Source organism: Cryptomeria japonica, chromosome 11 (genome assembly GCF_030272615.1).
Source record: "Cryptomeria japonica chromosome 11, Sugi_1.0, whole genome shotgun sequence".
Lineage (NCBI taxonomy): Eukaryota > Viridiplantae > Streptophyta > Pinopsida > Cupressales > Cupressaceae > Cryptomeria > Cryptomeria japonica.
In genome coordinates this window covers 468298730-468370818 of record NC_081415.1, presented here as the reverse complement: position 1 = coordinate 468370818, position 72089 = coordinate 468298730, and positions in this window count along the sequence as shown.

Here is a 72089-nt window from a genome sequence, read left to right as displayed (position 1 = left end):
TTTGGGAGAAATTTTGGAATGGACATCCCCCTTTGGTGAACTGGAGGGATTGGTCTCCTTTAATTTCCACTCTTTCTTCCCTTTGGGGTGTCTTTGTGGCTGATTATTTTGAAATTGAGTATAGTGGGAATCTTAAGGTGGCAAAATGGAAATCAATTGAGTTTTTAGATATTGATCAAAACGCGAAATTGGAATATGAAAATATGTTGGGGGAGAGAGTAATAATTCTTTTTGATGCCGACAATGAGCTTATCTGGACAAGGAATATCTCTGGTAAGTACACAGTTAAGGATGGATATAATTCTCTCTTGGTTGCTAAAGATTTATTTACTTGGCCATACAAGCTATTTTGGCATATGGCTTGCCTCCCAAAGGTTGGTGCTTTTTCTTGGTTAGTAGTGTAGGACAGGGTCCTTACAAGAATGAGGTTGGACAAGTTGGGTATTATAGTAGTATTTTCTTGTGTCTTTTGTAATAAAAACTTAGAATCCTCTGAACACTTGTTTCTTCACTGTGATTTTGCCTATGCTTGCTGGCAGTGGTTGTTTGAAAATCTTAATCTATCCTTTGTTATTGGTAAGGATCTCCTTTCCCACTTTAGAGCCTGGCCTCTCTTGTTTGCCTCATCTTTCAATGCATGTCTTTGGATTATTTCTCCATCTATTATGATTTGGAATATTTGGTTAGAGCGTAATAATAGTATTTTGAAACAAACAAGTTCTTCCTTGGCTGAGGTTTTATTGAGGATTGAATCTTCCATCTCTGAAGTTGCTTTGTCTTTTATCTATAAGAATTTGGAAACCCTTACCTCTTTTTCTCATTGGGATGGTAGGGTAACTTGAGTTTGGAGAATGTTATCAGTCTTACCTTCTCATGGATCTATTTTAAATAAGATTAATGCTATAAGTAAGAGAAATTTTTCTTGCTGGAAACCTCCTCCGCAAGGGCACTTTAAATTGAATTTTGATGGTGCTTCTCGTGGGAACCTTGGCCTGGCAGGGGTAGGTATGGTAATTTATGATCATAAGGTAAGGTTTGTTCAGGCTCGTTGTCATGTGATTGGTTTCAAGTCTAACAATTGTGCATAATTCTTTGCTTTGTCCTTGGGTTTGGATATGGCTATATCTTTCGGAATTAAGGACTTGATAATTGAGGGTGATTCTATGGTTATTATTCAAAGTGTCATGAAAAAGAAGTTGAATTGTTGGCAATTACAATATATACTTGATCATATTTTGCAAAAATTAGATTTTTTTGATTCCTTTTTGATTTCCCACTGTTATAGGGAAGTGAATAAGATTGCAGATTTCTTGGCTAACTTAGCCATTGACAGTGAAGCTAATATGCGGGTAGTAAGTGTGGATGAGATCCCTTCCTCGGTTTTGGAATATTTGAAGAGAAGGGCATAGTTGTAGTCTTCATCAACCTCCTTATTTGGTGTGGGTTTTGCTATGCTTGATCACAATGTTTATTTTGACAGGGTCTTTGATTATGGTTTCATTTCTGTTATGTGGTATCATTCTAACCAGTGGTTTGGAGAATTGTGTTTCATAGACAGGGGTGGTTCAGACTTGTGTTTTTTGGCAGCAATGGTTATGCATCCTTCAGTGATCATAATTTAATATTCCTTCTATATGCTTCTGTTGGTGGCTTCCTTTATATCTAATGCGGCTTATGTAATTCGGATGGGTTTTTTGATGTACTATTTCAATGGGCTTTTGGTATTGGGTAGAATAGGGTTGTGTTACTTAAGCAATATTGAAGGGTTTTCTTACTGGTTCTTTCCCTTCAGTGCTTTTTGAACCAGACACTATAAAAAAACTTTTAAAATTTAATATAGTTCAGTGGTTCTATCCACTTTTATTAAAAAAAAACAAAAAAAAAATATACATGTAGTGTCAAATTAACCATAACTTATATTTATTTGTGTTTATCAAATGGAAATAAGTTAGTTATAACAAAGAAATCAAGAACACCATAAAAGATCAACACATACCACTACAATTATGTGAGGAAACCCTTTTGAGAAAAAAACTCCACCAATAAGAGATGAAAGACCTATTATCAATAATATGAAATTACAATACAACTCTCAAACTCCACTCCATCTGCAACCCAATAGCATAACCACTGCAAAAAAAAAACTTGAACAAACTCATATCTATCTCCAATTGAATCCCTCAATATATAGACCCATGGGGGCTCAAAATACCACCACAAAGCATTAGCATGGGCCAAAACAAGGTTCCAAAATGTCATGGTAAAAATTCATGAAAATTGGAATCATCAAATTGACCCATAAATAACCTCTTATAGATGTTCTTATAGTTGTCATAGGACATCTTTCCAAGATAGAAAAGATTTGTCATAATTTACTGATGCACGCTAAAATGGATGCAAGAAACATAAGACAAAGTCGTTAGTGTTGTTAGTGGCAATAAAAAATGAAAGATAAATGAAACTATAATCCTAAACATGCATAACAAGAGAGATATAAAATAGATAATGAAGAGCATACAAAAATGAAGGAAAGAAACAAAACCCTCCCAGATGCTATCCAACATGCTCATAGTTGCTCCTCCCTTGTTCCTCTCCTCTCCAGGTTCCACATGAGTGTAACCCTCATCTTTTTACATTATTATGGATGTCTTATGGAGATTCAAGATTATGAAAATGAAGATAAAAGATTATGCAAATGCAAACAAGCTAAATATGAGAAAATGCCTAATTAATATATGTTAATTTTAGCCAAAATAACAAAGAAAAATTCTTCTAAATGCTCTCAAATTTACTATAAGTTTGATGCATACAAGATTTATGGATCCTTTTAAAGAAGGAATGGGCTCTATTTATAGGAAAAATAGAGAAACGGATGGTGGAGATTGAGTAATCTTAGCAAGGGTCAGGATTGAAAGTTAATCAATCCATGTGAGGGCTTTCAATCCAATCCCAGGATGACAAATGTCAAAATGAGATGGCTTTAGAGGAGAGGGAAAAATAATTAAATGCTTGAGATGACATGAAGGTTACCTTGGGAGGGTTTGGTTAGGCTTGAGTTAGTGAATACAACTTTTATCCAATGAATAATGCCTTTATCCAATGGACAAACTCTTGACCAAGAGTTAGTGGAGATAACAATGGTCAAAGCAATAAATGCTTGAAGAGACCCATGAGTTAAATAAGGGTTGAGCTAGAGGGAAAGCCTCTAACCATGTGGGTGAGTTGAGTTTAACCATTAATGGTTATGTAAGAGCCATAAATGGTTATGTAAGAACCATTAATGGTTTGGAAGACTTTAGGGGTTAACTTGTTGAAGACAAAGCATTTGAGGATTTTCAAAGACTTTGAGGCATTGAGAAGTGACTTAAAGTTGCTTAGGAATGTGACAATAATTAAGGGATAGGCTTAGGCTAATTTAGAATGCATTAGAAGAATCTAGAATGGGTTTAGGATGCAAGTGGGTTTGGTGGGTGATAGAAAATAGGATTTTAATTAAAATAAAATTACTTTATTTCAACCAAATAGGTGCAACTTGCATTTGTAGGAGAATGAAAGTGGGGGGGGTAGTTAAGGGATTTAAATAAATATTTATTTAAAGGAGGAAAGGGGGTGAAATTAAATAAATGTGCTTTATTCATTTAATTGATTGTTAGAGTGTGGCTTAATGAATGAATTTAAATAAATTGGATAATTTATTTAGTTAATAAAAGAAGAGGTTGAAGATAAAATTAATTAAATATTAATTTAATTAATTGATTATTGATGGTTAAATAATCAAATAAATACTAAATATTCATTTAATTAAGTGGACAGATTTATGTGACTACATTTTCTCCTCTTTGAGATGGTGTGGTTTATCACGTCGTTTCAAAGAAAGAAAAATAGGAATGAGAAATATGCCCCATAAATGTTAATTTAGTGGGTGGTATGCCCCCTCGAGAGATGAGCCAATTTTTTTTGAAAAATTGGGCGATCTTTCGAAAAAAGAGAAAGAAGTTGGGGGTGTAAAGCGGAAAAATCGAACCCTAGTTGTTCTCCCCTCCCCAACTCCAAGGAGAGAGAAGGGAGAGTCACTAGGGTTGATGGTTTTCACTTAGGAGAGACTTTACATTCAAAAGAGGGGTTGAAACCCACAAGATCCAATCCCACACAATGCAAGATTGGATTCTATATGAGTTTCAAGGGTTGTGATAGCAAATATACCCTCTTTTGTAAAGAAATGTAGATAGAAAGATTGAACTAGGAATACATAGAAAGTGAGAAAGATTTGCTTATAAACAGAGATAGGAATATGATATGAAGCTGCGGACCTGGAATTAGCAGTAAAATGTCGAGATGGCACTGTCCTGCAAATTTGAGTGAAAGTTGATGGGACGATGGCGCCCGACGTACACACGGTCCTCCGAAAAATCCGCGAAACGAAGGGGGATCTATTCGTCTCTGCACAAGGATTCCAGATCTTCAATTTCAGCCGCATACCTGCAACCTTGTTGTAAGGATGTTTGTATCCTTATATGCGAAGGTATAGATGTTGTTGTATGTTGTATGTTGTATGTTGTATGTTGTGATCTCCTCTTCAATGGTTGAATCCTTGTCTTGAATGCAACACTTAGCCTTGAATGGAGACTTAGAATGATCAATTGCTTGAAGGAATGTTTGAATGCTTGAATGCTTGAATGCTTGAATGTTTGAGTATCGTTTCCACGTCTTGTACACATATGTCCTTCCTTCTTTTTATCTACCCAAATGGGAGAGGAAAATGTAGTTTATATACTTGTCAATTAGGGCTGATAGACTGATTTTTCCGACCTTAGGCCGACCAGGAAATGTTATTTTCCAAATTGCAAACAAAAAGACCCGAAGTCCCATAGGAGACCGGGCCCAAAATAGGGCCAGGGAACAAGGCACTGGGCGCCATGGTCCTGGGGGACCAGGGCGCTGGGCGCCCTAGTCCTGAAGGACCAGGGTGCTGGGCGCTCTGGTCCCACCTCCCGGGACAGCAGGGTGCAAGGAGGATCAGGCCAGGGTGCTGAAAAATGCAGTTTTTGGTGTCGTGAACAAGTTTCGGGGTCTCCATTCAGGTTCAGTGTTGCATCGCCATCGTGAAGACCCAAATGCGGTTGAAATTGCAAGTGTCGCAATTTTAGGACGCTACATTTAGCCCCCACTTTAGCGGGAGTATAAGCGTACGCTCATACTTCCGGTAAAGTACAAGGAAACAACATTGAAAAACTTTCACCACGTCAAGGAGGCAAGACACACCAAGCCCCCAATGGACTAAGGATCTTATGACTTCGATTGACAAAGTAAAAGGGAAGATCATGAGGGAGAACCATGACTGTCAGTAGTAAGGTTCCCTCACTATGAGTCATGCAAGAAAGATATCAAAAATTTTCAAGGCAAAGCTAAATTTTGTCAAGAAATTTTTAAGTATCTTGAAAAGATATGGATGGGATGTATGCCCCCTATGTTAAAGTGATCGCACACGCCTCACTGGGGGTGATTGCTTTAAGGTAGTGATACATATAAGAAGTGAGAAAGGAAAGGAGCACGTTATCGCAAGGATTTAGCCCCCAAGTGTGAGATAAGCCCAAGGATAATAGACACAAAACACAAAGCACAAGGTGACTTCACTTTCCTCGGGGTCAGTATGCTGTATGATTATTCATGTATATCATATGTATGTATGCATAATTGTTCTTCATTCCCCAATCAAGGAAGGTCACCTAGAAGAAGGGAACACATGTGTCTTTTGAGTCAACATGAGAGAGATCGAGAGATCTCAATGTTTTGCATCGTCCTCAAGTAGACAACACTAAGGACAACAAATAGAAGAATGAGAGTAACATATAGAAGAAGTAACAAAAGAGAGGAGGAGAGAATCTGCTATGCTAATGACACTAGTCTAGCACGTCATCTACCCCCCGATCTTGCTGATCAATGTTTCGGGAAGGTAGGGAACATGCTAGAGGAGGAACATTCAACACAGCAGATGGAGCTATCACAAGATCCAAACAAGGGCTATGTTCATGTTCCAAGCCACGTTGTTCTTGTCTAGGAGCTAGGATAAGTTCTTTAGAAAATGCATTAGATAAATGGTTATCAATATCAACAAGTTCATATTCACTATCAGAATGAACAGGAGTAACATTTGCATCATGAATAAAATTTCCATCTATATCATCATCAAGATTTATAAAAATAGGATCTTTAACTCGCACAGGATCAAGACCATCATGCATCTTATGTTTAGGAGATTTTGGCTCAATTTCCAGCTGAGGAGAAAATGGAATAATACTAGTTGAAGGTGTTTTTGGAGATTGCAAAGTTTGAGCTCTAAGACGACGCTTTCGTCGGCGTTCACGTGCAGAATGATTTCGTCTAGATTTAGTAGGGAGTTGAGAAGATTGAGGAGGAGGAATGTTCTCATCCTTATCACTTGGGTGTTTAGGTTGTGGTCTCTTAGGTTGAATAATAGGAGAAGAGGAAGGTCTCTTCTCTCCATAAGAGGAAGGAGGAGGAACTGCTCCATATAAGGGAGGAATATTTGGTTTAGGAAGGAGACCAAGTCCATCATGACGAGGAGGGATAGGTCTACTTTTGGGAAGTTTATTAGATATAGGTAAGGAATCTTCTTGAGGAAAGACATTAGTTTTATCTTTCAAAGGAAGAACTTCCTTCTCAAGAATGATAGGAATGTCAAGTTTGGGTGTTCTAGGTTCACTTAGAGATAGGATCATATCTTTTTTCCACTTTTGATAAGATTTGAAAAGATGATCACTTCGCGGAGGAAGAGATTGGAATTGTTTAGGCCAAAAGTAATCAATAGGAACGCTAGAAGTTCTTTCAGCTGGTTTAAAGAGACTATGATTGACAGTAACAACTTCACCATTATGGGGAAATTTCAAACACTTGTGAATAGGAGAAGCAATAGCTTTCATGGAAGATAGCCAAGGATAGCCTAGCTTCACATGAAATTGTTCAGAAGATGGAATAATAGCAAAGTTCACATCAAGGGATTTGTTATGAACTTCAATAGGTAATGTAATAGAACCAATTGCAGGAGAAGAAAATGCATCAAATAATTTCACAACCACATTTGTTTCATCATAGATTACTTGATTCAATTGCAAAATAAAAAGAAATTCTTCAGTAATGATATTAACCATACAAGAAGGATCAATAAGCACTCCACGGCAAGGTGTATTTTTGACTTTTGCAACTATATATAAAGGACCATCAGGTGCCCTGATAGTTTCACTAGAATGAAAGGTGATGGAGAGTTCTTTAGGGATTTTCTGCTACTCTACAAAGTTAATCACATTCGGAGTCATAGACACAAGATCATTAGGTGAGACAGAGGAATCAGTAGTATCAATCGCATTAGAGGTATGAGAAGGCAATGGATCAGTAAAAATCTGAAGATTTTGGTTAGGAGGAGCTACAGATGTATTGCCTTTATCATTCACTCCAGAAATAGAGATAGTATTATTATCAATCAAATCTTGAATTTTACCCTTTAAAGCAAAACATTTTTCAGTATCATGCCCATGTTGATGATGAAATCGACAAAAAGATTTGTTATCAAAATAGGGTGAGTTAATCTTTGCAGGATCAATTTGCCTTATAGGAGGAAGAGTAAGCACATTTTGTTCCAATAACTTATTCATAATACTATGCAATGATTCATTCAAAGGAGTAAACTTTCTTTCTTTCTTGAAAAACTTAGAAATAGGAGGCACACCTGATGCTGCATTCACATTGTTGTTGATGATGTTTTCATTGAATTTAATGGACTCTCTGTTCGGTTTAATCTTCCCAAATGGTTGTTGACTACTATCACCCTTATCACTCGGAGCCATAGGATGTGATTGTTCCATTTGACTCACAGTCAGTTGATAATTGTGAAGAGTTGCGCACAACTGTTGGAAAGAAGTAAACTCAGAAAATAGGAGTTTGTCTCGAATATCTTTTTGTAAATTAGAAATAAAGATTCTTTGGATATCATTGTCAGGCATTGGAAAAGAAATTTGAGCATACAAATGCTTATATCTACCAATGAAATCAGTCACTTTTTCTTTAACACCTTGTTTACAATGCATTAAATCAATCAAAGTAACTTTAGGACTTATATTGTTTTGAAATTGTTGAATGAAAGCATTTGCAAGTTGTTCGAAAGAAGAAATAGAATAAGAAGGCAACGAGCAATACCATTGTAGGGCTTTATCTCTTAATGTTCTAGTAAACAGTTTTGCAAGCAACCTTTGGTCATAAGCAAAATCAATACATATTGTTTGAAAGGTCTTAACATGTGTTAGAGGATCACCCTTACCATTATAAAGCGGAAAAATCGAACCCTAGTTGTTCTCCCCTCCCCAACTCCAAGGAGAGAGAAGGGAGAGTCACTAGGGTTGATGGTTTTCACTTAGGAGAGACTTTACATTCAAAAGAGGGGTTGAAACCCACAAGATCCAATCCCACACAATGCAAGATTGGATTCTATATGAGTTTCAAGGGTTGTGATAGCAAAGATACCCTCTTTTGTAAAGAAATGTAGATAGAAAGATTGAACTAGGAATACATAGAAAGTGAGAAAGATTTGCTTATAAACAGAGATAGGAATATGATATGAAGCTGCGGACCTGGAATTAGCAGTAAAATGTCGAGACGGCACTGTCCTACAAATTTGAGCGAAAGTTGACGGGACGATGGTGCCCGGCGTGCACACGGTCCTCTGAAAAATCCGCGAAACGAAGGGGGATCTATTCGTCTCTGCACAAGGATTCCAGATCTTCAATTTCAGCCGCGTACCTGCAACCTTGTTGTAAGGATGTTTGTATCCTTATATGCGAAGGTATAGATGTTGTTGTATGTTGTATGTTGTAGTATGTGATATCCTCTTCAATGGTTGAATCCTTGTCTTGAATGCAACACTTAGCCTTGAATGGAGACTTAGAATGATCAATTGCTTGAAGGAATGTTTGAATGCTTGAATGCTTGAATGCTTGAATGTTTGAGTATCGTTTCCACGTCTTGTACACATATGTCCTTCCTTCTTTTTATCTACCCAAATGGGAGAGGAAAATGTAGTTTATATACTTGTCAATTAGGGCTGATAGACTGATTTTTCCGACCTTAGGCCGACCAGGAAATGTTATTTTCTAAATTGCAAACAAAAAGACCCGAAGTCCCATAGGAGACCGGGCCCAAAATAGGGCCAGGGACCAGGGCGCTGGGCGCCATGGTCCTGGGGGACCAGGGCACTGGGCGCCATGGTCCTGGGGGACCAGGGCACTGGGCGCCCTAGTCCTGAAGGACCAGGGCGCTGGGCGCTCTGGTCCCACCTCCCGGGACAGCAGGGTGCAAGGAGGATCAGGCCAGGGTGCTGAAAAATGCAGTTTTTGGTGTCGTGAACAAGTTTCAGGGTCTCCATTCAGGTTTAGTGTTGCGTCGCCATCGTGAAGACCCAAATGCGGTCGAAATTGCAAGTGTCACAATTTTAGGACGCTACAGGGGAATATAATATAGAAGAATTCAAAAATAAGGGTGAAACAATGGGAGAAAATGAAGTTAAAATGGAGAAATTAGAGGCTTCCAAAGTTCACAGGGACCACGACAGTGAGTGGGGTGAATTAGGGTTAGGACTGAGGGGTATATATGGAGGAGAAAAGGTAAAAATTGGCTCATTTGCACCTATCTCCCTAGTAGTTGGGAGCTCTGATAGTGACCTTTGGTGAAGGAGTGAGCAACAATCATCATGGTCGTGTCTATAGTAGATCACCAGTTAGAGCGGATCCGTCGATACCAATGGCCAAAGGACTACGGACCAACGGGACACAAATCTTGAATTTTTCTTTTTATGCATTTTTGTCATGTTTTTCAAGCATCAAAGTCCAAGTAAGACAATAGCGCTAAAACTATGTTTTAGCACTTTTATCGCCTAAAGTATCGCTATTGTGCTGCAGTGGCGCTACTGCATAGTTGTGTTAGTGTTATTGTTGGTTTAGCGCTATTGGGGTCTAGTGATGGTGCGTTTGTAATAGTAGCACTGTCAGGTAGATGTTGTAGCACTTTTGCCATTTAATAGCACTATGGTATAGCTGTATTAGCACGTTTGTTATTTTAGCACTTTTGTGCAAAATTTGTAGCGTTATTGTTAGTAGAGTAGCGTGATTGTAGTAAAAATGCCCCAATGTGAGAGAAAATATCTAAAGATGCTTGTGTTGAGTGATTGATTGGTTGTTTTGATAAATCATAGCAGCCCCGTTAAGACTAGGTCATTGTGATAAATGCCTGTTGTAGTCTAGGTTTTCCATGATCTATTACCTGTTGAGACCTGAAGATACTTGATCAAAGTATTTGTTGAAACTTAAGAAAGTTTGTAGAAAAATAACTGATATGAGTTGATATGTGTAGGAGGGTCTCCTCATCTTATAGATGCGGGAGCGACACCCTGTGAATGTGAGCAGTTGACTGAGGTGGAGATAGATTATGTCTGTGCAGCAAGATTATACGATATGATGTACCTACCCATGATTCAGGTGAATCACGGTCTATTGACAACATCGGTGGAGCGATGGCACAACAAGACATGCTCCTTTCACTTGGAAATGGGAGAGATGATGGTGATATTGGAGGTAGTATGGAGGATTTTGCATATTCTAATAAGAGGGGATCTTGTTACATATGATCGCCACCTCAGGACGACAACCATAGAGAGGATCTTTGTAGAGGATGTATATATTGAGGATGGCTTCGTGGCATGGGAGGATATAACAACACTGCATGAGCCTCTACCCACAGTATTATCAAGGATCGTTGAGGGTATTCTTTGCCCTGATCAATGTTCACATGTATTGGCCGTTGGTTGGGGCCAGGTGATAGAGAAGATGGTGACCAAAGGGACCCGTTATGTATGGGGCCCCTGTGTGTTAGTGCACCTTTATAGGGATTTACACAAGGTAGTGTACTGAGAGACTATATCACTAGGGGTAGGGATCACTTTTCTGCATATTTGGGCTTGGGAGCACCTAGCAGTCCCACAACCAATATGCTTAAGGTTTAGGGCCATTGATCAGCCCTATGTGTTTATGTATTGAGGTTTGATGAGCCAACCCCATTTGGGGAAGTTGGAGTTTTGGTGGTGGGCGTTGGATGACTTAGATATGGTCATATGGAGGCCATACCTTGATTGTGAGCCCTGGGAGGATGATGGAGAGGCCCTATTGTATGTTTTTGTGACACATTTTTTGATTGGTCGTACATCCTACTATGTGGAGAGACAGTTGCTAGGAAGAGTGATGAGATAATTTGGATGGAGGTAGGGTTTGATGAGGGGTTCGGGGGAGTATGCACAGGTAGTGCGGGAGAGATTTCAATGGGGGCCAATGTTACCTTATGATTAGGCCCTGGCAGAGTTTCAGACATTATAGGCGAGACCATGGCAGATGAGGCCAGAGATTGTAGATGCAAGGGTGATAGAGGAGTATACTTAGTATTGTGTCGCTCATCCAATTCCATGGATTTCTGATCCTACAGAGCCTATACCACCTTTTGAGGATGATAGAGGATGACGATAGAGGAGGAGAGGTGACAGAGTTGGCGGATGTGTTGGAGGAGGAGGAGATGGAGATGGTGGGATGGTGGAGGTTTTGGAGGAGAAGGAGGGGGTGGAGGGGGTGGAGGTGGTGGGGGAGGGGGATTTGGGGGTGGAGGTGGATTTGGAGGTGGAGGCGGAGGAGGAGGATGGTTACAGAGGAGAGGCAAAGGTGGGCAGCCTTTACGACTGTCATAGGGTCTGCTGATATAGGGAGTAGTGAGAGCAGGAGGGAGAGATATTGGTGGGGGAGCAGAGCCTATGGAGATGGGAGAGGGAGCCGCAGGTGGTGCAGAGGATCCTATGGAGATGGGATAGGGAGCTGTAGGTGGAGGAGAGGGCGATTTGTGAGAGTTTATGATTATACGGTTGTAGACTCAGTTAGAGGATAGGGAGGTAGAGATTGCAACCAAGGATGTCCAACTTTTTGCACAAGAGGCCGAGTTGACGGTAGTGAGGCAAGAGATGATCTGGTGGATAGAGTGAGGGAGTTGCAGGATAGAGTTTGAGTGTTGGAGGGAGAACATGGACAGGGTCTGATTGGGGAGGTTTTGAGGGAGATGCAGTGAGCAAGTGGAGAGATTGACTATTGGTGGGGATTATATGAGTAGGCTATGCCAGTTAGTTAGCGAGCACTGAGCTATTCCTAGATGCGGCGGGCGAGATCAGAGTGGTCTTTGAGGGTGCAGAGCAGTTGTGGTGTTATGGATCGTCCTTGGCGAGATGGTGAGGGTGGTGGGGGAGAAGCATCTGGAGAGTGCTATTTGAGAGTTTCTATGCAGTTGTTACATTGTTATTAGACTATTACTTGGATGACTCTTGGTAGTCGATATATGTTGACATCATTGTACTCTGATACATGTATTCTTTTTGATGTGATATATGATGCGATATATGAGGAGATCTCATTTTTTGTGATGATATGATATGTATATATGTGATGACATGTATGTTTTTATGTAGGATGATGTTTATGAGTTATTCTTAGATTCATGCTATGGATGATTTGATTTCTAGATGTACATGTTGATGATATGATTTCTATATGCATGCTATGGATGATTTGCTAACATGTGGATGCAGGTAGAGGATGGATGATGCTTTTGCAATGCTATTAATGTGATGCAATGACGATGTATGATAATAAATAATGATATTGTGATAGATAATATTTTTTTATGTTGATTATATGATATGATGATGATATGAGTAAATGATGTATGTTTTTAAGATGAATCTAAATGTTTATGGATGAATGCCCTTAAATGGATGAACAAACATGTATATAAATGTTATGTATGTATGCACTTAAATGGATGAACAAGTGTGTATACAAATGTTATGTATGTTTCTTAGATGAATGCACTTAATAAATAAATGTACTTTAATGATTAAATGAATGCCACTAAATAATAATGAATAAGTGCACCTTAATGCAAGTAAAGGATAATGGATGCATCTTTATGAATCTAGATGAAACTAAATGGGTAAAAATTCACCTACTAAATGAGTCTAAATGAAACTTAAATGATAATGAAATGAATGCATATTTAATGATTTAAAGGAATGCACTAAATGGGTAGATGAAATGATCTTGATAAAATGTAAGTAAATGATAATAAATGAATTAAACAACTAAATGATGATTAGTGTATGATTTAGATGAATGCAACTTAATGATTGAGATATAACTAGATGATAGCAAATGTACCTTAATGACTAAGTGCATGCACATCAATGACTTAATATCTAACTAAAATGAAGATAGATGAATGAAATAATTTGAAAAGCCTTTAAATGAAGATAAATGTACTTAATGCAACTATATGAAATGACAAAATGCAAGTAAATGAGAACAAATGCACTTGATGTTTTAAATGCACTAATGTGATGAAGAAATCGATGCACTTAAATGATTATCTAAATGAATCTAAATGCAAGTAAATGATAATGAACTGAATACCGTTGATGCAACTAAATGATAATGCCATGCCTTTATGATATATGAATGAAAGTTGGTGAGAAATTGTAGATGTGGAACGAAAATGTGAGATGATGTATCAGAGAACTCTATCGTGATGGTACCCAAGGTAAACTTATATTAGGTTCTTTCTCATATAAACCTGAATTAGTTGCATGCAAACACTAGATATGAATAATGAATGAGCAAATGGATGGGTGATATGCAACGAAATGCAATATAAATAGATGAGATGAAGTGATGATCCATAGATTATTCATAGTGCTTTATTTTCCTCATCGAGCATGGTAGTATAGTTCTTGGCCGAGGTAGCAGGATCCAAGTTTGAGCATTTCACCTGTAAGCAAGCATTACAGACAATGAAAAGTTACCCTCCATTCTGGTTCATGCACAAATGGTCTTGGTATATGCTGTAGTCAGTAAGCCATAGTGATCCATGACTGTATTTTTGCATAGGATCACGTAGCTTAGTGAACTTCCCACGTAGAGACCATTAGAACAAGCCCCAGAACTTCATTAGAACAATCCACAGATAGCAAACAAAGAAAAGGATATTAGGAACCATCTCGACTACTCTAATCACTTGTGGATATCCTGGAGTAGCATAGGAACCTGATATGAATAAATAAATAACAAATTGACCAAGTTCTTATCAGCTTAAACATAATTTTCTTGTCAAAGAAAATGTTACAATGTCTTTGTTTTGTAAGGAAAGATGCATCCTTGCGAAGACAATTGTGTGTAGATGTTTTTGATTGGTTGGTTGATTTGATAAGATAATCATTTGAGTAGCTCAAAAATGTTTTGTTTGGTGTCTGTTGTGATGTGTATGTACAAAGAATATTATATATTGCAATGTTTTTGATTGATTTTTGATGTTTTTGACATGTTTTTGGATTTTGTGAGTGTTTTTGAATGTTTTTGGTATATTTCCAGCCAATTTTGAATGAGGAACTCAATGAATCACAAGTAATGTAGAGTCCACTTCCATTAGTAGGTTTAAGAGTATTTCCCCTAGTTAGATGTTGCTATGAAAGTAGGATGCAGGATACATGAAGTACTAACCTTGATTGTAGATCAATAACAAGCCATGGTTTGAATGATAGATGAATGGATGAAATGGATGTGATCACAACGAGTCTAAAAGACAATGGAGCCATAGCCTTTATGAATGATGCCTGTTTGCCAAGTTTTCACCATCATATTTACCCAAGGAGCCACTGTAGTTGTTTTCACCATTTGGATGAATGATTTTTCTTTACTATTTTCTTGATTTTTTTAATATTTTCTTGAGGACATTTTTTTGAATGTTTTTGGAAATTTTTGATATATTGAAGGAGCATGATGCTCTGCACAACTTATGTATGAAACTATTTCAGGTGCATCCTATTGATTGGATCTACTAGTGGTTCTCCTTCTAAAGTTGCCAATTGATATGCCCTAGACACGAATATAGGAGTGATAACATATGGACCCAACCAATTGGATTCAAACTTGCCCTAGTGTTCTCTGTTTGGTTGGTTGAAAGGATTTTCCCTAATAACAAGATCTCCTACCTCAAATGTGCAAGGTTTGACCCAATGATTGTAGCTTCTGCTCATGCGCTGCTGATAGGATTTTAGGTGGTTGTATGCAACTTGTTGCCTTTCATCAAGTAGTTCCAATCATTGAAGATGGGAGACTCAGCAGAATTCATTATCTATCAGATTATGCAATGAGACTTGTAGAGATGGTATTTCAACCTCAATAGGCAAGATGGAATCTACTCCATAAACTAGTGAATAGGGAGTTGCGCCTGTAGGGGTTCGAATGCTAGTTCGATATGCCCATAGTGCTGGATTGAATTGAATGTGCCAATCACGACCAGCATCATTGATTGTCTTTTTGAGGATCCTTAATATTTTCTTGTTTGATGCTTCAGCTTGACCATTGCCTTGTGGGTAATATGGGGTGGAAAAGCGGTGTTGGATGTGAAACTTGTCACAAAGTTCATGAACATCTTGATTTGTGAAAGGAAGGCCGTTATCTGTGATGATGGACATGGGTACACCATACTAGCAGATGATGTAATTAATGATGAATGAGGCGATTTGCTTGCCGGTGACATGGGTAAGTGGAATGGATTTGATCCACTTTATGAAGTATTTGGTGGTGGTAATGATAAATTTATGGTCATTGGATGAAGATGGATGCATTTTACCCACAAGGTCAAGTCCCCATTGACAAAAGGGCCATGGTGTTGTGATTGGTTTTAATTCCTATGCTGGGGCATGTATCAGATCTTCGTGAACTTGGTACTTCTTGCACTTTCTGACAAAATAGTAGGAGTCTTTTTCCATGGAGGGCCAATAGTATCCAGTGCACATGATTTTCTTTGTGAGTGAAGGTCCGCTTGAGTGAGCCTCACAAATTCCTTCATGTACCTCTTCCAAGGCTTTTGTTAACTCATCTTGTTCCAAATATTGAAAGAGAGTACCATCAAGACTTCACCTATATAGGGTGTTGGCAATGATGGTGTATTGAGCGGTTTGGCAAATGAAGGTTTTTCATTGGTTATTTGATTGGGTGGGGGGAAGTGTGTGGTCATGTAGGTAAGTGAAGAACTCACCATACCATGGGGATTCAGAACCGACAAGGAGACATATCATTCAGTTTTGGGGATATCATACATGGGGATCCAAAGCTATTCTACCAAGAACTCGTAGCATGTTGAATTTTGCAGAAGATCCAAGAGAGAGGCAATTGTAGCCATTGTGTTGGCAACACGATTATGATCTTTGGGTACTTGCTCAAATGTGATAGTTATAAATGATTCTTTGAAACTATCCACCATCCTTTAATATGGCATGAGATTATCATCCTTAGTTTGGTATTCATCGGTGACTTGTTAGATGAATAGTTGGGAATCTCCATATACCTGTAGCTCTTTTAGATGCCATTGTATAGCCAATTTGAGTCTTGTGATCAAGGCCTCATATTCTGCTATATTATTGGTGCATGGGAAAGTGAGCCTATAGGACTTCGGGATGCTATCACCTTGAGGTGTGATAAAAATAATACCTGCCCCCGAGCCATGTCTAGTATATGAGCCATCAAAATATAGCTTCCAAGGTTTTGTAGCTGTGATCATGAAGATCTCTTCATCTGGAAAATTGGAAACAAGAGGATGGTCACCTGCAAGGGGTGCATTAGCCAATTGATCTGCAATAACATGCCCCTTGATAGCCTTACAGTCCACATACTCTATATCAAATTCACTCAAGATCATAACCCATTTGGCCAAGCGGCCTGTTAATGCTGCCTTGCTGAGTAGGTACTTGAATGGATCTATTTTGGCAATGAGTTTTACCTTGTGCGTTAATATGTAGTACCTCAATTTGGTGGTTGCCAAGATAATTACTAGGCAAGCTCGTTCAATAGGTGTGTAATTGAGTTCATAGCCTACCAGTGTGCGAGAGATATATTATACAACACATTCTTTTTCTTCTACATTATGTTGTGTCAACAATTATCCTAATGTTGTATTTGTAGCTGAAATATATAGCAATAGAGGTCTACTTGGATCTGGTGGGATCAACAATGGTGTATGCATTAGGTAGTCTTTAAGCATTTGGAATGCTTGCTGGCACTTTGTATCCCATTGAAAGTGGATATTCTTTTGTAACAGATGTGTGAAGGGATGACACTTATCAACCAATTGTGCAATGAATCTTTGAATTGATTATAGCCACCCTTGTAGTGTCCTTAACTGACTGATGTTGTTTGGAGGTGGCATGTCCATGATTGCTTTGACTTTTGCCAGATCTACTTCAATGCCTCTTCGTGAGACAATGTATCCTAAGAGATTCCTAGAGGTTACTCCAAAGACATATTTCTTTGGATTGAGACAAACATGATATTGCTCTAATCTGTCAAAGATTTTACCCAGTGTTGCCAGATGACCCTCTCTTGTAAATGATTTAGCTAGTAAATCATCGAAATAATCTTCCATTATGGTGTGCATTATATCATGAAAGATGGTAGTCATAGCTCTTTGATATGTTTCCCCTTCATTCTTCAGACCAAATGGCATCACATTCCAACAGTAGGTTCCCCATGGACATGTGAAAGCAGTTTTATGTTGATCCTCTAGAGCAATCTTAATCTGGTTGTACCTTGGAAAGCCATCCATAAGAGAAAGCATTGCATGATCCACTGTTAGATCAACAATCATGTCGATGTTTGGTAAGGGGAAGTCATCTTTAGGGAATTCCTTATTCAAATCTCTGAAGTCAGTATAGATATGAATGCCCCCATTAGGTTTATCAATAGGTACAATATTGGAGATCCAATTTACATAATCGATTGGTCTGATGAAACCAACATCTAAGAGCTTTTTGAGTTCATCTTTGACAAGAATGACAATCTATGGGTGCATCTTTCTAAGCTTTTGTTTAACAGGTTTATCTCCTTTTGCTACAGTTAGGTGATGCATGACTAAATCTGGATCTAAGCCATGCATGTCTGCATAAGACCATGCGAAGTTGATTTGACGCTTCTGGAAGAATTCCACAAATTTTGGCTGTTCCTCTAGAGTTAATAGAGATGCCAAATGTATTTGGTGAGGAGTCTCAGGGGTCCCCACATTGAATTCTTTTGTTTCTTTGATTAGGATCTTTGATCTCTCCTAATTTGTACTAAAGGGGAGGATGTCAAACCTTTCATCCTTAGGTGCCTCAGAGAGGTTTTCGCCTTTGGATACACTCTTTATTTTTACTTTTTTGGGATCAACAAGTGCCACTATGCGGTTTTCACTAGAAGATCCATGTTTTATTGTGATATTTTTGTACTTGAAAGGTTTTGTATCTACCCCAAAGTATGTTGTGCTGTTAAGTTTGATGGCAAACCCAACTTTATGATCCCTGCTTGGTATTTTATCTCATATTTCTAAAAAATCTATGAGTGTCTCATCATTTTGGAAATGATCAAGACATGAGGGATTTGACTGGTTCCAGTCGATGAGTTCAAGGTGGATGATAGGAATTACCTCATCGATTAAGTTGAGTTTAGAGGAGGCGTCAATGAGGGTTAATATAGATGAGTGAAGTTCATCGATGGTACTCTCCTTGTCAGATTTTGGTGTAGGATTTGACGTAGGGCTTGTGGAAGTTGCTTCTTGCTCAAGAACCCAAAAGGTTTTAATCCATGCCTCTCCATAAACTGGGATATCTTTACGAGGTGGTGGAGGTGATGTGTCTTCCTCATATGAAGTATTTAGATTCACTGAATCCCATTCCCACTCATGCGAGTTTGTCTCCGAATCACTCTCTAACATCCGATTACTATACAAGGATGGGATGTATTTTGAATTGAAGAGTGTATTGGTGACAAGTTTATGCCCTTTTGGAGGCAAGATTATTGGTGCTGCAGATGGGGTTATCAGTGTTGTTGATGCCGCTGACTGGGTTATTGGTGCTGTTGATACTGCTGCTGGGATTATCGGTGCTGTTGGTGCAGTTAATGCTACTAACGCTATTGATGGGATTATCAATTTTGTTGGTGCAATTGGTGCTACTGATGGGATTATCAATTTTGTTGGTGCAGTTGGTGTTGTTGGTGTCACAGATATAATCAAGGATGGCCTCCTTGGAGTAACTAGCTGATACACGGGTTTACTGGGTTTTCCTTTAAATCTAAGCTTAGGAAGAGATTACTTTTGAAAACCTACTCTAGTTTTATCTTTAGGTTTTAACTCAGGTTGTAAGGGCTCGTGTTTCCTTTGTTTGCAATGTCCCAAAGCACTATGGCCATCATAGCCCATTCTTTGCATGATAGTGAGGCCTTTGTCATATTTGTCAGTGGGAAGCTTAGCCTTTGGGATTTCTTTGTTGATAGGGTCTTTGTAGATCCATTCTGCCAGGTCCTCATGATGCATGCTAAAATGGATGCAAGAAACATAAGACAAAGTCATTAGTCTTGTTAGTGGCAATAAAAAATGAAAGATAAATGAAACTATAATCCTAAACATACATACCAAGATAGATATAAAACAGATAATGAAGATCATACAAAAATGAAGGAAAGAAACAAAACCCTCCCAGATGCTATCCAACTTGCTTATAGTTTCTCCTCCCTTGTTCCTCTCCTCTCCAAGTGCCACATGAGTGTATCCCTCAACTTTTTGCAATATTATGGATGTCTTATGGAGATTCAAGATTATGAAAATGAAGATAAAAGATTATGCAAATGCAAAAAAGCTAAATATGAGAAAATACCTAATTAATATATGTTAATTTTAGCCAAAATAACAAAGAAAAATGCTTCTAAAGCTCTCTCAAATTTACTATAAGTTTGATGCATATAAGATTTCTGGATCCTTTTGAAGAAGGAATGGGCTCTATTTATAGGAAAAATAGAGAAATGGATGGTGGAGATAGAGTAATCTTAGCAAGGGTCATGATTGAAAGTTGATCAATCCATGTGAGGGCTTTCAACCCAATCTTAGGATGACAAATATTGAAATGAGATGGCTTGAGAGGAGAGGGAAGAAGCATTAAATGCTTGAGATGACATGAAGGTTACCTTGGGAGGGTTTGGTTACTCTTGAGCTAGTGAATAAAACTTTTATCCAATGAATAATGCCTTTATCCAATGGACAAACTCTTGTGCAAGAGTTAGTGGGGATAACCATGGTCAAAGAAATAAATGCTTGAAGAGACCCATGAGTTAAATGAGGGTTGAGTTAGAGGGAAAGCCTCTAACCATGTGGGTGAGTTGAGTTTAACCATTAATGGTTATGTAAGAGCCATAAATGGTTATGTAAGAACCATTAATGGTTTGGAAGACTTTAGTGTTAGGCCCAATATGGAAAGCTAATGTACTGAGAGGGGAGGGGTGAATCAGTACTCCAAAACTTTCTTCAATAATAACCTTACTGTTATACATAAATATAATAGTGCAGTAACATAAAATAAAGTTAAAACAAACAGATAACAATCATACATGATTCACTCCATAACACATATATTTTGGTTACGCAAAAACTATTGGTTAGAGAGAAAAACTACAGTGGGGATGGCACCCACAACTTCACTACTGCAATAATAAAGATTGCTCGGTTAGAGCTACATTTAGCTATTTCTGATAGCTTACCTTGTTAGGAGTATCAAGATCTATTAGATCTACCTTACTAAAGGATTTTACAACACTATATAAATGCTACACCTGGTTAGAGGATTTACAATTTATAGACTTGGTTAGAATCTTTTACCCTATTAAAGGTTTCTCTTATAACTTCACAATTTTACAATAAAATCATTACAAATATCTGCAACTTTACATCTAAAATGCTATAGCAGATTCTATGTGCTCAGAATAAGATTACCTAGCTTGTAGCATACCTCGGTAACCCATATTGTAACTCAGTAAAGCCTTCTATTTACTCCGTTCTTCGACTGTTCACTGATAACCTTCTCGGTGACCTCTTTGTGTCTCTATAACAGTCTTCCTTCGTGCATACACACACATATCTCACATATGTCTTATCTCTAACCCTAAAATCATGCTGTATAAATAGTTCTCTTACAGTGGTGATCTAATTCATTGCTTCGATCTTACAAAAAGATTCTTCGAATGAATAACTAAACAAAATATTTCATTGGTTAGATTGACCTTGTAATCATACACAATCTCCTAGTGCAATTTCCAATGTAAAATGGTTAGATGTGCCTCGATCTTGTAACACGTTTTCATGTGCATGACCAGGTTCAATGTATCTGGTAAAACGTTTCACTCGGTGAATATCAACTCGGTGAGTTAACTTTACTGCTCGGTAGCGATGAAACATTACTCGGTAAATAGCTTGGTGAATACTGCGTTCTGTGACTGCTTTCTTTTGTAATCGACTAGACTGTTCATACCGACTTCTCTGTGTGTACCGACTGCATGATTTGGTAATACTAACTGACTAGAATATATAGTATGACTTTGGATATGGAACTAATGGCAATTTGATAAGTAGTAACATTTAGGGGTTAACTTGTTGAAGACATAAAGCCTTTAAGGATTTTCAAAGACTTTGAGGCTTTAAGAAGTGACTTCAAGTTGCTTAGGAATGTGACAATAATTAGGGGATTAGATTAGGCTAATTTAGAATGGATTAGAAGAATCTAGAATGGGTTTACGATGCAAGTGGGTTTGGTGGGTGATAGAAAATAGGATTTTAATTAAAATAAAAATAATTTATTTCAACCAAATAGGTGCAACTTGCATTTGTAGGAGAATGCAAGTGGGGGGGGGGCTAGTTTAGGGATTTAAATAAATATTTATTTATTTATCTAAAGGAGGAAAGGGGGTTAAATTAAATAAATGCGCTTTATTCATTTAATTGATTGTTAGAGTGTGGCTTAATGAATTAATTTAAATAAATTGAATAATTTATTTAGTTAATAGAAGAAGAGGTTGAGGATGAAATTAATTAAATATTAATTTAATTAACTGATTATTGATGGTTAAATAATCAAATAAATACTAAATATTCATTTAATTAAGTGGACAAATTTATGTGACTACATTTACATTGTCATATTTGTGATGACATCTTATGAGAGTTGTCATAAATGTCATGAATGCTCTTAGAACTTATGACAAATGTCATAAATATTTTCATATTTTTTATAGAATCTTATGATGGTTGTCATAACTATCATGAATTCTCTAACAACTTATGAGAAATATCCTAAACCTCCAAAATATAAAATTTAAAAGCTGGACACCAATATTACCTTTATTGTGATGACTACACAGTAAATAGTAACCAAGTAATTGCCTTCCTGTAAATATACAATTACCGAGGCTAGTAAAACATTGATTAGCTCTATCAGTGAAATCATCCCGTTGCTCTCAAATTTTGATTCCCCCTATCCTCTCTATAAGAAAATTTGATGACCCTTTTGCATATGAAGAGGATAACAAGAAAATAGAATTCTAGAATTCAAGAAAACCTTCTACACTTTGAACTTATCCAAAGATCAGGTGGGTATACCTTTTGTGAATACTTTCACACTTTTAAATTGAGATCCATAGTAAACCAATGATAGAAACCCATGGACTTCATCACCTTAATAAAACTGAAACATTAAAGAAAGCTTGTGCTCATTTTCAGTCTTGATCCCAAGAAAGATAGAAAGAGTTCCACAACTGATATCAACGCCTTATCCAGGCTACAGAGTCACCCAAATTAAACAAGAGTTCCAAATATGAACATTTTCATAGATTTCATCATTTCGGCTTTTATCAACCCTATACATGCCTGACATATATAATTTCTTTCCCTTTAAACTAAAACCGTTTATCAAATTCAAAGAAACAAATAATTGATTTACTGACAGAGATATTTCACGCATATTTAATTCCTCTCCTAAAGAGAAAAGCCATAAACATATCTATAAGATTGCCTTAAAATCCATATTCAATCGAATAACCCTAAATTATTCAAATGAAACCAGTGAACTAATGAATGCACACCATAAGACAACAAAGATTTAGGCCTCAAAAGCTTTGATCTGTATATTAATATTCATTTTTGAAAAAATCTTACATAACTCAAGGTAATTTTGAAATAGCCAAAAAACCCTGGATATATTTTAGTGGAGTTCCTTTACAAATTCTTGTGATGATCCTATCCTTAAGTCCTGGCATCCATTTATAAGAATATAGGTGCAAAACAAGCTTCGGACTTTCCTAAGAATAGTTTGTTACAACTGCAATTTTCTTCATAAAGAAGGTACAAGTCAATGTCAATCCTAGCGGCTTTTAAGTTTGTTATTCCATTGCAGCATCTTCTAACTGTTCTTGGACTTCCTCTTCTTGCACTTCATACTTTCTTTTCCATGCTTGGAACATGTCATCACCAGGCCAGGAGAAGTTAACAATTTTATTCTTCAGTTTGTTTAACCTTTTCCATGTGATTCTTAATTGCCTAACCTCTGTCTCCAAAAAACCATAATGTGACATTACTTTCTCAATTTCCTCAATTATCTTAATAAACAAAGATGTGCCATCTGTATTAATGACCTCATTTACCCATTGAGACAAGTTATATCCCAGCTCATCAAGCCATGCCTTTTCATCTTTCAACTGACTTTGACCAACAAAACCCCCGGGAAACAATTCATACTTATGTTCAACATATTCCTTCTTATACAAGTTGGCTTTCTCTTTACACAAGCCCTTTCCTTTGCTAACCCGATCATGCCTTTTACTAACTCACAAGTGGATTTGATACTGGCATGAGCCTCTGCCTCTTCATGAGATGAACACATAAGTTCCAACTCCACTTCCCTAGGCATCCACTTATTCAAAATTGGCTCTAGAGTAGCCTCATCTTCTTTCAAATTAGTCAAAATATTCAAAATTCTTTTCATATAAATGTATACAACTGAGGCTCCTACTGTGTCAGCAAATTTTAAAATTGTGCCTCCGATCTTTTCTTCATACTTACTTGCAAACAAGACTTGAGCCTATTTTAACATTTCCATTTCATCTTGTATGGTCTCAGTTGGTTGAAAACCAGAGGTCATAGGAGAAGGGGGAAATTCAATGATGGGACTGGTGGGTGGAGGTCTTGCTAGAGAGGAGGCAATCATTAGAGTAGAGGACTCACCTTTTTGGTATTGCCCTGCCCATTGACTCTTTAAGTTGGCAATGATACCATCCCTGGTGGCTATCTCCCCTTTGGCCTCGTTATAAGCCTTTAAAACTGTCTCTAGTTTTACCTGAAGATTGACCTTCTCCTTTGCTTCTTTCTCAGCTACTGCCACACTGAATTTTGCTGTCTCTAGAATTGTGCTGGCAACTTCTACAACCCCTGTATCCTGCACTCTCTTCACAATCATACCTCCAAGGTAACTAGACTTTGAAGTGTCCTTCCTTCTTCTGCTCTCATCCCTCTTTAGGGACCACATGACCAAAGCAACATTGTCCTTGCTGAATGTCACTCCTTCCAGGGGCTTGGTTTCTTTCCTTACTAATTCAAGCACTAAGGCATTTTCTATGTCCCACTCAGGAAGAATTAGCACACCAACTTTTGCTACCATTTCTCTCCCCTTTTCATGAGTAATGGTTTTGAACTTTGCCATCATTTCTTGTTTCACTTCCTCCTCCACTGCAGTTGCACCTTTGTGGGGCTGCTCATTCTTCTTCTTCTGACATCTTGCCTTGAATTGTTCAATGTTTTGTCTCCAAACAAATTGCATAAAGGATCCCGTTGTAACAAAATTATTATCAGCCAGGAACTTTTCACTGGCTTGTTTGATAACAGGGTCTATTTCCTTTCCTTTAAACTCATCTGCAGTCAAGTTCATCTCAACACTTGGTGGCTCTTTAGGAATTCCCTCTTGTGTTTCCTCATAAGTGTAGGAAATCTCCCCGAGACTACCTAGCTATAACAACTGCTCAGCCACTGCATGTTCATCTCCCACATGGATTGGGGATTGGGATGGAGAGTATAAAGGTTCACCTTCTTGCACCTCTTTTCCCACCCTTTGCCTTTTAGGGGAATCTTGGATGTCAATGACATATTCTATTGGTCTCTTCCCTTTTGAAGTGGAGGACTCACCTCGAACTGGTACTAGCACACTATACTTTGGCCTTTTGTGCATCACATATTCACCAGGAGGAATGGCCTTGGCCAAGGCCAGCTTAGCTAAAACCAACTTAGCCTTTTCAGGATCACTTCTCATCACAACTTCCCTCTTCTCCTTTAAGGTTTGCATTAAGTCTTAAAAATAAAGAATCAAGAATTTAGTTTTTTCCTCAAAGGGAGTAAAACTAGACAAAGTGTCATAACCAATATCAAATTGGTGAATAAAATAAAGAGCCTTTTTATATACTATCCATTTCTCTTTCCTCAATTCTTGCTCATCTAGATTGACTTCATTTCTGATCAGATCCTCAGGAAAATGGAACTGATGTGGTTTGTCTTTACATACGCCTCTTTTTCTGAACATGCCATTAAAGAAATCTTCAGGGTCAGCGAACCTTGACACTGTAGTAGACAACCTGTAAGGTTGAAAGAAATCATCAAAATGCTTCCAACCACCCTTGGTAATTACAAACTGATGTGCAATGGTGATAGTTGGGAAAATGGTCCCTTTCCCCCCATTTGTTAATTCTACCTCTTGCACACTCCCAATTTGCCTAAGGACCTTTGCAATTCTTATCTTCAATGGAACTTGATAGGGAAGCAAATATGGAGTTCCTCTGAATCCATAAACTCTAAACACAGTAGAGATAGGGTACAAATATATATCACCCCAGTTTGCACAATCTTAATACCTTCAACAAATTCTTTAGGCCTAAGGAATTCTAAAAGAGCCTTAGGGATCCTAGGGTTTTGTGGGCACAAGAGGATCCTAAGCCTAGATACAAAGCATCTATCAAACTTCAAATAACTCACATCCTCTCTATCCCAAGACAAAATTGTGCTCCATAATTGCACATGCATCTCTTCACCATCCTTCTCCTTAGCCAAGTCCATTTCCTAAGCAAAATAATTAGCACCTTTAAATAAAAGCATGTGCATAAGAAGAGAATACCACCCAAAAGGTCTGTCTACCTTAGCATTTTTTATACCTACCAGCCCTGCATGAATTGCATCAGTGAGATAAGGTGCAAAATCAAAAGTTACTGCTAGAGAGGGGTTCAAAATCTATGCTATCATTAGCATATAGTGGGTTGGCATGGTGTTTCAGCATCTTCCCCAAAAATATGACATAGTGACCAATACATCCCTTTAGCCCTCAGAGTAAATAAATTAAAAGAGAAAGGTTCCATGGTACTAGGGCCTACAATAGTCAATCCTCCTATTTTGACAAAAAACTCTTTTAAAGGGCCACTCCTAAGGTGATCTCTCTACACATTATAGAGATGTGCAAGTGTGTCAAAATTTATGAGCTCCAAGTAATTCAACACCTCGCCGAGTCTGAACACTTTCCTAAACTCATTATCATTTATCTCAATTAAAGCTCCTCCATTTAAATTTCGAACACACCTGGTAATAGGGTCATAATTATTGGCAATATGGGTTAACAAGTCTACATCCATGAAAACCCTAGGGACTATGAGCTTTCCTACATCTAACTCCCATATACTGTTCATTGGAGCAAGGGAATGTCTCTGGCCAAATCCAACCTTGAAGAGTCCCAGACCTGACATCCCTATCTATGAATCCCTCAACCATTTCTCTTTGTCAAACAAACCATCACCAATTCTCAGTTGGGGGGCCTTGGGCACTAATTCTTTCATTTTAGCAGCAACATTAGTGGACATGGTTAACTATTCTAAGAAATCATCACATATGGCTCTATCCTGATAATTTACCTTCCTTGTGAAATCTCTTCGAGGTGCCATCTTTGAATTATAGCTATTTCAATTTGAAACTTAAACAGACCTCTGAGAAGACAAGCACCCAATGATATCAATTCAAACTGTAACTGTCAATAAATATGCAGAACTTACTTGTTGCCTGAAGAAATTCGCCCTACGCAATGGTTCCTCTGCAAAACTCTTTGAAATGATGCTAAAATTTAGTTGATGTGAAGCTTAAAATGACAACTGAGCATTGAATTGAAATGTTAAGCCACATGCTTCGGCAATCAGTTCACAATTGAATTTGAAAATTGGCTCTAACAGACCATAAAGAAAAATCTAAGTCTCCTGGCTTTTCGCTGCTTCGCGAAGGTTAAAAACCTCACATCATTACCATGCGAAACAACACCGTCCATCTTGCCAAGCTCTTCTTGCCAAGCAATTATGGAGAGCTTTTGACATTAAGAAAGACTAGAGTCAGATTTGGTTTGACAAATACATTAAGAATCAGACTATCCAAGGGATCCTCAATGATGAAGATATCCTAGCTAGATCTTTCATTTGGAATAGTGTAACCAAAGCCATAAAAGTTGCAAAAGCTAGAGCTGGATGGGTCCTTGGAAAAGGTGATAGAATAAGGTTTTGGGAAGACCCCTGGATGAAGAATGAAGCCCTATTTGATCAAAACAATAATCAAGTTATTGAAGAATGTAAAAGGAGGTTTGGGTTGATGGTTTGTGACTATTGGAAGGAGAATAAATGGGCCAATCTTGAGGAAATCCATCCTGGTCTTTCCTCTATTCAGAAAGAGTTGCTATCCTTTTCCCCTAACAACAACTATGATGATGTTTTCCTCTGGAAAAGTGACCCTAAAGGTGAATTCACAGTTTCTTCTGCTTATAAAAATACTTTTTCTTAAATCTGCAATCCCTTTTGAAGTAAAGAATGGAACAACATCTTGATCCCTAAAGTCAACATGTTTTGGCTTGCTTCTCATAATAGTATCCTTACTATTGATAGTTTAATTCGAAGGGGGCTTCAAATTCCCTAACATATGTGAGCTCTGTCAGAAGGAGGGGGAATTAGTTGATCACCTATTTTTCATTGCTCTTTCACTAGGGAAATCTGGTGTAAAATGTTGGAAAAATGGAAAATTAATTGGGTCATGAACAAAAGCATTAAGGATATAATATGGCAATGGAATTATCCTACCAAATGTCAAATTATTAAAAACCTGTGGTCCCTGACCCTCCCCATGATATGCTGGGGCATTTGGAAAGAAAGCAATAACATGATATTTAGGGAAGAAAAGTGTAATACTCAGGTTGTCTTTGAAAAAATATGCAGGGCTATAAAGGAGAACATCAACATCCCTCACAAGAACAATCAACAATGGGCTATTATAAATATAAATGATATGGAAAAAGGTATTATTACTAAATGGAACCTGATTCATAAGGTCTACAGAGTGAATAACAAGAAGAAGAGAGAAAACATTGTTTGGAGGCTCCCTGATTATGACTGGATAAAGGTTAATTTTGATGGGGCTGCCAAAGGGAACCCTGGAAAGGCTGGTGGAGGTGGAGTTATCAAAAATTCTCAAGGAAGGTGTATTGCTACTTTTGCTTCCCCTTTTGGAATCCAAAACAACCATGTGGTTGAAGCTATGGCCATGCTTAAGAGCCTCTAGTTAGCCCAGTAATTCAAATTTAAAAAAATCTAGCTTGAAGGGGATTCCTTAAATATTATAAAAGCCCTCAAAGGTATTATTTCAGTCTCTTGGAATATTTCTAGTATTATTAAAAATGCAAAGACTATCCTTATTAACTATGGTAGCATTATTTTTACCCATGCTTTTAGAGAGGGTAACAAGGTAGCAGATATCCTTGCTAATGAAGGGGTTAATTTGGAAAAGGGGGTCAAATATATAGGGGAAGGTCACATTAAGTGGGAGATTAAGGAACAATTATATTTTGATCGCCTTAATGGAGCAAGCAAATATTATGATTGAATTCTGGGGAACGAGTACCAATGATAGATTTTGGGGGTAGATGAACTGCTAGTCGACGAGTGCTTCTCGACATCATAACCAAGAACATGTGTGTGAGAGGTAATTGTAATAATAGCCAGGTTCGTATGAACATGAATGGAAATCTCAAAATTGTGAAAGTCTCTCTTCAAGGAGAAACCGGAAACATAGAGTTTTATTTGCGGGCCGAGAGTTGTAACAGAGGTGATTGTGACCTTGAAAGCAAAATGGGAGGCAGCCTTAACAGGAATGAACTGTTTGGTTGTGAGCATTGGAAGAGCGAAAGGAAGGTGTGGAGAAGGCTCCACTGACATGGGTTCATGGATTATATGGAGAAGCTCCATGGTAGTAGAAGCTCTATCTCTCAGGGGTTCGCAAAAAGCTGGAGCAATAATAGGGCTACCATGTTTGTGGAAATTTGGCACATCGATGAAAGTCTGATCTCGGAGGTAACGAGGCTCAAAATGGAGGGGACCAAATTCTATAGGGATAGAAAGTACACCGCTGAGGCCTTCAAAAAATTCCCTAAGATGGAGGACGAGAAGAGAAACCTAGAGAAGAAGGATAATATATCTTACTTCACCCCCCAACAGGTAAAACCTTTCTAGCAAAAAATTCTTAGGGCATTAATGGAATATTTAACTGTGGATGGAAGGTTTACGAAAATTTACAATTATCACTTCACCATCCTGAACCACTTCCACCATGGGGTGAAAATTTCTTTTCCCTTCTATCTTGCCTCTTCTCTTAACAAGAGCTTGGCCGACCATATTAAAAAACCCAATTCCTACCCTCTTGCACACCAGGGTCTCATTTTGTTGATTTATGAATATATGAAGGATAAGACTAGGGCTACAAAGGATGACCCTTTAATTCTTAATGCTCAGATTTTTGAGAAAAGCATAGACTCTGGTTTGACTGGGGAGACAAGAACCCCTACCCATAAAAAAAGGAAGATTACTATTGTGTAGGAAGAAAAGGATGTGCTTTGTGAGGAAGAAGAGAGAAAGAATAATGACGAAGTTTCTCAAAAAGAGATCACTAAGGAGAAGTACGGGGAAGAAGAGGAAGGGGGCAATTATGAGAATCGTCAACATTATATTGAAGGCTCAGAAACTGAGAAAGAGGCTCTGAAGCCTAAGGAAGGTGAAAACCCTAAGGCGGAGGAGACAAAACAGAGCAAGGATTCTACGGAAACCATTCTGGATACCGCCCGCAATTGTACCCTTGAATTTTTCAATTTTTAGAAGTGGGTGGTGGAAAACATTACCAGCATGCAGGGTAAATAGAGGGAGTTAGAAGTTAAGATCAACAAGCTGATCAACATGTCTGATTCTGGGAAGCAGGATGAGGAGATGGAGAATAGTGAAGTGGAGGAAGAAATGGAAATGGAAGACTGGCTAGAGAAAGACTTGATTAAAGGCGACCTGAAACATCTCGAGGATGTCATCAAAATTCTAAGGGAACAGGTGGAGGAGGATAAGGACAATGTCAATGCCCGGATGGCTAGAAACGAGAAAGCCCTGAAAAGCCTTATGGATCATAGCCTCTAGGTTCTAAAAGTCTCCTCCCAGAACATGAACACGCTGGTGAATCACCTGGAAAAGAAAACCCAGGAGAAGAACTTGGTGGTTATTGAAGATGCTCCTACCTCCAGCCTAAGCCACTAGACCTCTAGGCGCAGAACCAGGCAGACTACGGTGGAGAAGGAAATGCAGATGAAAGATAGCTAGACTGCTAAGGAAAATACTGATTTGAGGGAAGCAGCAAAGGCAATGATGCTTTTGGTACAGGATGCAGAAGAAACCATGAAGAATTTCTAAATTTTGTTTTCTGCTGGGCTTAGGGCCAACTTCTTGCTAGCCTTTTGTTGTCCTTTCCTATGTTGCTGGTCTTTTTGCTGGTGTTTTGCTACTATTGTATTTTGTTGCTTTATTGAATATATTTCTTATGTATCTGGGTTTCGGGTCCCTTAAAACCTGTTTTTAATTAATCAAAACAACACCGTCCATCGATCCTGAAAAACATGCTCGTTCTTTACCTTACCTGGGTCATCCTACTTAGAAATGGGCCCCACCTTCCTTTCATTGTTTCACAAAGCATAAATCTCATGCATCTCTTCCATGCAAAACAACGCTGGCTGTTAGATCTTCTGCCATCCGCTCCATCTTTACTCTCCATGGTGACCACTAGTCTTTTAACTAACCATATGAAACTGTCACCGCTAATGGTTTTCGTTGCTTCACAAAGGTTAATCACCTTGCATCTTTGGGCTGCAAAACAATGCTCATCATTGGATCACTTTCGAGATGTGTGACTTTTAACATTCTTTATCCTTCAAAGTGGCCCCTCTGCACAGAATCCCCTTGCCCTATTGATTTTCAACAAATAGCTCCTACGTGTCAGCCATTCATTCATTCAAAAACTCCATCGGACTCCACATCTAAATTGCCACGTGTTTTACTTAGCCATGAATTTCATCACCGCCGCTGCTCAATCAAAGTGGGCCCTTCACGATCCTTTGGAACCATGTGTCCCACTGGCAGATCACCTTTTTTCCTAGCTAGACATCCAGCTGTACTGCCACATCATTCACCATGTAACCGCCAGCTCCTTTTCGCGACTTCGCGAAGAGTAAAATTCATGTTGCTTTTGGCTGTGAAACAATGCGGGCCATCCGATCAACTCCAAGTTGATCAGTCTTTAAACAAACTAGGATCTGTCTATATACCAAGTGTACCATCCTTTCACTACTTCGTGAAGGATAAAAGGCATGCTAGTTCACCAAGCTAAATAGCGTAGACTGTTGGATCTATCTCAAGATGCGCCCTTTTTACCTTACAAGCAACCCTTTCACTTGGCCCACAAGATTTTCACCACTTTGTGAAGGGTAAGTTTCACACATCTTCCCTTTGAGAGATCATGCACACCATCAGATCAATCAGAACCTGCACGGTCTTTACGAAGCCCGACAAAGAAATAAAAACTTAGGGGAAGGCATAAAAATAAAACATATTTAAGGACCCACCTAAAGAAAATGTAAAAGGGGGGACCTCTTTTCACGATGGAGCAACCCTTCCACTTAAGTGGGAAAAGTAACATGGAAATAGAATGTAGGGACTTTAAGATAGAAAAGGGGAAATTGCAGAACCTTAAACGCTTAGATCAAAAACCCATAAAGGCATAGATGAAGTACAAAGCACAATTTTGCAGATTACAACGGATTATAGAAGAAAATCACCCATTGGTAAAAATAGTGATAACACATCCATCCCTTATGGATGAATTAGAAAAAATATTAGGAAAATTATTAAATACATGGATTTACAAGGTTAATGACACCTAAAACCCAAGTTTCTCCCACTTGACATTATACATTATAAATACACCCATAGGAATACATAATCATGAATCAAATAAGTGCAAGAAACAAGGCCCATGGCCATTTTACACCAAGTAAAATTTTCTGTACTCACAAGTTTGGTAAGTGCATCAACAATATTCTCCCAAGTGTCAAACTTATTCAACTCAATCTATCGATTTGCAATCAACTCACAAAAAAAATTATTTTGTACATCCACATGCTTAGTCCATGCATCATACATAGGATTATGATCTAAATTAATTGTACTCTAACTATCACAATTAATTTGAGTAACCTTGCAATCAAAACCAATACTTGCACATAATATTTGTAACCATACCGTCTCCTTAGAAACATGGGTAGCAGCCATATACTCTACTTTGGTGGTGGATAAAACAATTGTAGCTTGACTTTTACTCATTTCTCTATTAAAAAAGAAGAGGTGAACAACAATACATGTAGCTTCAAATTAACTATAAATTAGGTTCATTTGTGTTTATCAAATCAAAATAAGATAGCTATAACAATGAAATCAATAACACCATAACCGATATAATATTAGAATTATAACATTGGAATTACGTGGAGATCCTTTTGGAAAAAAAAATCCACCAAGAAGAGATGAAAGATTTGTATTATCAATAATATAAAATTACAATACAACTATTGAAAACACCTTAGGATTGAGAGGGAGGGGTGAATTAGTCCGGACCTTATAACACTAAATTTAAACTTTTTTTTCTCAAAACACTGTCAACTTATCTTTAACTTTATCAGCAACAATGAAAAATAGAATGATGAAACACAATGCACAAGGGAACACCAAATTTACATGGAAAACCTAAACATGGAAAAACCACAATGAATTCAACTCACAATATATTGTAATGCATACCAAAATACCCTAGAGAAACTAATCAACTAACTAACAAATATAGATAATTTTCTTTTTTAAAATACTTAACTAATGCAACACTTGTCACTCAAATGCACATATGCAATAGATCAAACATACACATATGAAATTTTCTTCTATAAACTTCTTGCAAATGCTCTCATCTTGTTGGCAACATGCTAGATTAGTGTTGTCATTGATGTCAACATTGTAGCTTGGTTGGATATGGTTTTTCTATCCCGGTTGGACCTATCTTGGTTAGACTTGATGTTTATCTTGGTTTTGGTTGTGATTCTGATCCGGTATGATCATATCCTTGGATTATGTTTTGGATGGTTATTTAGGTTGGATATATTCTTGTCATATTCTATTGATTCATGACTTGGTTCTTCGGAAGCTATCTCTTATGTTCCCAGTTGATATTTCTTGATACCGGTTAGCTTTATCGGTTGGCGATACTTGATGAATTGCTTAAGTGATTTTGGTCTGGCTTACAGAAATAGTTTCTAACGTGATGAAGGTGTTCTTGATCATGTTCTAATTGTTTGGTGGCTTCACATTAGCTGATGTGTTGATTTGGTAGTCCTATTTGGATCTGGTTGGTTATTCTTTGTTATTGCACAAGGGTTTCTACTGGTTGGTGAAACATGTTAAAGATTGGTCTTAGTGTGATTTCCGATGGATGTAATTATCTAGGAATTTGAATTAGATCCATGCTATGTAATGTAAATCATAATATTGGTCTGGTGATATCATGTGATGTAATTTTTGTAATTATGGGTTTATGGGTTTAGGGTTTAGCTGACCTTATCTTTAAGGTTGATGATTTGTATTTATAGGTGACTTATTAATGTAATCTCAGTGTCAATGGTTATGTCTACATTATCAGAGAAAGGTTTATGTGCGAATAGTGATATATCATTCAGCGAAAGGTTGTGAAAGGTTTTGATGTTGCAGGGAAAACATCTGTGCTTAACCAGAACCATATCAAGCATTAGGAGATGTTATCTTCATAGTTAATTCTTTCTGGATTGTAGTCCGATGTTTTTGTAAGTTATTGAGACTTCCCTTTGTGATGAGCAGTGCACTCTAGGTGGTTGGCCTGATTGCAAGTGCAATCCCCATTGTAATTATTTCACATACTAATGCAGAAGTATTATCTGATTGTGGGTAGGGTTTCCCATGGTTTTTTTCCCCTTTACTGGGTTTTCCATGTCAAAATATTGGTGTTGTGTGTACTGTGCTTTCATGTTTTATCTTTCATTGTGTTGGTTTCTTTGTGCTTCGATATAAGTTTTTTAATCTGCATTAACTATTATACTTGTGAGAAAACGGATTCACCCCCCCGCCCTCTTAGTTTTCTCCCAATATCTGAACTGTCTAACAATTGGTGTAAGAGCAAGGTCCTCTTTGCTGAATCTTAACTACTTGAGGAGATCCGATGGTATCAACATCAAGTTCTACATTTAATCTATCCTAGAAGGAGAGTCCTAGATTTGATGGTACAAATTATAAAATATGGAAGGAGTGAATGCAGATTCATCTAAGATATCGTAGAGCTGAAGTTTGGGAGATATTGGAGAAAGTGTATATACCTCATGATCCTAATTCTAGAACACCGACACCTGGTGATGGACAAAAGAGAGCTGAAAATGATGTCAGAACAAAAGAAGCATTTTTAAGTTCCCTATTTGATGAGAAGCTATTGAATGCTATAAAGTTGGAGAATGCAAAGAAAATCTGGCTTAATCTTAAAACTCTTTATGAAGGTGACCAAGCAGTAAAGATTGCAAAAATTGAAGGTTTCCAGGTGAGATATGGAAATTTGAAGATGGAAGAAGATGAGAAGATAAGTTCTTTCATGAATAGAGTGAATGAGATTGTCATGGGAATCAAATGTTGCGATGGATCAGTTAATGAGGATGAGGCTGTGTCAAAGATTCTAAAAGTTCTGCCTCTAGCTTAGAAGATGAAGGCTACTGCAATTAATGAACTTCAGACAGTGCCAAGTACCCCTATTACCAGAGATACATTACTTGGGAAATTAACTGCTTTTGAGCTTGAGGAACTTGGAGATCAGAGTGCTACTAAGACATAAACTGCATTTAAAGCATCTGCCTCTGGTAAGAAGAAGATAGATTGGAAAGAGTTAAATGCCAAATATTCAGAAGACATTGAGAGAGAAGATAGAGAACTTGAAAAGTTGGAAGCCCTAATTGATAGAAGAATACCTAAAGGACCGGTTGGAAGTAAGTATAAAGGAAAAGTACCTTTTAAATATTTTTCATGCAATAAGACCGGTTAGGAATCATGAAAGATTTATGAGGAATTATAAGCCTAATTCAAAATATCAAAGTAGACCTAGATTTAGAAGGAATGAGGATAAATCATGTTACTATGCTGGTGATGATGATGAACGTATAAGTGGATCCGGTAATGGAAGCTTTGGTAAATATTGGGTCTTTATTGCTATCAAGGATGATTCTGTGAAAACTGTCATTGATACAAATCATATTGAGGAGAAGGCTTTGGCTGCTAAAATTGAAGAGAAGGATGAATGGGTTATAGACAGTGGTTTCTCAATCATATGACCAGTGACAAGAGAAAATTCCTAACTTTGCAATAATTTGATGGTGGACTAGTCAGATTTGGAGACAACAAGGCATGCAGGATCAAAGGAAAAGGAACAATGTCCTTGAATGGTAAGACTAATATTGATAATATTTATTATGTTGAAGGATTCAAGCATAATATTTTGAGTGTAGGTTAGATGGTAGATAGAGGGTTTCATTTGCAATTTAAAGATGTAAAATGCAAGATTATCAATAGATCTAGATTGGATATTGCATCTGAAACTTAGACCAAATGAAATATCTTTCATTTGAACTCTAGTGAGAAGTCCTTCTTGATTTATTAGATTGATGAAAGTTGGTTACGACATAAGAGGATGTGGGTATGTGCAGGATCACGGTGTGCCAAAATAGGCCCTTAAGTGATAATGAAATTTCAGAAAATCAGAGTTATGCAACTTGACATGAAAATTTGAATAAGTTATGAACATTTGTTTTAAAATATGTAAGAAGAGAATCTATAGAAAATTTAATGTAGTTTCTAAGCTACTAGTTGTTTTTTGAAAAAAAACATTCTATTTGATGAAAATTTCAAATTTCAATGCAGTGGTACTAAAAGTTAAGGAAAAAGATAAGAAGTAGGCATATGTCTGACCACCCTAATCACAATCAAATCATAATATTTTCTTATAATATTTATAATATAAGTATTAGACTCATGTTCAGATGTGACACATATTTTTTTATAAAGTAAATAAGTATTTATGAAATTTTTACTACAACTTTTCATAAATTCAGAAACTCCTACATCTGACCACCTTAACTTGGTCAAAACCTTATGAAATTCATTTTTTTTTCCCCTATTGTAGATGAAGCATAGGATGTAACGCATGGTTAGGATTAAAAACATGTTATACCATTTGAAAGTTATGAGTGTTTTTCAATTAGTCTATCAATTGGGACTTTTGTCAGAATTCAATTCGGTGAATATTAATTATTTATTAAAGTCAAAATAAGACAATCCTTATATTGTTGAAAAGCCGAGAATTTCTTTTAAAAGCCCTTTTCATTTTATCAATTTTGGCTATTAAAAAAGTCGTCAGCCATGAGTGTAAAGTTTGGAAAATCAAGGAATACTGAAAAACACATTTTTTTAGTTGACTTTCTTGGCTTGTCACTTCCAAGCCAAATCCCAAAGCAAACTCGAGCCAAAATTTCAAATTTCAAATTTGTACAACAAAAATCAGATATCCGATTATATTTGATATCCAATTTTAATAAGTAAATTCAATAACTAAATTTGCACATAATTAATCTATTGTTTATTAATATATTAATATATAATATATTAATATACAATATATTAATATATAATATATTAATATACAATATATTAATATATAATATACAATATATTAATTTATAAATATATCAGTATATGATATTAGGGAGAGGGAGAGGGGGGAGTGGGGGAGAGAGAGAGGGGGGAAGGGAGAGAGAGAGAGAGAAAGAGAGAGAGAGAGAGAGAGAGAGAGAGAGAGAGAGAGAGAGAGAGAGAGGAAGGGAGAGAGAGAGATAGAGAGAGGGAGGAGGAAGGGGTCATATCGTGTCCTATGACCCCTTAGGAAACCATATGACCCCTTAGGTGTCAAATTTTTGCAAGTAGTATTGGCACTTCTTTTTATATTATAATAATGGTTCATCTTGCCACCTTATGAAACACTATGATCCATTAGGACACCATATGGCATCTTTATGGGTCATATGGTGTCCTAAGGGGTCATGGGATACCATATGAACCCTAAAGACAACATATGACCCCTTATGACACCATATTGGGTCGTTATGGGTGCTATGGTGTCCGAAGGGGTCATATTGTGTCTTATGACCTCTTAGGACACCATATGACCCCTTACGACATCAAATTGTGTTCTAAGGGGTCATATTGTGTCTTAAGGGGTCATATTGTGTCATATGGCCCCTTAAGACACCATATGTCCACTTAGGGCATAATATGACCCTTTACGACACTATACAGTGTCATTCTGGGTCATATGACCCCTTATGATCCCTTATGACAACATATGGTGTCATTAGGGGTCATATGGTGTCCTAAGGGGTCATGGGATACCATATGACCCCTAAGGACAAAATATGACCCCTTATGACACCATATTGGGTTGTTATGGGTCCTATGACATCCTAAGGGGTCATATTATGTCCTATGACCACTTAGGACACCATATAATCCCTTATGACACCAAATTGTGTTGTTATGGGTCATATTGTGTCCTAAGGGGTCATATTGTGTCATATGACCCCTTAAGACACCATATGACCCTTTAGGAAACAATATGACCCTTTATGACAATATACACTGTTGTTATGGGTCATATTGTGTCCTACTGAGTCATATTGGATCCTATGTCCCCTTAAGACACCATATGACCCCTTACAACACTGAATTATGTCGTTATGGGTCATATTGTGTCATATGACCCCTTAAGACACCATATGACCCCTTAGGACACAATATGACCCTTATGACACCATATTGGGTTGTTATGGGTCCTAAGGGGTCATATGACCCCTCTCCCCTAATCTCTCTCTCCCCCTCTCTCCTAATCTCTCTCTCCCTCTCCCCTAGCCTCTCTCTCCCTCTCCCCTAATCTCTCTCTCTCTCTCTCTCTCTCTCTCTCCCCCTCTCCCCTAATCTTTCTCTCTCTCTCTCTCTCTCTCCACCTTTCCCTTAATCTCTCCCCCCCTCTCTCTCTCTCTCTCTCTCCCCCCTTCTCTCCCCTAATATATCTCTCTCTCTCACCCTACTCTCTCTGTCTCCCTCTCCCCTAATCTCTCTATGTCTCCCTCTCCCTAGTCTCTCTTTGTCTCCCTCTCCCTAGTCTCTCTCTCTCTCTCTCTCTCCCCTAATCTCTCTCTCTCTCCCCCTCTTCCCTAATCTTTTTCTCTCTCCCCCTTTCCCCTAATCTCTCTCTCTCTCTCTCCCTCTCTCCTAATCTCTCTCTCTCTCTCTCTCCCCTAATCTCTCTCTCCCCTTACCCCCTCCCCCTCTCTCCCCTAATCTCTCTCTTTCCCCCTCCCCTAATCTCTTTCTATCTAAAATATGAGTACTCAAATTAGATCTGATTTTTGCCACTGCCAGTAATGTGGCAACAGTTAAAAAAAAGGCAGCAACGGGAATTATTTTTGGGACCCCAAATTTATGCATTAAAATTGATATATGATTTCTGTAAATAAAAAAGAGCCTTGTGGGCCATTTTGTGGATTCCAATGGCCCACATTCTTCATATTCTGGTTTTTATCGACAATCAAAGGTTTTCAGACAGGTTGAGACAAATTTATGCTTTTGAGAGATTCTTAAAGTCAAATCTTACATTATCAATCATTTAGGAGCATCTTTATGGAGGTAAATGAGGAGTAGTAGTCGTCGAAAGTCTAAACGCAAAAGAAAGCTTTCAAATGACCAAATTGAAGTGTATAGAGAAAGAGATAGAGAAGGTCATAGGAGGAGAAGACAAGGTATGTTAAATATTGCTTATGTTACTTCAAGTGAAGAGGAAATTGAATTTTAAAATGTTGAACAAGTTATTGAAAATGAAAATGTAGATTTTAAAAGTGAAAATGTTGAAAGTGATAATGAAAATGCTCAACATGATGTGAGAATGAAAAGTGAAAATTTGGGAGTTGACAATGAAGGTGTCCATAATTTTGGTGTAAATATGATTTTTTTTGACATTGGGGGTGAAAATGTAGAAAATTTGACATAGGAGGTGAACATGTGGAAAATTTTGACATTGGAAGTGAAAATGTGGAAAACTTTGACATTGAAGGTGGAATTTCTCAACCAAGTGAGAAATATGTAACACCTAATTACTTAAAAAATGAAGACCCTCTCATGGATGAAAGACAAATTCCAAATCCAAGACCTTCAAGAATCCCAAAGTGGTTACTTGAAATTGATGAGAACATTATTATGAATCTTGAAGGCAAGAGGTCAACAAGAACCGTTTGATTGTGGGCTACACAACTTTTTGACCAAAATTTTAGCAATAATACATTGACTGAGCAATGCCAACTTTTTGTTCAATTGCTAATGTCATGTCTGTGAAGTGTGATACCTACAGCTGCAACACAAAACACTCAATAGATCATTACAAGCATGGTTAGCAAATTTAGAACAAATAAAGATAAAACCATGGCTAATCGATCTATCGGCTCCTAATAAATGCAAGTGTATATTTGCTCTCAGATCTAGATAAGAAAATTCTAGTGACTTGTTTACACCTAGATGGAGGATTTAAGATGATAACGACACATTTAAGCTAGAAAAGAGAATGATTAAGCTACATAATTCAACAATTATGCTAGAAAACAAGCTATATCTAAGAATGCAATTGCCTATAATAACAATGCTCAAATGATATGCTAAGAGATATTATGCCTATAGTAACAGTGCTTGAAAATGCAAATGAGATGGGATGATTATTGCTCCAAAATGGGGTCTATTTATAGGATTTCCAAGGCCAGGGGTGAGGTGACAGGAATCAATGGTCAAGATTAAGTCTGAAGATATCAATGGTGAAATTGGAGGAGGTTGGAAAAGAGGTTGGATGAAAGGGAACATTTGTCATCTCTATGGTGACAAGTGTCAAGAAGCTTCCAAGAGAGGTTGGATGAAAGGGAACGTTTGTCATCTCTATGGTGACAAGTGTCAAGAATCTTCCAAGAGAGGTTGGATGAAAGGGAACCTTTTTCATCTCTATGGTGACAAGTGTGATGGACTTGAAAAGCATTGAGAGGGGGGGGGGGGTGAATCAGTGACACCAAATAAAACACTACTTCAAACACTAACCGGTAGATGAAATTAATCAAGCATTTAAACAAAATACATGCTATCCAAAATGATATAACAACATCCACAATAAGTAAAACATCCACCATAACACAAGTGTTTATATGTGGAAAACCCAAATAGGTAAAAACCACGGTGAGATGGAACTCACAAGTTAACTATCTGCAATAATAGATAACTGACCAGTTAAGGCCTTACAAAGTGCTCTGCTAGGAGTGAATCTTGTTAGAGATCCCAAGCTTGATTAGAAGCTTATACCCTATTAAGAGTACTACCCTTGCTAGAGGATTTGAGAATCCAAACTAATAGATCACCTTGTTAGAGGATTTGTACAATGAAGCTTGTTAGAGCTTACCCGATTAGGGGATTTGATTCTGTTGTAATGATTAGAAAACAACAAGAATGGTTTGATCTGTTTTGAGTAGCACAATGTTTGCTTGATTAGATCAATCTAAGTACATTCAACACTGCTCTTCATCATAACACTTATCGCTCTTTAACAAGATCTTTCACTCTTTATGCATATCAGTATTTGCATAATCTCCTCTCTATCACTATTAGTATCAAATGATTCACTAAGATGTCTTCATATAGACATTCAAATCTTATGTTGGCCTAAGGAAATCAAAACACAATTTCCTAGGTGCAGTGTATCTAGACAAGTAAACATAACTCATCACAAAAATGACCGCCAAGAAAACAGTGCTAGTAACTCATCACAAAAACAGATACCGGTAAGAATAGTCAATACCGGTTGGAACAAAACATGTGATCCGTTGTCCTGAATCTTCCGCTTGATCTCCATCTTCATCTTCATCTTCATTTTGATGCCGACTTAGTGTAGCCACATGTTATCTCTTAAGCACATACCGGTTGACATAGAGTACCAGTTAGAGATAGACCTTAAACATGCCGATTGACAGTGTAAACCAATTGAAATTACACTGGTAGTGAATGTAATCATATGTGTGTGTGAGAGTGTTTCATTAATGACAACAAGTGATGAATACAATACAATCATCATCAATCCAACAAAGTGTCAAGAGGCTTCCAAGAGAGGGGACATGTGGCCCAAGAATGCCATGTGTCTCAAGGGGAGAGTATCCACACCATAGGAGGTTAGGATAAGGAGGCTAGGATGTCCAAGCTAAGGTAGGTTTAATTAAACCCAGAGTTAGATGGAATGGGATAGGTTTATAAGTGGCTAGTTTAGGTGGTTAGAAGTTAGGAGGCATGTGGGTAATTTGAATTTAAAAATTCAAATAATAGGAAAAGACTAATTAATTCTCAATAACTCATAAATTGATTTGTTTTAATTAATTAGAAGATTAGAAGAAATAAATTTGATGGGGAGGGATTAATTAATTTGAATTAATGAATCAAAGGGGACTATTGAAATGAACCTATTAAATAAATCCTTAGATTTATTAATAAGTAGATGAAAAGGGAGAATTTAATCAAATTCTTGATGAATTCAATTAAATTGGGAAGGCGGATTAATTAAATAATTGCTTATTCAATTAATTATCTTCAGACCATTTTTAGGTGTATACAGCTAAAGATGATAAAGATGAGATCATTGCTAAACAAATTAAAGATTCGTATGAACAAGAAGATGGAGAGAAATTCTATTATTATCAAAAATCTATTTAATGCTCTCAATTCTACTGGAAAGAATGCCAAGGAAAGAGATAAGAGAGCTACTCAAAGAGTGATTACAACCTCCTTAGTAAGCCATCAATTAAGGAAGGCTCATCAAATGAGACAAAATTGTGTTGATTTGAACATAAATCATAAAACTTTGGATAGAGCACTTGCACGAAGACAAAGACTTGATGATCCACTTCAACATGATACATGGGATTTTGGTGGGAGTCTTCCACATGTTGATACAAAGTTGATTGACAATGTGAAGGAGGATATTCAACAATTTTGGCACTCTAATTCTAGAGTATCACCCAATGTAAAGGATGTTTTGAAATTAAGAATCGGCAACTGAGACTGCACACCGCATCCCAAACATTTCTTGGAATCAAGCCAAACAATGTTGTACAATTTTTTTTCTGATGTACATCCAACTTTGCAAATATCACAAAGGGCCTTTGAATCTTTGAAGCCATTTTATTGTGTACCTCTTAAGATTCGTAATACTTGTTGTTGCAAGTACCATGTGGAGTTTTCAATGTACCATGAACTTTTATGGCATATTCATTCTATGATGCATACTAATGAGATGTTGCAGGAGTGTGGTGCAATGCTATTTCTGAGATCATCAAGAGACTTGCAAGATCTATTTTGATGCCCTAGAGATGATGAATTCTATTTATATAGAAATGAGTGTTTGAATGAGAAGTGCTCACAATGTGGTGGGTTGTCAAAGTTTGTTTCATGTTTTCATGAGGGCAGCGAACATGAGTTTGGAAATAATTATGTTGAGAAAAAAAGATATGAGACAGTGAAATAAACTTTGAAGAGAGGAGGTGAAAGTTCTAGATGCAAATTAGTCTCAAGAGAAGTGAGTGTTGCTGATTTTATTTTGGATTTTAAAGAAAATATTTTCTACAAGTATGCAAGACACACCCATAGGTCTCAGTGGTTGGATCAATAGTTCAAGATGTGTAAGAACTCTTTCCCAATTGGCACTATTGTATCAGTGGCTGATTTTGCAGAGAAGTATACATTGCAACCATAGAATGAGGTATAGTCTCACTACTACAAATCAATCCAGATTGTTATTTTTGTTCACATTACATATAGACATGCTCCTAATAGTACATAAGAGGATAGGAAGATAATCAGGGAGTATCATTTTTATATGAGTGATGATAGATCACACTCCTCCGAGTATGTGCAAGATTCTTTCAAGAATTTTTTTGAGTTCTTGCATGAGAAAGATATTGCAATTGATAGACATCTCATATGGTTAGATAATTGTATAGGTCAATTCAAGAATTCTTGTATGTTTTATTGGTTGAGTAGAATGCATGTAGAGAGGCATATACCTCACATTTGGTGTTTTTGAGGCAGGGCATGGGAAGGGGGAGCATGATGAAGCTGATGCATGTTTGAAGAGAGCTCTAGTCAAGGAGAAATTGAGGATTTCAGGTGCAAATTTATCTGATGCATGTTCTATTGTTGATTGGTGTAGTTCAACATTATCACATGGAGGTACTCTTGATTCAACAGTGACTAGATTCTTTTGGTTGGTTGAGGAGGGCATAGTGGGAGATAGATTGGATTGTCAAACAATTAAAGATTCTTCAAAGATGCACTCATTTCTTAGCTTAGATGCATGTACATGGACCATTTGAATACGAGCGTTGGCTTGTTTTTGTCAGAGTTGTGTTCGATGTGATTGGGATCAGTGCAAGTCAAGTGAGTGGGTTGATGCGTGGGTTCCACAATATCTAACTTCTTTATCTCAGGCAATATCCTTGTCAAACGATCACATGGAAAGCTCACTTGAGTATGGCCATCTATCAAATCTTGTACAACCAAGACATGTTTTTGCAGTTGTTGCACCGCAAGGGAATGAAAAGAGATCGCAATATTGGTTGACACAATGTGTACAAGGAAAACATAAGCTAACATAACCAGTGAAAAATGGTGATGGGTTCACATATCCTATAGGTTTAGTTGTTGTTGTGGGAACTTGGTTGTGAACATACATGATTAGAAAGAATGACATACTTGCATTTGAAAACTATGAGAGACACAAAACCATTCTCATTTATTCACACCTTATTATAGCTACAAATGTCAAGTTGTTGAAGCATCAAGCAAAACCAAAGATCAAAGAGCTATGGACAGTGACTACTGGTGATCATGAAGCAATAATGGATACTCTTAAGTAAAGAGATGACCCTTCAGGAACACTTGAGTAGTAGGTCTTTAATGGTGTCTTATTTTTTTTATAATGCATTTCATTTCAAACAATGATCATAAAACCTTAATGTTCAAGTTTGTTACGTGTATATTAAGGATGTGTTCAAAATGCAGGTCTATTGATGAACGTTTTTTTTGCAACATGGTTTTTGCATGCACATAGCAAGTACACTCGATATAATTCGAAGGGACATATTTTGCAACCCGACTTATTATCATGCATTTGATGAGCATTACAATTTTTGATAATAGACAACACTATTTGATTTTTTTTGATGATATAATTATCGCAAAACCTTTATGCTCATGCAGGTCTTTTTGATAATATACAACACTATCGCATTATGATTTTTGCATCAACATAGTGGGTTCACTCGATATAATTCAAAGGGACATATTTTAACGGTATATAATCCCACCTTTTCATTTATTATCATGCATTTCAGTTGAAGTGATTATCATAAAGACTTTATGTTCATGTATGCATTTTATGTGTAGACTAACAATTCTTAAAAATATAGGTTCATGCTAGATCATTCACCGTTGACTAGTTTACTCTTGGTGATGGTACATATTCCTTGGGGTTATCAATATTTAGCTACTTTTTAAGTTTTCTTTTCAAGAACTAAAAAATTTTACAGCCAAACACAACATCGTATGCTCTGTGTGCATTAATGAGATTAAATTTTATGCGTAAACACTAAGTCCCTCACTTTGTCAATGTGATTAAATTTTGTAAACTTTCACACACTATGTCAAGTGAATGTATTGCCATTCAAAAATGACAATATCTACCATTGCCTTCAACCTTGTAGAGAATGCAGTGAGAAATGTAGTGAAAAGGGCTTTAATCAACATGTGTCTTTCTTCAAAGTTATGCTTGTAGACTTTGCAGAGAAATTGGTAAGTTTCATAATTATACAATCTTGTACGTCTTAAAAATGTTTCAAATGATCTATTTATAATTTGACAAATAATTTGTATTAAGTGTTATAATTTGTTTCTTGTAGCACATTCATTCCGCATAAAAAGGTTGCTTATTTTGGTCTTCATTTATATGCAGGCATTTCTCTACGTAAGCTTTTCTCTTAGTACATAAGGATGTTTGATGCAGATGAAGTGGGATGTTGTATTTGTATATGGATGTGAATTTATGTAACTTTTTTATGATGATATACAATACCCATGAGAAAACTGGTTTAGTTATATTGATGATATACAATGTATCTCTACATGAGTACATTGATGTAGTTGTATTGATAATGATGGAAAATCATGTTTGCATATTCGTTCATGGATGTCACATGCAAGTGTAATAGTAATTATGTGTATAAAATACATGGAAATATTGATGATCATTATGTGTCTACAGTGTAATGCTTGTTTACATATAATTTTTCATTGAATGAGTCTGATGATTTTTTCATCTACTAAAAAATGCTTCCCTAATAAAACCATAGGGAATCTTGACAAATAGAGATAGGATTTTGTAGGGACCCATCTCATGGCCTCGTAGGTTCAAATGGATTGTTCACAGGTGCCATGAATTTTAAGTTAGGGCCCATCAAAGTTTGACAATTTTTAGCACTTAGGGCGCTCAAGGGACGATGCTGGTAGGGTATGACCTCGAGCATTCGACCAAGCGGGGGGGGGATAGGAACATGCATAGGGTAAGAATGCCTAACTAGACATGTCAGAACTGACGGTTTGTGATCACAATGAGTAAAATGAGAAATTGGCCATGTGACAACATTTGATTGAATGAGACTGACGATTTTTTCACCAATTGAAAAAATGCTGCCTTAATAAAACCATAGGAATATTAAAAATATGAGATAGGATTTTGTAGGGACCCCTCTTGTGGCCCCGTAGGTTCAAATAGATCATTTGCAAGTGCCACGGATTTCAAGTTAGGGCCCGTCAAAGTTTGACAATTTTTAGCACTTAGGGCGCTCAAGGGATGATGCCGGTAGGGTATGACCCTGAGTGTTTGATCGAATGGGGGGGAAAAGTAAGAGCATTCATAGGGTAAGATTTCCTAACTGGACATGTCAGAACTGACGGTTTGTGATCACAACGAGAAGAATGAGAAATTGGCCACACGACAACATTTGATTGAATGAAACTGACGATTTTTATGCCAACTGAAAAAATGTTGTGCTAATAAAACCGTAGGGAGTCTTGAAAAAATGAGATGAATCATTTTGACACATAAATCCCCCATTGACAACTTTTTACAACTTTTGAGCAATCTTGCCAATATGAGTAACCTATGACTAGACATAATAAATATTGGTCTAGATGACCTTATTACATAAAAAATGATTATATTTCACCTTATTTACATTGAGAATCCATCAAAACACTTGTATTACAAATTTACTTCATGGAGGCCTGATGAGCAAGGAGGTCATTAAATTTGGTGAATTTTCCAAAGGCAACCAAATTTAACACTTACGATTTAGATGAAATAAATTATATATAATCTAAAGATTATACAAACAACACTTATGATGAAATGAAATGAATTGTATTATTCATTAAATAACGATTATTAGCCATTGTTAATTATTGGGTTGAAGATTAAAGTTTAAAATGATAACACCATGCACATGAGCAACAATTTATATGATCAAATATCAACTTTTGTATATATGAAAATGTCAAATGATTACAAGTGTATGTCCATACACAAATATGACATAAACACCAACTCAAATAAAATGTATGTCTATATACGTGAATGTATGTCCATATACAAAATATACATGCCAACTAGACATATAAGCATCCCAAAATTATCTATAACATCCTAAGCTAATGATGGATCATCAAAATCGATCCTCTTCGCTGCACTTCTCGGCTATAAAGGATCCTACACAAGAAAAAAAAAACCACGATTAAGATTAGTTATATTATATAGCTCACATTCAAAAAGTTAACATAAAAATGAACTATAATTGAACTATAATTGAACTATTATTGTTTACCTCATCTCCATGTTTTCTCTTTGGCTTTGGAGGACTCTTGATGTATGTTTTTGGTAGAGGAGGTATGTTTTAATTATTTTCATATAGAACCTACATATGTTCACAAACATGACATTGATACAAGTTAGCATATAATTGTCACTAATAATAATAAATTATATCTACTAAACACATGTACCCAAGGTATCTCTTCTTCTTCTTCTTCATCTTCATGTATAGTGGGTGTAGTCAACAAAGATGTGAAGCCAAGAATTTTTTGTACATATACACAACAAGTATGTGAAACTATCAATCTATGTCTAGACGTGTATAATCATTATAAGTTATTTAAACTATTCATTCAATCATATTTGCATTCAATTACCTTTCCCTTGTCTCTAGCTGCACTACCAGATCTCGAATCGCATAGCCCTGCACTCGCACTACTTGTCCCCTACAAGAGTAAAATAAGATATACATGCAAGTTACTGTTAGGATTTATGATAGTCCCAAAGATACTGAGAGGGGGGGGGGGGTGAATCAGTATCTAACCGGTTAACATATTTTCTGACCTTATTAAGTATTTTGCATTCCAAAACAATGTACCGGTAAACAAGAATTAATGCAGTAAATATGAACAATAAAGACAACATAGAATGCACACCATAAAAAAATATTTTTGGTGAGGAAACTCGGTGTGTGAAAAACCTCAGTGGGACTTGTGACCCACAATATTCACTCATTGGCCAATGAATGGATATTACTTATAATAATGTGCCTGCACATGTAGGAAGGCCAACTGCCTAGAGCTCACTGCTCAAATACAAAGGGAAGTCTCACTGACTTACAAAAATGGATTATGAGAATCCAATATAATGTACTGCTACAAAAAGAATCTACTCTGCTAGGTTCGATATCGGTTTAAGCTCATACAATAACCATAAACCCTTATACAAAATCTGCCTTACTATTCACTCTACATATCCATCATGTCTATCTTCTATCATATATATCCAAAATGATCTACAAGATCTCATTCTTATATATGAGTCTTATTACAATAAGCCGTGTAGGCTTACAAAAAGTTATTACAATTAAATAAAAAATACAATAATCAAAATCCCGTCGGCTAGGGTGCCGGTAAACATTATTATCAATGCCGGTGAACTATCTATCGGTGTAGAGTCTGTCGGTGCTGGTGCCTACTGGTGCCATAATATTGCAAGGTTGCCATCAATTACAACACCTTCAATCACCTTTAACTACCATTAGAGTATGCAATGCCAACAATCTCCCCCTTTGGCATTGATGGCAACACTCATGAGAAAAATTCAAAATCTGTTCCAAAAATCTTACCAAAATTGTGTGCTCCCCCTGAGCAGATGATCTCTTCTGCAAGTTATTTTTCTCAGTTCTACTACTCCCCCTTTGACATCAATGCCAAAAGTTGTCAAAAATCTGTCAAATGAGTGTAGTTTTTAGCTAGAACCTTGTAACCAGTTGGTTACAATCTGGAATAGGTCTACTAATACCATGCTCAAACTTTGAGTAAACCTGTTGCTATCCTTCAATGCTACCTCTGTTCTCTGAATAGTATTGGTGATATGATGCATTTTCTCTTCTGGTGTCTTCTGTCCTTGAATAAGTGCCTCAAAGATCTCTTTCCTTAGAGAGATGAGGTTGTCTAACTTTGGACTGAGTCTGCACTTAAGCTCTTTTTCTTTTCCTTTTATTCTTTCCTTTTCCTTCTCTAACTTTTCCAACTTCTCCTCAAATCTAGCAATTTCTTGCTCAATAACTGATATTGGTTCAGATGAACCAATGATATTGTCAACTATGTCATCAATTTCCTTTTGAACTTTGCTGATTTCCTTATCAATATCCATTGTCAGAAGATTTGTCTTACAAGTGTCTCTGTATAGTTCCTTGAACTCTGAAATTGTTTTATTCAGTGCCAATAAAAGGGTTTCAATATGAGTCATGCACTTCTTTATTGTTTCTCCAAAGAATTTCTCTTTTTCCTTGTCCATTTTCTCCTTAAATGTCTCTTCATTTATTTGATCTATAGTCAGTATATTGCTGGTTATGTATTTAGACAATGTGTCGAACTAACTCAAAGAATCCTTATTATCTACATTGCACTTGGGTGCAATCAATTTAAGAATGGGTATTGTGTCATATATAGCCTTATAAGCCAATGCATTACAATCAGTAATTTTCTTAATAGAATCTAAGAGTACTTCAGTCACATTTGTGGGTCTAAATTCTATCATAGAAGTACTGGATGACTATCCAATTACCTTAACAATTTTAGTGTTGTCGGTAGGAGCAATTAATTTGCTTGTCTCGACCTTTGGAGGGTTAGTTTGTGTCTACATTTCTATTAGCAAAGGTTTAGGCTTCTCAGTAGATGCCGGTGGCATTGTCTCTGTGTGTACCTATTTCTCAACCTGTTTCTCTGCTTTAGGGATTTCACTGTTTGATGAAGTTCCAACTGGTGAGAGATGAGCTTCCAGTTGGAACCCTTCTAAGTCACTCTCCTTGATACTAGTGATATTCATTATGTTTTCCTTTATCTCTTTGACCTTCTTGGTTGTACTTCTGATGTATTTTTTTCATCTCTTCCTCTGTTTCAGTGTTTGTACACCACTCTTTATAGTCTTAGCATTACCGAAAACTTTTTCTTTCGGTTCTCTAGGGGCTTCAAGTAGGGCTTTGTCATATGTTTCAATTATGTTCACATCAGCCTCATATCCCATTTCTATTACCCAAACAGTTCTAGGAAGAACTGCCTCCATCCATATCTCATCTTTCTTGATCACAAAACAAATTTCTTTCTGATACTTGTCTACAATGCTTTGTGGTAATCTCTCCCTTGTTTTCATTTTTGCCTTAAAGGCTTGGAAATACTATTATTTTGTTGTCCTTGTCTGTCCCCATATTGGTGAATATATCTAATAGTTGTTTCCCTACCCGTATGTCATAACCAAAGTCTTTCTTGCCTATAACAGGAACCTCTTTTGTAAGATATATCATTAAGCATACAAGAAGATTGCCAAAATGGAAAGTACCTTTCTTATCTCATTTTATTTTTTTTAGATTGTCAATCAGCTCATCTTTCAACCACTCACATCTATCTTAGCATCACTGTTAACCATATCATATGCACTTTTAATACATAGACAGGAAACTGAGTTCAGTCGGTTAGCATGTGTGGTTTTGTATCCTACTATCATGCTAATGAATCTAACATTCTCATCCTTTACATCATTAACTCTTAGGGATTTGCTGTCATAAGTTGCACCTGTTAAAGTCATCACTGTGTTATTTGAAACTTTCTTAGTTTTATCTAGCCTGCTACCAGTGGATGGTAAGCCGGTCACTGCCCTAACTGCTTCCTTAGTGATTTTATGAATGGAGTCAAGCCAAAAGAATTCACCATGAACTCTACTAAGCACAATCCTTACAATTTCCTTAGGAAATTTTGGGATGTCAAGGATTTCCACAAAACTTAGGGTCTCAATAACCTTATGTTTGGGTTTCACAACTCCACTATCATCACAGATAATATTTTTGTTCTTTATCATGATTTCTTCAGAACCTAATTCCTCAATGTGGAAATGTATGTAAATTCTAGGGTCTTCTGCATATGCAACTCCTTTAGGGATTTTTGAAAATGCTCCTAGGGTATCATCTTGTTTCGTTACCTCGACGATAATTTTGAAAACTAGCCTAGGGCTTTTAACTACTTCTATAACAATAGGATTTGCAATGAATTTTGGAATAGAGTAGGAAGCCATTGATAAATACCTTAATCTGCCTGATAGGTTTGGATGCTTGAAAGATCTTGCTTCACTTCTCGCTAAGGATTCATTCGCTTGGGTTTTTCGCACTCTTAGGAAATTTGAATGCTTGGTGAATGAAAAAGAGGGAAAAACACTAATTTATAATGTCTTTTCCTTCAACAACCATAATAAATGCCTGCTAGTTAAGTGAAACTTAACACATCTGCTGGTAAAGAAGAAGTTCATCTTCTTACCATCAACCGAGGGTAAACTTGCATGATTTTCAACTTGTTGTCATACCCACAAAAGGTTTTAGTTCAGTTGGATGAAGAATCTCCTGCCAGTGGAGTAATACTCTATTCTACCAGTGAAGGAATAGTCTCATCAACATTCTGATTTGTCTTTCTATTCCATTGTTTTGAAAATTCTTGCTTTACCTCATCTGCCTTCTCTTTAACTTTCAAACTTGGTACTTTATTATTTGCTGGTGATGCCTTCTACAAAATTTTGCAATATGTCCAATCTTGTTACAAGCATAACACGTCACATTGTTCTTCTAAATAGCCTTTCCATATCCTATGCCAATATGTGTTCTATATTGATTACATAAGTGTCCAAATCTTCCACAAACATAACAACTTACATTCATTCTGCAGTTTTCTGAATTATGACCAATTTTGTTGCATTTGGAGCATAGAATGGTGGGTGCATTAATGTTCTGATAGTTTCTAGATCTACACTGATTTTCTCTATGACCACACTTGTTATAGTTAAATCATTTCCCATTAAATTTGTAAGCATTAGGTTGTATTACCGGTTTACTATGATCATGATTGTTTGTAGTACCGGAGATTTCACCAACTTCAAATCCAAGTCCATTAGTGTCTTCATTAGGTTCCTGATTTTTCAGCATGTTATCAAGTTCTTCTAAACTTTTCTTGAATTTCTCTTTGTGTTGATTTGCAGTAGCCAACTCATTTTCCAAGATTCCCTTCTATCTCATAAGTTCAGTTTTGTCATTTTGTATGTGCATCAAATCTATTTTCGACATATCATTTTCATGACTGAGTCTTGTATTTTCATTTCCAGCATCATTGAATCTCCTAGTCAAGTCATCTTCATTCTTCTTTCTGTCTTCAATGTCTTTACAAAACCTCATAGTCATATGTTGCATCTCATTCCTCATAGCATTGTTTTCTTGCCTCAACTTGTTCACAAGGTCATTAAGAGTTTCCTTTTCATCATCATCACTCTGCATCTTTTCATGAAGTTCTCTTCTTTTGTTTCTAGCAATAGTGAGATTTTCTTGAAGTCCTTGAATGAATTCTTGTACAGTCCTTAGATCATCTTCAAGTTTGATATTCTTCAACTTTTTTGCATCAAAGTCTGCAAGAGTTGTTTCTAATTGCTCATACAATAACCATAAACCCTTATACAAAATCTGCCTTACTATTCGCTCTACATATCCATCATGTCTATCCTCTATCATATATATCCAAAATAATCTACAAGATCTCATACTTATATATGAGTCTTATTACAATATGATATGTCGGATTACAAAAAGATATTACAATTAAATACAAAATACAATAATCAAAATCCTATCAGCTAGGGTGCCAGTAAACATTATTGTCACTGCCAGTGAACTATCTACCGGTGTAGAGTTTGCTGGTGCTGGTGCCTGCCGGTGCCATAAGATTGCAAAGTTGCCATCAATGAAAACACCTTCAATCACCTTTAACTACCATTAGAGTGTGCAATGGTAACAATTACTACATAATCTAACTAATGCCAATATAAATGATGAGCATGTATGTATAATAAAATACATACGACTAGGTGCAATAATATATGTACCATAAAGCTATCAAGGCCAAATGAAATGGTCATCAAAGTTCCCTCCTGGATCTATGTCAACTCCTCCTCTGCCATAAACTATTAAATATACCATGTAAATAAACATTAGTACTTAATATTATCTAGATTATAAATATTCATTTAAAATATAGAATGAACTGTGAAAATACAAATCTTACCACTAAATCATCAACGTATGATGAAGGTGCCTCCTTGCCTATAGCATGTGAGGACTCTCTAGGGTATCCTCCTATCCCTATCATAACATCTAGTGCATCGTACATCTAATGCAACTCATAATCTGTAGTGTGCACAGGAGGATCAACAAGTTGTTCAACTGGACCCAAGCATAGGTGCCCACACATGACACAACTATGGGGCACACAAAGGTGTGGAGCCGAGGAGGACATGTTAGTGCCACCGGATGCACCGCTACCACCAAAAGAAGGATGAGCTATTGCCCTAGCTTGAGAAACCAAAAGGCTACTCAAAGAGTGAATAGCCGATATGGTCCGTGACACTGCCTTATAGATGATATCTGGATGCTGCACTGGAGGTGGGGGATCAATAGGAGGAGGGGGGACATATGGGCCATACAATACTCTAGTTTTGCCAGGTCTATCTTGGGGCATACCTAAACCCACATCCTGGAAAGGTTGGATGTCAAAGTAGTTCATATGTTTTCCTAAAGCAAACTCAACATACAATTTTTTTATGAAGTAGAAGGGGACATCAACATTGTTGTTGGGTGGTTTATCGAAAACCATCCACCAACGATCCCAAAAGTTTTTCACAATATCATCATTTGTGCACCATTTAATAGAAAATTTTTTTTGGGGGGTTTTACGGGTTGACCAATGTGGGGATTCACAAACAATGCGGCGATATCGGCTTTGGATATCTCGAGATCCTTTATCTCCTTATAGGACAAGCCATCCACATATTTTTCCCTCATAGAATCTCACCACAAAAGAGAGGCATTGTGCTTCTTAGTGATGGTTTCTATAATCTTTATGATGGATGCGAGGGAATCAAACATTGGGTTCAAGCGAGGGATCATATGATAGACATCTGCAATCCCCCTCAACTAGTTCAAATTTTGTGCAATTAAATCTTGAATTGAGGGGGGGTTTGGCAAATGAGGGTTTTCTACAGGAGGGTTTGGTTGTTGCGGTTGTGGTTGATCAATGCTTTCACTATTATCCTCCATTTTTAACCTAATTGAATGTAAACAATTGAATTTAGTTAACAAATTTGAACAATTTTGTATTTGATTTAAAAAAACCTTGTTTTCATGAAAAAACCATATTTTGAATGAAAAAACAAATAAACATTAAAAAATGCAAAAATTTAAATGAAAATGATGAAAAACAGTAAAAATCCTACCTTTTATTGGATTTTTTTGCAAATTTGGGTCACAAAATTGGATATCGTATTTGCTTGAATTTGCGCAACTCGTGGGCAAAAAATAAACCACGAGTTGTCACAAACCTCTTTTATTGTCTCAGAGAAATCGAATATTTCATTTTTATAGTTAAATTATTTTAAAATAACAATATATTATATTATATATTATATAATATAATGTTATGATTAATTGGAAAAATAGGTTTGAAGGACCCGAAACCTTTTACAAAAAGATCAACAGATAGAGAAAAAAAGAACAACTAGTCCAGCATAAAGACAACAAATAAAAGGTTGGCATGAAAGCCGACAACCCAAATGAACATCAAAGAGCTAGGAACAACAAAGTAGATTACACTAGAAAATAAAAAACTAGATTGCAAGCAACACCTACAGAGACTTAAGAAGATCAACAGCCTTGATGACCAACATGTCATAATTCTTCGAAGCAACTTTGAGCTCTTCAATTTCCTTGTTTGGCATTTTCTCCCTCTTCTTGTCTCTAGTCCTTGTTCTTGGTCCTTGCACTCCTTTCATGCCTTCCATGTCAGTTTCCTATTCTAGGGATCCCTTCTCATTCTCCAGCTTACTGATCAGGGTTTTGGTGTTGTCAGCCGAGACCTTCAAAATATTGTAACTTTGTTCAAAAATTATTTTGAGATAGGTGTCAATATTGTTGAGTCTATTATCAGCATCCCCCATTCTCTGGTCCCTCACAGTGTCACTATTTTTAATTTCCTCCAGGGTCGTCTCCACTTTCTCAAACCTAGGATTAAACACATCCCTAATCTCTTCAGCTCTAGAAATAGTCTTTCCCAACTCATCAACATACTCAGCCATGGATTTGCCTTCACCGATGCTAATGATCTCCAAAATTTGAATCCTATGACTTAGGTTGTTGTTTTCCTCCACAACTTTCTTGTGACTATTTATGAGCCATTCGAGGGTGTCCACAAGCCCCTTCAAACCCTCAACAGAAGGGTTAAAAGGGGGAATTGTTTCATGAACCTTGGCCTGATCAGTTTTGGGGTTTTTACCACCAATATTTAGGTCAGCATCGCCACCCACACTCTGGTTGACATCCCCCATAATCTCATCCTTACCTTTTTGGTCCGCATCTGAATTCTGAATCCTTGCTCTACTCTTTGTCCTCTGTCACCAGATTAGAATTGCCATGCCTTTTCTGAAAACAAGATTTAAGTTTCTTCTTCAGAGGGGGCAGAGATTCATCCTTATCAAAGTCCTGAGAGACCTCCGAGGAGGAGGAAGACTAAATCTAGAAGACCTTCCCTTTGATTTTTTTCTTACCCTTGGAAGAGGACGGCTTGCTGATCTCATGTTTTCTTTTCTTACCCAACTCAACCTCAGAGTCCTCCAAACTCTCCCTAGTCTCACTATTCATGTCACTGACAGAATCCTCACTCACAAAAAATTCAGAGTCATACATTTTAATATTGGTACTGACACAATAATGATTAATATTAGTCCTCTAAGTCATGTTATTAATATTTGTATACTCCATTTAAAATCTTTGAAGTGCAGTTATATCGATCCATGAAGATGATCTATCTGACATCATTAAGAAGATCCTCTTCACCCTTCAAAGTAATCATGTTGTCTCGTGTGACCACCATGTTAGCTTCCTAATCAGTAGGTCCATTAGCTTCTCGATAAATGTGAGAGATAAAACATTTATCAAAGGTTTTAATAATGTCCCTAGCAGCCTTAATGATGTTGTTGATGGTCCATGAGGGCTTGGTAATTCCTTTGAGGCAATTCATGATATTGTTAGAGTCCCCCTCTATCTAGAGATAAGGATAGATCCACATTTTAGCCAGTAGGATGCCTTGGAGAGCTGCCATAGCTTCCACCATATGGTTAGTTTGGCATCCTATAGGAACAACAACAATTTCCTTGCAAATGCCATTTTCATCTCTAAGAATTGCACCACATCCCGCAGGACCAGGATTGCCTTTAGCAACACCATCAAAGTTGACTTTGAACCAACCAGGAGGGGGAGAGTACCACTTAGCCTCAAGTCTCTTACTTTTTTTAGTGTCCATTCTAACAACACTCTTCAGGTTCCAAGAGTTGAAGATGTGAGCTTCTAGGCAATTGATAGGAGAACAAGGTTCTCCAATGGTCCTGAGGTTCTCCACTATAGCCCTTTGAATTTTCTGGAAAACAACATCCTAGGTGAGAGAAGTATCCCTGAAGATGCGGTTGTTCCTTTCTTTCCAAATCCCCCACAGGATGTGAGGAAGAGAAAGCTGCCACAAATTTCTCAAAGAGGGATTAGACCAATGGTAGTTCCAAGAATGGAACAAATCTTGAATAGAGTTAGGGAACACCTAGACCATACAAAAATTCTTAAGAAAGCTTTCCCAAATAGAGACAGTAAAAGAATAGTGAATAGCCAAGTGGTCCACAAATTCTTCCTCCTTATGACATAAGACACACCTAATGGGGAGATTAAAACCTCTTATCTTTAGGTTGTCTAGCATCAAAATTTTATTTTGGAGAATAGTCCAGTAGAAGAAATTGATCTTCAGAATAAGACCCATGATCAAAGATTTAGACTAGAAGGGGAACTCTAAGGGGGGAGGGGTTAGCACTCCATACATGGAAGAAACAATAAATTTGCCTTTGGGTTAAAGTTTCCAAATAAGAATATCTTCCTCATTATTTAGCCAAGAAGAAGTCAATAGTTTCTTGAGGTTGATGAGGCCAGGGTGTATACTTTCAATATTATGCCAATTGTCACCTATCCAGTATCCCTCAACCAAAGAACCAAAAGCTCTTTTACAAGAGGCAGCAAAAGGGGCCCAATCAGAGATTTCCAGAAAAGGCTTATCAAGCAGCCAGGGATCTTCCCAAAATCTAACTTTCCTACCATTACCGACTCTCCATTTAACCCCTTTAGCTATGATATCTTTACAATTGTAAGCATGGTTCTAAATGTGAGAGCCATTGATGCTGAAACAAGAGTTGATGAAAAAGAAAAGGGATGAAGACAAGAGAGGATACTTACTTCTCCAAATTTCACACCACTCACTATCGGAGTGGAACAATCTCCATATCTATTTGGCCAAGAGGGATTCATTGAGGATACTGATTCTCCTCAGACCTAGGCCACCCTTGATTTTCAATCTACAAACCTTGTCCCAAGCCACTAGAGCCATTCTCTTCTTTTCCTCCACCCCAGACCAAATTTTTTTTTTTCGGTTTTTTCAATAGCATCAGGAAACTTAACGGGGATTCTGAAGAGATTAAGAGCATAAATAGGAATGCTTTGAAAGGAGGCTTTAAGAAGTTGTAACTTGCTAGCCTGACTTAAGAGAGAACCTTTCCAACTAGCAAGATTTCTCTGAAATTTATCCACCAACGAACTCCTAAAGGAAATAGGTGGAGAAATACCCAGAGGGAGACCAATATAGGTAGTAGTAAGAACAAAAATCTGACATTCTAGAATTCTACTAATTCTATGGTGTCTTCTCTCAGGAGTGTTGATGAAAAATACTTCACTTTTAGCTTGGTTGATAAGTTGGCCAGAAGTAGACACAAACTTGCACAGGGTGTCCTTCAAGATTCTGGCTTCCAAAATATTGGAATCTCCCATAATGATGGTATCATCCACAAATTGCTAGTGGGAGCAGGTGTGATCAGCAGAAGACGGTTGGAGGCCTTTAAATATACCTCTAGTGACCATGCTTTCCATGTACCTACCAAAGCATTCAACCATGATAATGAAGAGAATGGGGGAGATGGGATCCCCTTGCCTCAAACCTTTGGAGGTTTTAAAAAAAGGGGAAGGGGAGCCATTAACAAGAACATCATAGGATGCAAACAAGGGGAGTTGCTTGAAGAGGACCACACATCTGTTAGAGAAGCCAAAATCCAAGAGAACCTTCATGAGGAAAGACCAATCCACCTGGTCATAAGCCTTGGAGAGATCAAGCTTGAGAATAAAAACCTGCTTCTTGGCCATAACAAGGGAATAGATGTTCTCGTGGACATAAATGATGGAATCAATAATTTTCCTTCTAGGCACAAACCATTCTGCCGAGGACTGATCAAGGAGGGAAGGACATTTAAGAGTCTAGAGGTGAGGACCTTGGAAATAATCTTATAGAAAGAGTTGCATAAACTGATAGACCTGAACTTATCCATGGAATCAGCTCCTTAAATTTTGGAGATCAGAGAAATGAAGGTGCCATTAATTTCTTTCAGTAATCTTCTTGCCCCAAAAAATTCTTTAACCCCATTGGAGACATCTTTCCCAACAATATCCCATAACTCTTGGAAAAATAACATGGGGAAGCCATCAGGACTAGGAGCTTTATTACCCTCCAAAGAAAAGACAACATTTCTGATCTCCAAGTCCGAAGGGATGGAAGTACACAAATAATTCTTATGCTCATCAATAAGGCAAGGGATGTTCCAGAGGAAGGCATTTTGAGCATCATCATCCAAGCTCTGTTCCCTACAAAGAAGAATAGAGAAGAAACTTTTTGCCTCATTTCTAATCTCCTCCTCCTCAACTAGCTCCGTATTGTCCACCATCAGGTTTTTGATCCTATTAGCAGCTTTATGTTTGATAGTAGACATATGGAAGATTATGGTGTTCTTATCCCCTTCCTTTAGCCAAATATATCTAGATCTTTGCTTCCAAAAGGCTTCTTCATTTGCTATGATATCATGGTATCTTTTGAGGATCTCATTTTCTTCTACAATTGTAACAGTGGAGAATCCATCCTTCTGGATTTGGACCTGAATATTGTTGAGGTCTTCCTAAATTTTTCCTTTGGCTTCAAAAATATTCCCAAAACTGGATTTATTCCAAGTCCTTATGTTATCTTTTATTTTTTTAAGTTTCTTCACCACTCTATACATGGCAATACCCTCAACTTGAATGTTCCACCATTCCTGAATTTATGGGTTAGATCTAGATGTAAAGTCCACATTTTTTCAAACCTAAAGGGAAAATGCCTTCTCCTATTAATAGGGTCAGTAATAAAAGTTATACGGTAATGGTTAGACCCAACATGAATGTGGGTAGACAAAGAGAAAAAATAATGTCTCTACCAATCATCAAAAATTAGAGCCCTGTCAAGGCGAACTTGAATAAGATCATTTCCAACCCTCTTTTTAGTCCAAGTGTAGTTGAAACCCTGCATCTCCACATCATTAAGGGCTTGAGTGTTTATTTAAATCCATGAGGGCCAGTCTACTATCCAACTGAGAGGGGAAACCACTAAATTTTTCCTCCTCTTTCAATGGAGTATTAAAGTCTCCCATGACCAGCCAACTAAGGTTCTTGAAGTTGTCCCTTATTTCCATAAGTTTTTTCCTAAACTTGCTTCTTGCTTTCAAGGTATTTGGAGCATAGATGTTAGTGAGGACCCAAGAGGTGTCATCCTTCAAATGCTCAAACTTAACGCAAGAAAAATTGCTCTCTTGAATAAGAACTTGACCTCTAACACTATTAAGATTCTAGATTGTTGCAATGCCTCAAGAGGCACCTTCAGAGATACCACCACAAATGCTACCAGATTTAAAGAAATTCAAGGCTTCAACCTTTTCTCTAATCATCTTAGTTTCTTGAATAAGAAAAATGTTAGGTTTACTATATCTTATCATATTCCTAATAATATCATGCTTGTGGGGGTTATTAAGACCCCTTATGTTCCATGAAACAATCATCATAATCACTTACAAATTCCTAACTCCTTTAGAGTCCTCTGAGTCCCATATGATATGTTGTTTCTAGCCTCCTAATCTCTGACTTTGTGGGTTGAAGGTTGACCTGGGGATGAGGAGACATATCCAACATCAACTTGAGCAATTCTCCTAGACTTTCTTATTTGGGTAGCAGAGGGAGTGGAGCCTTTCTTGGTCTCGTGTTTTGGAATTTTCCACTCAACTTCCTTCTCAAAAACCGCTTCAGGATCAGTAAGGAGTCTAGATATCTCCTCTTCATTACCCCAATTAGGTGTTCTGGAGTCACATGAAGAACTATTAACTATCAAGAGAGATTTCTGGATTCGATTATGTGAAATAATTTAGATGCTAAAATCTTTCACACAATCGAATCCAGAAATCTCTCTTGATAATTATATGATGGATTGTGGAAATCCCTTAGAACTAAACTATTAATTGTTTTAGAGGCAAGATCTGAATCAGAAAGATTCAATCCCAAGATAACACAGTTCTGGGCTTCTTGAAAATCAGGGCATTTTGTGAGAGGGGAAGAGTCAGCCCTTTCCTCATGTGATCCAGTGATCTCCCCTTCCTCAGATTGTTCCACTTCCTTTTCCTTCTAATTCTCTTTGTTGGAAGCTTCCTTACTAGCCAAGGTGTCTGCAATCACCAACTTGTTGTTTCATTAGAAGATTCATGTTGTTCTATTATTTCTTCTCTTGGGATCTACCCTCCTAGGATATTATTTTCTCCCATACACTCCTTGCTCATAGATTCTTGGGGGGAATGATTATTAGAGATAGAGGCTGAGGAGACAACATCCTTGTTCTCCCCCAGGGGTCCAAAACTATTGGTCTCGACTTGATTAACTTCCTTGTTTTTGGTGTTTTTGACTTGCCAAACCTTTTTCTTTGAAGCCTTTCTACTCTCAATTGTAGTTTTGGCTTGCTTGTTATCCCCTCTAGGCTTTAGAGGGCAATGTTTATCCCAGTGACCTGCTTTTTTACAATGGAAACAAGCAAAGGGGATGGATTCGTATTCGATCTATTGTTTCCAAGTACCCAACTTAGACACAATATCTATCTTCTCAGGCATATCTACATCATGGGCAACTCCTACACATAATCTGGCATGAGTGAGCCTTCTTCTTGAGGCTATGACTGGATCTATTGAGAGGAGCTCACCAAATGAGCTAGCAATACCCAAGAAAATACTTTCTACCCAGTATTCAAGAGGCAAACCTGGGAGCTTAACCTAGACTGGGACTTGCACTAGAAGGGATTCATTCATATTTAAATTTGGGTGCCATTTCTAGAGGACTAGAGCTGTCTTACCAACCAACCAAGGGCTACCACAAAGAATCCTTATTTTGTCTTCTTCACAAGAAAAGGCAAAGGAGAGAAGGCCTTTGGGCAGAGCCAAAATTTCAACATTACCTTTCAAGGCCCATTTTCGTTTAACATAAGCCCTAACAACTTCAATATTTGGGCATGGTCCCATGAATTTACCCACTAGAGAGTTCTACATGCTACCAATATTATGTTCCAAAACCGAATCAGGTATAGAGATGGGAAACTTACCACCAGTCGGGTTTGATATATTCTGAATAGGAGGTAGGGAATATTTCCCAGATGGTCTAGTTCCAAAGAGGGTTGACCACTTTCTAATTTCTTTTCCATTCTCCAAAACCGCTTCACATGGGTTGGACCCCCCAATCGCGTTTCCAAGACTCGCTCTCTTTTCCGGTAGAGTACCGCCAGCCTGCAGAATATCCGGAGGCTTGTCCTTCTCCCCCATCTGGCCAGCTCCATCGATTTGGCTGCTACCTCCATTGGAACCAGAGTTCCCACCTTGCAGAGAATTATGTATATTATATAATATAATAATATATTATATAATATAATAATATATTATATAATATATTATATAATATAATAATATATTATATAATATATTATATAATATAATAATATATTATATAATATAATAATATATTATATAATATAATAATATATTATATTATATAATATATTAATATATTATATAATATAATATAATATTATATATTATGTATTATATAATATATAATATAATATAATATAATATTATATTATAATAATATATTATATTATATAATATATAATATAATATAATAATATATTATATATTACATATTATATAATATATAATATATTATTATATATTGTATAATATATAATTTATTTTTTAATTTAAAATTAACTATAAAAATTGGATATCCGATTTGCCAAGGTGTTTAACATGCCAAGGTGTACTAACACCCAGGCTAAGCAAAAAGTCAACACAGATTTTCACATTTTTAGGTGAGTGGAAAAGGCTATTTTTTTTCACATCACCACTTTTTGACCCCCCATGATCCCACACTAACCCATGTGTCATGTAAATTGCATAGTGAAGATCAGTTCAACACAAGCTGTCAGAGATTTGCAAAAGATTGTTAAACCTCATAATCTGGTATGTAGAGAATGTCAAATGGGTAAGCAAGTTAGAACTTCTTTCAGAAGCATACATTATAGATATAATAAAATTATTGACCTTATTCACATTGATCTATGTGGACCATAAAGGACTAAAAGTTTTCAAGGTGATAGATACTTTATGTTGCTTATTGATGATTATTCTAGAATGATGAGGGTTGCATTTTTGAGAGAAAAATCAGAAGCTCTTGAGAAATTCAAAATTTTCAAAGATATGGTTGAGATAGAAATAGGATTGAAGATAAACCATTTAAGATCAGATCAAGGCAGCGAGTTTACATCCGGTGAGTTCAACAACTTTGTGAAAAGAATGGAATCATAAAACATTTTTCTGCACCTAGAATCCCATAGTAGAATAGAATAGTCGGAAGGAAGAACAAAACTATCTTGGATGCTGCAAGGACAACGATGATGGAAGCCAAGCTACTTGATATCTACTAGAGAGAAGCTGTCAATATTGTGGTATACACTTTCAACATAATACACATAAAAGGTGATAATGGTAAGTCCTTATGAATTATGGTTTGGTCATACTCCTGTTGTCAGTTATTTCAGAATTTTTGGAAGTAAATGCTATATTAGAAGAGATGATGCATTAGGGAAATTTGATCCTAGAAGTGATGAAGGAATTTGGGTTATTCTTCAAAGAGAAAAGCATACAAATGTTATAACAAAATATTGAATTGGATTATGGAAAGCATAAATGTCAAGGTGGATGAGCAAGGTAATAATTAGATCAGATCATATGACTATGGACCGAGAGCTGAATTTGTCAGATCAGAACCAACAATGCAAGAATCAGTTCTAGAACATTGATCCAGTTGCTCTGGTAACATCCGAAAATTCCATAGTGAATGTTGAAGAGCAGAAAGAACCAGAAAGTCAAGACAATCCTATGCCCCCCAGGTATGTAAAGCTGAATCATTTTGAAGATCAGATCATTGGAGATAAAAGAAAAGGTGTGATGACAAGAAGAAGGTTAGTTGTTGAAGAGGTATGTTTAATTTCTCAAATTGAACCAGAATATTCTATTAAAGCACGTAAAGATGAGAATTGGATGAAAGCAATGGAAGAGGAACTAGATCAGATAGAAAAGAATAAGACTTGGGAATTGGTTCCTAGGCCTAAAGATAAGAATGTTATTGGAACTAAATGGGTATTCAGGAATAAATTAAATGAGGAAAGTCAATTTGTGAGAAATAAAGCTAGACTAGTTTGCAAAGGTTACTCATAGGAAGAAGGAGTTGATTATGTGTCGACTTGAATTTCATCCTCAGAATGTTACCTACAATAAGTTAGTTTCACAAAATACAAATGGAAATGCATACAGGAAATCCAAACTCAACCAATGAAACTGCATGAAATACATATGAAATAAAATATTAATACTACCTTCATGGCTTATGTCTCATTGTGTCCTAACTCCACTATTCTTGGTTGCAGATGGTGTGCTCTCAGACAATGCACTGATGGCTTCCAAGATGGCATATGAAGAATGGATTGATAACTTGTAGTTAACTGATACTATGATATGCAAATACTACATGATTATACTAAAATGATATATTATAATTGCTATTTCTATTTGCTTCAAAACTAAAACTCACGGATGCATATGATTAGCTTGCAAAATGCATTTGAAGTCTCTTGAAGTCTAACTCTCTCTCAACTGAAGCTCTTGATATTATAAACTTTGAGAGGATGAGATGATGTGGCTTAGATCAATGGTCATGATCAGATCTACAGATTTGGATGGTTGTGAGCAAAGGTGAAGGTTGAGAGAAAGGGGGAAGGAGAAGACAAGTGTCACTCATCTCACCTTGACTGGGTTGCTGACTAAGAAAATCTAGGGATGGTTGGAGGAAATTTAGGCATGAGAGGACAAGTGGGCTCAAGTCCTTCGTAAGATGTAGAGGGTGTTGTAGAGAATATAAGAAATGGTTATAAAATATGTGTACGTACACAATATTCATTGCATTTTGGAAGTTGGAGATAAATGATGAATTAATATTTAAGAAATATTAATTTCCTTAGCCACATGATGGATGAGTTGGCAAAGGGAAGATGAAGTGGAGATGAAGGGTGAGTTGAATAAGAAAGATTAAATAATTTAAGAAATTATTTAATATTTTAGACTATAGGATAGGAGAATAACTATTAAATATTAGATATTTAATTGTTTGGAGAAGATAATTAAATATTAGATATTTAATTAACTTGGTTAGAAGAATAATTAAATATTAGATATTTAATTAATTAGAGGAATAGGATAAATGAATTAATTAATAAAATATTAATTAATAGAAAGACATGAAAATGAATTAAATAAATTAATCTTTTCAAATTAACTATTTAATAGAAGAATAATTATTAAATAAATATAAAATATTTATTTAATTGCTCATAGCCAATTTTTATGTGTATACATTTTATCCCTCTTTGAAATAATGTCAAGACAACATTGTTTCAAAGATTAAATAAAGTCTCGATAATGCGCCTGATAGAGATAAAAATCTTGATTGTGTGCCCCCTCAGGAGATTGATCGTGAAATTGTCGAGAATTCTATTTTGAATGATTGATCTCATGATAATTGATAAAAATTTAGTCAATTAAATTCATTTGTAAAAAAACAAATTAAATTGCCCCATTTGAAATTAATTACTCTTCAAATAGTAAATATAAAATTAACTAAGGCTAATTTTAATTTCATTGTTATCCTTGTCAGCTTGTGGAGAAAATATTCTTGCTGAGGTGGTGAACTGGTGATTCCCATGGAGAATCATCGATTTGAGCATGTTCGTCGGTATCAGCGACCTGTCGAGCATGGATATCCGGTAGGTATCTTATCCCGAGCCTTGTTTGCAAGTTTTTGTTCAAATTTTCATGTTTTAGGCGCGTTTTTGAATTTTCAATTTTTTTTGAATTTTTTCGACGTTAGGTTAGCACAAATGCAATTAGGATTAGTGCAAATGCATGTTTTAGCGCAAATGTCTGTTTTGTTAGCGCATATGTTAAAGTTGTTAGTGCTTATGCATAAGATAGCGCAAATGCATCGTTTGTTAGTGCTTTTGCTCAAAAAAGTTGCGCTTTTGCATGGGTTAGCGTGTATGCTTGTAGATTTAGCGCATTTGTTCAAAAGATAGCGCATATGCACTAGGTTAGCCCAAATGCCTTTAGATTTAGCGCAAACGCTCAATATGATAGCACTTTTGCTTAAATTCGATGTTTTTGATAAGTGCAAAAGTTAAAAATCACTTTGATGATTAGATTTAACGTGTTTAATATGCATTGATGATGAAATAGGGTCTTGATTGAGCGATGTGTACATGATAGATCGATAGATAGCGTTGATTGCTGGATTGATTGATAGGATTGCTTTGATTAGCTTGATTGATAGATTGGATTGCTTTGATTAGATTGGATTGCTTTGATTAGCTTGATTGATAGAGTAGGTTTTGATTAGCTTGATTGATAGAGTAGCTTTGATTAACTTGATTGATAGAGTAGCTTTGATTAGCTTGATTGATAGAGTAGCTTTGATTAGCTTGATTGATAGAGTCTCTTTAAGAAACCAATTTAGTTTCTGATGTAAGAGCTTAGCAGAGTTTTGAGTGAACTCAGTGTTTGATAGAAAACCATGATTGATAGGTTTTAAAATGTTTTGATAGTGTAAATTGCTTCAATTTGATTTGATAGATAGATGATGATTCAGTTTGATTTGATAGATAGATAGATTTGATGGTTTAGTTGATTCTCTTGAAAAATAGGAGAAACTTGATGTTCTCCAGTGTCGGGAGAAATTACCGGTAGTGCGTCATTTAGTTCCAGAGTTGACCCAGGCTGAGATTAGACATATAGATGCCTGTGGTTTACTTCATTTATTGTATATGCCTAAGATTACGCATAATAGAGGATTATTGACGACGTTGGGTGAGAGATGGCACAACGAGCATAACACTTTCCACCTGCCGACGGGTGAGATTAGTGTGACTCTTGAGGATGTCTACAGGATTTTGCACATCCCAATGACTGGCGAGCTAGTGCAGTATGATTATCAGGATCGGGTTGGGACAGAGGCTTGGAGAGTTGTGTTTGCTGATGAGAGCATTGGTAGAGGAGAGATCCAATGGGTTGATATGGTGATGTATTATGAGGCTCTTCCTATGATTCTGGCTGGTCTGATTGGAGGATTTATATGTCCTGATAGGAGATCACGAGGTTTTTTAGTTGGATGGGGTGAGATTTTCTTGAGTATGATGCAACATCATACTCGATATGCTTGGGGTGTTTGCATGCTGACACTTTTATATCATGATCTTCACCAGGTAGTGTATGATGAGAGTGCGAGTTTGTCTACAGGATGCACTTTATTTCAGATCTAGTGCTGGGAGCACATTGCTATTATGCGGCCTATCCATCACAAAGTTCATGGAGAGAGGCAACCATATGTGTATTTCTATGCAGGTATTCTTACTCAGCATAAGTTGGGTAAGATGGAGTATTGGTGTTGGGTGCTTGATTCATTGGATAGCATTACTTGGAGACCATATCTTGATTGTGAGCCATGGATGGATGATGCACAAACATTACCATTTATTATGCAGAGTAGATATCTCATTGGTCGGACTCCTTATATTATTGAGCAACAGTTGATTGGTCACATTTTGAGACAATTTGGTATCATCCAGCCTATGCCTACTGGTGTGACGATATATGCTCGGTGGTATAGAGATAGGCGAGATTGGGGACCTTCTTTGTCATTTGAGATTTCTTGTGCAGAGTTTGTTGCTACTCCGAGAGTGGCTTATGATATGAGATTGCACATTCTTGATCCCGGGGTTACTATAGAGTATGCCCAATACATATTAGCTCACCCATTTCCTCACATTACTGATCCAACAGATCCTCCTCCTAGCTCAGGAGATGATGATGATTCAGATGATCTAGTTTCTAGGAGATGTAGACAGAGATGAGAGCTTAGGTTTGCTCATGAGGTGGGGGGAGGTGGAGATGATGGTGGGGATGGAGGTGGTGGTGGTAGGAGACCTGGACAGAGGGGAGGTCGACTGAGAGTCCATGGAGGATCATTTGGACTGGCTGGCAGGATTGAGAGAGCACGTCCTATGGATGGGAGAGATGTGGGATGGATTGGGAGGGAGCATGGCAGGGCAGGCATGAGATCACCGAGAGGGTTGCCATTGACAAGAGGTAGGGTGAGTGGATTGGATGGGGGTTGCAGGAGAGGTATTGATTTTGGACAAATTCAGCCAGATCCTAGGGTTATTGGAGTGCATGGTGGAGATGATTAGGATCTTGAGGATCATGTTCCCCTGATTAGACTATGGGTTCAAAGAGTTACTCAGACTGAGATTCCAGCAATTGGACATGTTGGTGGTGAGGGGATTGGGGTTCATGCACCACAACAGGATTTACCAGAGTAGGTTACACTAGTGCATGATATGCCAGAGCAGGATGCACCAGAGCATGATGTGCCAGGGCAAGATACTATTGATAGTCTGAGAGCACAGATTGATCAGCTTCGAGCACAGGTGCAGACTCTTATGACTGAGAGGGATAGAGCTATTAGGAGACATTAGGATACTCAGGGCCTTCTTGATCACATTCAATAGGTTGGATCAGGTACTCTCTTGGCTGACACTGTTAGAGCATTAGTTCAGGTCGGGAAGGAGACTTTCCACTGGCAATGATAATATGAGGAGGCAGTTACAAAGAGCCAGAGAGCCGGTAGTTATCATACCATCGTGTTGATGGATACTAGCAGTGGTGGGGTCATGGGACCTCCTTAGAGGAGTGGTGATCATGGGAGATAGGCATCTAGAGGATCTTCTCGCCCACAGCCACAGAGATGGACAGAGTCAGGTGGTAGTTGTACAGGACAGCCGTGGCTTGATTTGGAGCATTTGTATTGTTTATTTGATATCATTGTATACTTGGACTCTTATTGTTTTATGATGATCTATATGCAAACATGTATTCTATATGATGATGATGATTTATATGCATGTATGTTTTTATTTTGATGATGATCTATATGCTGTGATTATATAGATGCAGTGATTATGATTATATGATGATTCCATGATAGAAGCTTTTGTTTGATTTTTATTTTTTATGATCTTGGATGCAAATGAAAATGATTAGTATTTTAAATAATATGTAAATGAGACAAATGTAATGATCTATATGGAAATGCAAATGAATGATTTCTTTAATGCTTATGATGATAAAAATGATCTACATGAAATGTTTCTGTATCTTATATGTAATGTTTATGAATCTAAGTGCAAAGATGCAACTAATGATCGTTAATGGAATGATAATTCAAATAATAATGATGATACACTACATGATGAATGAAATGCACTTAATTGAATGGCAATTAATGCAATGATAAAATGCAACTAAATGAAATGAATGATGATTAAAATGATTCTAAGAAATGAATGCACCTATAATGATTAAATGCAAATTGTTTTTGTTTGTCCAAGTATACTCAATCGTTATTTATGACCGTTGATCTGTTAATGAAATGATATGCTTATAATGCAACTGACAAATGAATGCATATAATGCAACTAAATAATGAGCTAATCCAAAATCATCTAACTAAAAATTGTACTGCCATTCTTCATATGCGATCTTGTAATAGTGCTTGATTTCATCATTGAGCTTTAAATGTTGTAAGAAAATACAAGCAACTTGACATAATGATCCAAGATGACTTGAGTATTCCTTGCATGGATTTTGATATAGCAAGTTAATACAAGCAACTTGATATAATGGATCCAGTTGACCTGAGTATTGCTTGCAGAACAGACAAGGATTATCTCCTTTCATGCATGACTTGGAACGTCTTCCTTGATCTTTTGCCGATCATATCTTGAGACAAGTTCATACCGTAGTAAGAGATAAACCACAAATAGTAATCAAAGAAAATAATCATGCCCCATCATAGCTTCTCTAGTCATGGACATCCTTGAGTTGCATAGAGTACATGATTAGCAATAAAATCAAGATATAAACACTAAATCTTGTATGTCATTCACATGTTCTTATGGTCATTAACTGATATAATCATCTTGACGAATGATCTTTGATAATCCTTTGTTACTTGTTAGTTGATTCTTCAATTTTTGATTTGCATGATTCAGTTGTTCATGTAATGCCTTGATTTTTGTTGCTTTGTTGCTCGTTATCTGTTTCAAAACCCTAGGTGTTTTTGGTTTTTCTAAATTTTTTGAATGTTTTGGATTTTTTCAAAGATTCAAAAGATCACCTTAGCAAAAGGAATTAGGATTTTTCCCCCAGCAGAAACATAAATTTATTATGGATGTATGAATTGATCAAGATCCAAACCATGGAGAATACAAATGCAGATTGATTGATTTTGATAAAATCTAAGACAGTGACTATGACAGGTATGTCAAAGATTGATAACTGTTGGTAAGTTGCATATTTTCGGCTAAATGGTTAAGAGCAATGGATGCGAAAGATGGAATGGATAAGCTAAGATATATGGAAGTGATAGATGCGATAGGATGGAATGGATATGTGTGCAAAATGATCTCATAGATGGAGGAACCTACTTTTTAGGTAGTGCCTGTTTACCAGGTTTTCACCATCTAAATTTATTGCATTTTTTGGATTTTATATGCTTTTTATTGATTTTTTTAGGACTGTATATGCTTTTTATTGATTTTTTCAGGATTGTATATCTCAAGCATAAAATTTCTTGAGATGGATAGAATTGATAGGTTCATCAAACCAATCACCTTCAGGGGTAGATAACTTGTATGCTCCTGATCCATATGTTGCTACTATGACAAAAGGTCCTAACCGATTTGGTTTAAATTTTCCCTTCTTTTCCCGGTCTTGCTGATTTCTTGGATTCTCCCTTAGAACTATATCTCCAATTTGGAAAATGCGTGGCTTGACTCTTTGGTTATAGCTTCTTTCCATTCTTTGTTGGTATACTTTCAAATGTTTTGTTGCATTTTGGCGACATTCCTGAATGAGTTCTAGTTCTTGGAGTCGAGAGACTTGTTGTTCTTCTTTGGGTATAAGACCGTGCAAGGATACTTGTAGAGAAGGTATCTCTACTTCTATAGGTAATGTAGCATCTGATCCATAGACCAAACAATATGGAGTTGCCCCAGTTGGAGTGCAGACACTAGTTCGGTATGCCCAAAGAGCAGGATTTAGCTGAATGTGCTAGTCTTTTGCAGCTTCATTGATTGTTTTCTTCAAAATTTTCAAGATAGTTTTGTTTGATGCTTCAACTTGACCATTACCTTGTGGATAATATGGAGTAGAGAACCTATGTTGGATATGAAACTATTCACATAACTCTCTTACATCTTGATTTTTGAATGGTCTTCCATTATTAGTGATAATGGTCATAGGAACTCCATAGCGACAGATTATGTAATTCAAAATGAATGATGATATTTGTTTTCCTGTCACTATTGTTAAAGGCACTACTTCAATCCACTTAGTAAAATATTCAGTAGCAATCAGAATGAACTTATGTCCATTAGAAGATGAAGGATTGATCTTTCCTACCAAATCAAGGCCCCATTGTGAAAATGGTCATGATACTATCATAGGATATAACTCTTGTGCTGGTGCATGAATTAGATTTCCATGGACCTGACATTGTTTACATTTTCTAGCATAGGTGAATGAATCTCTTTCCATAGTAGGCCAAAAGTAACCCATACGAATAAGTTTCTTAGCCAATGTTAAACCACTTGAGTGTGTACCACAAATACCCGCATGAATGTTTTTAAGAACTCTCTCAGATTCATCTTTTTCAAGACATCTCAACAATGTACCATCTAGACCATGCCTACATAGGATATCAGCAATAATAGTGTAGCGAGAGGACTGACGGATAAAGTTTCTTCATTGATTACGAGATAATTCAAGAGGAAGGATATGATCTTTCAAATATTGGTAGGTTTGACCGTATAATGATTGACTAGTTCCTGATAAATAGCAAATTTGATAGCTATGCTAGGATTGGATGGTAGGGGTTAAGATATCTTCCATGAGAAATTCATAACACTGTTGATTCTCTTTATTTTGCAAGAGAGATGCTATTGTAGCCATTGCATCTACTACTTTATTCTCATTTCTGCGAATCTAGGTGAATGTGATTTCTTTAAAGTGTCCTTTAAATTCCTCCACTAGCTGTTTGTATGGCATAAGCTTATCATCCTTTATTTGATATTCATCATTTATTTGATTAATGACAAGTTGTGGATCACCATAGACATATAGTTCTTTGACATTCC